This window comes from Theobroma cacao, chromosome 9 (genome assembly GCF_053813885.1).
Source record: "Theobroma cacao isolate CCN51 chromosome 9, ASM5381388v1, whole genome shotgun sequence".
Taxonomy (NCBI): domain Eukaryota; kingdom Viridiplantae; phylum Streptophyta; class Magnoliopsida; order Malvales; family Malvaceae; genus Theobroma; species Theobroma cacao.
Window position 1 is genome coordinate 48,668,868 of NC_142647.1, and position 68,246 is coordinate 48,737,113.

Consider the following 68,246-nt stretch of genomic DNA (forward strand, 5'->3'; position numbering starts at 1 on the left):
GTAGACAAATATTTACATCATGACAGATCAGTTTCTGAAAAAGACATAAATCTCCTGTTAATGCATCAAGCCTTGAATTATAGAAGATCTTTTCTTTTCTTAGACAACAATCTTGGAACTTACACAAAGTACAACAGAAGTGTGAATGCCAATGCAGGAAGTTGTTTTTACTACCTTTTTAAACCAACTTCTTGGCCAATACCATGACGAAGCTGACAATAACAGGAAGCCCAATCTGACATTGTCTTTGTGATCATCAAAACGTGTGAGGTCCACTACCCTGTTGCCTTCCTCGCTACTACTTTTCCTATTTAAGTGCATCGTATAGTCCTCAAAAAGACAGCTTATTAGTTAATCAGTATCTAATGACAGGTCCTGAGAAAGAGCTTCAATGAGAAACTCCTTGTTTCTGATTTTCTTTGTTCTAAAAGGCCTATCTCAAGGTATGCTATTAAATTAATGCACTCGGCTCTTCTTTCCTTACCCCGGCCTTTCTGAGTCTGCATTATTGGGTTTGCACTCTCTGTCCTCACTCTTTAAAGAATCTATTTTATGGTTTCCTTTCTCTATATAGTCTGTACACTTTGAACTTTCTAATCTTATAGAGATTCATTTGCACATCTGATTTCATATTGCAAACAGTCTTAATACATAACCATGTGTTGCAAAAAAAAAAAAAAATCATCTGCTAAACATTTCAATTCTGATAGATACTTTGAATGGCTGCAACAGATACATCAGAATGGGTGAGAACAGACTGTGGATCAGGGCCCAGCTACTCTGATGAAAGTGGGTTTTGGCAGGCAGATGAGGATTTTATCAGAACAGGTGAAAACTATGTCGTGTCACTAAACAGCCTTACCTTACTAATACAACAATTTACTACCCTACGCGCCTTCACCGAACAAAACAAGAATTGCTACTCTTTGCCTAACACAACATCCATCTGATATTTCATAAGAGCTACTTTCTTGTATGGTAACTATGATGGACTCTCCAATCCACCAACGTTTGACCTTGAGTTTAATGGGAGCAAGTGGGCTACTGTTGTAACTGACACGTCTACAATTTCCTATTACGAAATGATTTATGTAGCCAAAGGGGATACTACCAGTATATGTTTGGCTCGAACTCATGATAAGCAGTTCCCCTTTATCACCCTCTTGAAATCCTGGCCAGTTCCTGATAAAATCTATGCCCAGATGACAACAGATAGAGCCTGGTTCAATGGCTACAGATACAACTATGGAGCAGCACCCGAGGAATGGATTCTAGAGTAAGATCCCATAATTGCATAACGTGGGAGTGAACAGAGAAGAAAAGAAAATTTTAATCCTTAAAATGACAGCACCAATGTATCTTATCTGTCAGGTACCCTGTTGATACCCACAACCGCGAATGGAAACCAATGACTCCGCCTGGCTCGGTGGCAATAACTGCAACTTTTGCCTCTCTTACTGCAACAACCGCTAATGATTCCCCAGTTTTAGCTATAATCCAAGCAGTTCAAGCTCTAAGTCCATCAGACAGAATCGAATTGCCTTTCACATTTAGCAAAACGAACCACCTTAATCACGTGGAACTGTACTTCACTGAGTCTCTGGATACAACTGTAAATAGATCATTCAATAAACGTGAATAATGAGATTGCATACGCAATCAGCCCTGTGTATCAGAGGTGTGATGGCGTGTGGATAAATGTCACGTCTGTTGGTACTTCGGAATTGAACATTGAGCTAGTTTCAACCAACAATTCCGCACTGCCTCCGGTAATAAGCCCAATCGAAGTATACACAGCTAGCAATCCTCTTGTCGCAGTATATGCATCAAAAGATGACTGTAAGTGGCATTTTCCACTCTTGATCTTCCACTGTCATATATATATATATATACACACACTCGTCGGCTAAGTCGAAAGCTAAGTTTGTTAAACAGTGGATGGACTAGCAGTGTTGATAAACGCCTTCAAGCAGCTAGATGAATGGAGCGGGGAACCATGTCTTCCAAATGACACAGTCTGGCAATGGGTGAACTGAGGTGGAGATAACCCTCCAGTTTTCAGCCAAATGGTTGCCCTGGAAACAACGTTCATTTTGTTCTGCAGATATCTCTCGGGATACGGTCTTGATGGTCCTCTCCCAGATTTTAGCCAAATGGTTGCCCTGGAAACAATGTAAAAGTTTCTTGGCCTTCTTAGAACATATTATATTCTTTACATTATATGCTTAATGCATTGTACTGTTGTGCTTCCTTCTTGCTTCAGAGATCTGCGGAACAACAGCCTAGATGGTCCGATTCCAGATTTTCTGGGAAAGCTGCCCAATCTAAGGCGAGTCAACGTATATGGACAAGTAACATGACTCATTACTCTGTCACCTCGGTTCAATGATATATCTTTCTCTTTCTCAGTGACCTCCGTGATAATCGTTTTACCGGCGATGTTCTGCAAAGTATAACCGGAAATAAACAACTAAAATACATGTAAGCAAGGCCCATAATTTGACACTTGACTCAAATTCAGGCATGAAAAATCGCTGTAATCAAACCTTATTTTTTCACTTTTATTATTTCTTTGCAGGATTGGAAACAAGGGGATGAATCAATCCAGGGGTGAAAGATTGGCCTTGATAGTCGGGTTGGCTGTTGGTTTACCTATATTCCTAGTATTTGTAATTTTCCTTGTTTATTTCTTAGTTCGAAAACAGAAAACACTCACTCAAGGACAAGTGACAGAAGTGGAGGTAGGCGGCGGACAGCCTCAGGAGGGGATGGTTTCCACCACTCTGAGCACAGAAGCATTGTTTAGGCCATCATCACTGGCCATTGAACATACTTCGTCTATGTCAAATGGAGATGGTGTCGCAACCGATCCTGGTTCTTCACACATACATCACCTACCGCTGGAAAATGATGATCCAGGATCAATGTCAACCGTGGAAGAAACATCTATGGATGCTAATGCGGGAAGCGTTTATTATCATACACCCTTCGTGCAAATGATTGATGAGGAAGAGCTTAATGACCTGCTTCGACAGCATCGTCAGAATTAATTTTGCACATGTTTATGCATCACATGTACATATCACTTGATTCCAAGTTTTGAATGCAATCAACTTGTCCGTCTTAGAGAAAACAAAGCAATAAAAGATCATCCTCAAAATTCCTAGCATTTCGCATTTTTCCTATTCATTTCCATTGTTTTAGGATGCAACATAGTTATTGAATTGCACATAAAATTACCTGTCACCGAATATACTTTCATGCTAGAAACATGGAAGTGCTTGAAGAACTGAATACAAATGGCGTAAACCCTGTAATAGTTAAAACCAATAATACTGATGATACTTTAAACAGAAAGGGGTTGAACCATTGAAGGCACTGGGATAGGAGGACTCTAAAACAAGTCCTTGAATCCTAGGGGCTTGAATGACTGGCTAGAGTAGCATAGATGGTAATTATGGTACTAACAGTTATCGCGCATTAGATTTTTCATTGCTATGGAGGAGAAAACTGAAAAGCGACCTCATTGATAAAAGATTAATAGATGCTGAAATTGCTAAATCCGAAAAACACTAATGCTGCAAACTGATGTCCTAATGAATGAGTTACATGCTTAAGCTTTACATTTTAAATGACAAAAAAACTTGTTAATGTTGAGGTAAAGCTGGTCTCTTTTCCAACGCCTCGTATTGGATAACAAAATTATCCTGCAGTCAAGATAATACAGTCAGCATTCAGCAACTAGAGTCTCAGCAAGAAGCAACATGAACTTTCAAAAGAAAACAGAAAGTAAGAAGCAACATAAGTAATGCCAAAGGAATAGAGCATGTCCAACCTTACGGATTGTTTCGAATGAGCTTGGATCAAAACAGTGATAAGAAGATCTCTCATACGTGTTTGTCTTGACAAGTGGCTCCAAATTAGGGACTCTTAAGAACCACAATCTGTGCTCCTTGTGGTAAAACCAGCCTCTGTTATAACTGCCCACAAGAAGTGTTAAATGAAGGTTGGAAAAAAGAATGTGCATAAATATCACACAATGCAATTCATTCAGTAGAAAGCATACAGTTCATTTGCAGCATATAATTGAGCTTCGTCTTTTGGCATGCTGCATTAGAAACAGAGAAATACGAATGGCTAAGAATAAGATCTTGGAATATACAATACAAAAGCAACCAACATATAGAAGTACAAACACACCTGTAAAAGATATAGAATAATGTGTCCACTGTGAACTTAGAAAAATAACCTTGCTGCATACACCAAAAAAAAATCAGAACTACAGAAGAAAATTCAGACACTTGCATTAAGCAGGTTCTCAAAGGGCGAAAAGAGGAGAACAGCTCACATGTAAAGCTGGTGGTTGCTTAGCATAATAACATTGTGGCACTGTGAACTCTGGGTCACCCTTAGCTGGTTCATCAGACCATGGAGAACCAAAATTCTTGTGAAGATTTTCCGAGGAATTCAAATTTAACCCAAGTGTTGTCAGATCAATTCCAAGAGCAAGGGAAGTCAAATCAGGATCACTCATCCTAATTACACTTAGCAAACCAAGTAACCCAAAAGGATCTGGATTAGACTGTGCAGCCTGCATTGATTTCACGCCCGGTTCCCTAAATGACTGATTGACAGCTGATATCTGTTGCAGTCGAAACTGGGACTGGTTTGGGTGTTGCTGATACTGTTGGATGATCGGGTCATAACCCATACCAGAAACCGTATTTTGTGAGTTTAGAGGTCTTAGCCCAATCCCAGGTGGTCCGCTTGTCTGAAACAAAAATGAGAGGATTGGTTAGGACCAATTCTATTTATCATCTACAAATAAGATAAAAACATCAATGCACACATGAACAATGTTATCATAAGAAATTCAAATCAATTGCTTCAACTTTCAACGGATCCTTTCTTTCCCATGCTGTACTAAGATTAAACGAAAAGGATGAATTTCACTTTCTTCCAGTCAGACCAACACTGAATCTCCAATCAGTCCACCTACTGAAACACTCTTCACATATGAATTATGATGTTTTAAATCAATTATGAATCTGTGCTCCCATGTACCATTTGAGAAAGATGCAGACCAAAAAAAAAGAGACATTTTTCCCTGTACCCCTAATAACCTCTTAGTTACATTTGCAAGAAACCATTTACAGCACCAGACTACCACACCTGCGAGTGGTAGCTCGAATGTGAAGATGGGAAAATATCTGAGCCATGTAAATGGAGAAGATCTTGGTTGTTTACAGGTGAAAAGGAGACACCACTACTACTGGCTGATGGAGCATGTTGCTGTTGCTGCTGTGGGCGATGAGATGAATAGGATCCACCCAAGTTAAACCCTGCAGATCTCCCCATCTGTGCAAATTACACACAAGTATTAGAGAAAACTCATAATTGATACAGCCCGATAATATTAAATTTTACTCTATTTTTTTAAGAAAATGAAGAAGAAAAGGAAATAAATAACCCATAACATGTACAGCATGGAATCATTCAAAGAAATAAGAATATAAAAATAAACCAGAATTTTTAAAATTTGTAAAAGTAGAAACTCACAGAGAAGTGCTGCGATTGCATCATTGACATGGTATTGTCATGAAGTTGTTCTTTCTGGTGCAAATCCATTGCATAATCAGCATTACCACCTGTACAATGGATAATAATATGGTCAAGAACACAATGGTTAAAAAAACAATAATAGCATCATGCAAATGAAAAGTAAGCTATTAAATGCATTGATAAAACTACTATAAAGATTCAGTAGAGACAGCTAATATGCTAGAACGACTTTAAAACTAAGTACTGATATAACTTGAAGCTAGATTCTAAAGTACACAAAAAGTAATAAATAAATACAGCATTAATTTCTGTGAACCAGTAAGTAAAATACATTAAATCAAAACCAGGTCAAAGAATATCCGTGCACCTTTAAATCCGGGTAAAGCAGGGAAATCTTCATTTTGAATACTGAACTCTTGGTTTTGTTGAACAATGGGACTAAGACCTTGTTTTCGTAATGAACCTGAAATTTATGAACTTAAATTATTAGAACTTCAGCAACAGGAAAAAAGACAAATAAAAAAAGAAAGAAGGCCTCTTTCTTCAATTACCCAATTGACCTTGAGGACCTCCAGCAGAACTAGGACGACTTGTCAACTGGGGGAAATCATTATTTATGTCAAAAGGGGAATTGTCATTTGTGTTCACATCATTCAGCATTCCCATAGAGCTAAGATTGTTCACAGCTTGAACATGGCTTTGGGAAAGTGGACCCCCAGCAGCAGGATAAGAACTGCCCAGCATCGAAATTACCTGAGGAGATCCTGAATCCAGAGAGTGTCATTCATGTTAACTTAGCTAAACCAGTAAATCCACAAGATATAAATTCAATCATATAAACGCAATAATCCAAACAATAAAAAAATGAAACATGTAGTCAGGATCAGCTAACAATAAGAATCACATCAACTTCTAATACTGAGAAGTCAGAAGAGAGCAGCCACGAAGAACAATGCAAGAAAGGAAGCCAGAATACTCCTCAACCTCAACTATAAAGAAATTGAGAGAGACAGAGAGGTGGTAAATTAACCAAAAATATGCACATCATACTGATTTGTGCTAAAAAAATATTACTATAATAAATAAAAATAGAATGCAAGGGCATTTATAGCCAGCAGCAATAGTAACAAAACTTGTTTTGCTCAAGCCAACAACAAAATATAGGGGTAATAGTTCATGGATCATACCTTGTGGAAGCACACCACTCATCAATCGATTCTGTCCCTGCACACTTAAACTTCCAGATCCACTATTGGCACCTAAATTCAAACGAGATGCAAGACCAGGTACAGATAATCCTCCTCCAGAGCTTATGCTCCTCCCAATGTTGCCTCCACCAACCATGTTTCCCATAGAACTTGTTATCCTAGGACCTGCATTTCCCAAAATTGGGGATACTCCCAATCCTGGAACTGCATTCCGGTTACCAATTGCAGCAGAGGTTGGCAGAATCCCAGGTATAGAACCACCAACTCCATTTGTGTTACTACTAAATCCAGGGTTTCCTACAACACTAATACCTCCTCTATTTGTTACTCCTGAATGTCCATGGGAGCTGCCATGAGATAACTGCAAAAGTGGCATCCATAAGAAAATGAAGTACATAGTAAAAGAATGTAAGATTTTTATTTTCTCCTATTATTTTCATTTTTATGTGTGTTTGCCCTATTGCCCATGCATGAGGGGGCAAGGAAACATGCAGCGTAAAAAGGTCCCAATCACAATATGGAAGGAATATTACACGTACCTGAGAAAGAGCAACAGGTAGATTATTTGATGTAAATCGTCCACCAGAAAGGCTCCCAGTAGGCTGTTGAACCCCACCAGACGGAACATTATTTAATGTTGAGTTTCTTGATGTAAGCGTACCAGGCATGTTGGGAACATTAAAGCTGCCATGAATATTATGCAGGCCCTGAATAGTTCCTGCATAAACAAAATGCAATTGCATGAGTTTAGAAGACCATAGATGAGTGGAAATCCAGTCAAATCTACCCACCAGTGTGATGGAAAACAGGGGAGGCTGCACCAGACTGACCAGAGAAAGATGTAGCAAAAGAACGCCCGCTACTGTCTGGAAGATTTGATGCTGATCCGTTGATAGAAGACTGCAGTCAGATGCACATTATAGTTTCCAGTTAAAAAATAGACATGTAATTAAAAATACAAACCAGAATGTTCCAGGAAAAAGAATACAGACAACAGATATGTACCACATTCCGATTTGATTGTAAATATCAATTAAAAGATACAAGACCAAAAATAGAAGAAGATTTCTAAACATTCAACCATCTATGATCTAGAAATGCCACCAATTTACTTTTCAAGGAACACATTCATACTCTAATGTACTAAAAATCAACATGCCATAACATATTAATATCAACAACAAGCACATTCACATATATATAAACATACAGAAGCAACAGAACCCAATATGTTGCATCTAAAAACCACAAAAAAAGGCATATCTAGTTATCTACCGCTCAAAGAATAAAGTGCACCTACAGAAGCAACATACTTCATTAAGATAACGGAAAAATAATTGGTCCAAGAAACTAGATTAATTTTCAAAAAAATTGCAATTCTAAATAAATTGTTCGGTTAAAAGTGACAATACATTAAGTAACCCCGACATTGCACAGGTGTCAATAGGTCATGCAAAAAATCATTCCTTGTTGAGAAGCAGCCCTTGGATGTCTTGAGTATAAATACACTGAATCCTGATTTGAGAAGCCGGTTACAATGAGTATCAGCTTATAGCCTGAAAAGGACAACATGATTGTAAGAAACTAACCCCAAAATGCTATAAAGGAGGGGAGGACTTCACGGCAGTCAATGCTGAACCAAACCCAATGTCAGTAGCAATACACTCCCAAAATACTTAAGATACATATAACAACAATAAACTAAACTTTTTCTTCCTATTTAGGCTATGTAATTGACACTTGAGAAAAAATATCCAGTTAAGATTCTCAAAATCACATTCTTTTTATACCACTCATTTTTTTCTCAAATTAAATGCTAACCAAAGAATAAAAAAATCGAGAGACATATTACAATGTAACATATCTTAAAATTAATGGGCTTTTATCTGCTCCTTCTTTAAAAAATATAGGCAGATAGCATTCCCAATAAATCAAACTCTATAGCACATATTTGAAATCCTTTGGCCTTGAAACCTTTACTCAGTATTGAAATTAAGAAAATTTTTCATGATAAGAAAAGACAGCAATGTTCAAACAAGTATAACAAATAACATCAATAAAACAAAACCATTTGGAGTGACAACAAATGAGAAAACAAACAAGAAAAGAGAGAATAAGTGCAATTCAGTGAAGGTCATCCCAACAAACTAATCATTTGGTTTTTAATAAATGAGAAGAAAATGGACTTTTATTAAATTCCTCATTTCCAATAACTAAATCCTCAAATATTTTGAAAAGTATTGAATAAAAAACCCTTAGACTACCATTCAGGTCAGTTCAGTTGAGCTAATCGAAAGGACGGTATCCACATTTTTCCTACAGTTTCTCAGTAGCCAAACAGCGACTTAAAACACAATCTCCACTATCCGTTATATTCCTTTTAAAAAATATTCAAAGAAAATTTAAAAAATATCAAAATTCACAAAAGAACACAAATCTAAAATCTTCACTGAGAAAATGAACAAAAAAAATAATAGATCGTAAAAAAATTTAAAAAAAAAGAGAGATGAACTCAGTGCGATTGAAGATCGAAATCAGACGAGTTAAGATCGACTCGGAACAGAGAGTGAGGGTTACCTCAAAGGTAGATCAACGAGCGAGAGTGATATTTAATTTTCCTTCTATTTGTCCTGTGAGCTAAGTCAAAGAGCGAGTTCTTGCGTTTTCCTTTGGGTTCAATTTCTCCTTTTTTTTTTTTTTTTTTTGCCCTAAATCGAATGAGCGAAAGGAAGAGAACAAAATAAAGAGTCGAGCAGGGAAAGTAGAAAACATGGTTGCTTGTCGATGATAAGTATACTGGAAGATGGGCAATGTTCGCGTGCGGTGATGTTGCTTTCGTTTACTGTGGTCGTCGACTTATTGACCTTTGGATGTGAGGAGTTTTTATCGATCTTGAAGGGTTTATGTGAGACGTGATTTAGGAGATTTTGACTTGTGGTGAAATTTTTATTGAGAAGGGATAAGTTACAAATATGCTTTATGTTTCCCAAATATTTGAAATTTCTTTTTTCATGGAATAATTTATGAGGAAAATCTTTGTTTGAGACTAAAGGGCAAGTCGAGATTTTTATTTATTATTATTAAAATTAAATCATTATGATATCTGATTATTTTATTGTTAAAACTCATAATGTTACATCAATTTTCTGTATTTGTTATGAAAATTTTGAGTTTATGAATTTAACTTTTAAGATGATGTAAGAGAAAAATTAAGATTTTTTTATTTTATAATATCTTAATATAATATTATTAAAGTTCATAATGATATATTACTTTTATTTTGAAATGTAATTTATATATATTTAAACTTTTTAACAAAAGATTTTACATCGTGAAATGTATAAGATTTATCAAGTCTCAAATTTAATTATTTTAATATTTCTCAAATATATTTCAAATATATTATGTGATTTTAAGAATATATATTTTAAGTTTAATCTCATAATTTATTAAGAAAATTGAGGTGGGCTCAATACAATAATTTAATCCAACCATAGGTTTGAACTTTTATTATTAAAATAATATACTAATCATAATTAAAAACAAAAAACTGAGTCAGAAAACAATGACATGGGCCAGGCTAAGCTAAGCCTAAGATTAAACATCAAAGCCCTAGCCTACCCAGAAGTCAACTGGTTTGTAGCCCCGGCCCAATCTAAGCTCTTCTCCGGCTGATTGCTCCACCTGGATGTTCACTCTAAAATCATTGACAAAACTCTGGGCCATAACGTTATTCGTCTCCTGCCGCTGCTTATCCCCTGCCTGTGGCTTACCATTAGGCATGTTGGCTCTTCTAGCTTGCCCTGAAATTAAACCCCAAAAGAAAAAACAGGGTGACATTGTTTCTTAAACAAAGCTAACATTCATTGTATTTTCAAACTAGGTTTTCTTTTTGTTAATTTCCTTGGAACTGTACTTTCAAGGAATTCCACTGTAGTAAAAAAGTGGCAGTTGCTTATTACTAACCTGCATTTGTGGTAGCAATGGCTGCTGCCGACTTTCTCTTCTGATAATTTCCATAGAAAAACTTGGAGGAGATGATTTCCCGTCATAGTTTCCATAGAAAAAACTCGCCCGGACAAGAACCTTAGAAAATTTGTGAGCTTCAATGGAGTAACAGCTTTTCTTCGTATCAGTGAAAACCCTTAAAGTGGTTATGGGTCGATACAATGGTGTGATAGATTCACCTCTACGGACTCACCATGTTGAATGTAGTTTTCATCCCCGACCCAACGAATGGAATAGCCATGACCGTTAAACATCAGATGCTCCACAGTCGATGCTCACTGAAATTCACCATAGCGAAAATGCTTTAACATTAACTTGTAAAACAATTCAACAAAATTAAACACCATGCAGGCAAACTAAAGAAAATATATGAGGCTTATATATATGCATATAAGCTTACCATCAGCGGTAAGAGTGGAAAATGCAGAAGCTGCTATGAGGATAAGAAATGAGAGATAGGTAGCCATGGCTGTTTGAGGGGAAGGATGGACAGTTGACATGCATAAGACTTGATGCCCTTAATTTAAATAGAAAAGTAGTGAAGTATTCACTATTTAGTCTAGGTCGACTATATATGACGTAGTCATGGGGTTATTATTCCAGCAAAAAGAACCAGAAGGTAATTACTCATGCCTGGTTTTTAGGATTTGGTGGATTATCTTCAATCCTCGATGACAAGTCATCATTGTTGTCCAAAATTGAAATTTGTCACACATATATAGCCAAACTGGTTAATATATATGAATTAATCAAGTTTTTGGTTTAATTGGTCGAGAGTAATAAGATTAGTAGCTAAGGTTATGCATTTGAGTCCATTTGAAATCAATATTTAATTTTCTATTTCAAAATACACATCATCACTCATGATTAAACTATTTATTTTTATTAATTAATTATAAAAATATTATCTTTTTATAAATAAATTGATAAACTTATACATGTTTGACATGAATGCTACCTCCTTTTGTATCATATTACACAGGTTGAGTTTGGAAGACTTTAGTCAATCAATACCTCAATTGTTCATATTTTCCCTAACACCATATTACACGGATTGAGTTTGGAAGACTTTATTCAATCAATGCCTCAATTGTTCAGTTTTCCCTAAAGTGTAGGGTGTTAGATATTTTCTTTCACTAGTAAGAGGTACAACATAGCAAAAGTTGCAATTTGCATTAAGCATGCATGTGGGACGGAACTAATCAACTTCTGTTTGAGGTCAAAGAGGAAGAAGAATAAAAATTAAAAATTTTTAAAATTAATATGTTGAATTTAACCAACAATTAAAATATTTATAATAGATAATAATTTTATATAACATATAAATAAAAAAAAAGACTTATAATAGTCCCTTAATTAGAAAAGTTAAAAAGTTGCGCTCGATGATGTTTGCTACTCTTATTCATAAGTTGAAATATTGAGACTTGCTGGCTCAACTGCAAGAAAATTATTTGAACGATTTGTATATTTTCTTTTAAAAAAATTGTTAATTATTTTCAAGTTACTCATACTTTAATCAAATTTGAAAAAAAATTAATGCAGTCAATATTCAATATTCTTATTTTATTTTTATTTAAACTTAAAATATTAAATATCAAACTATAATGCAACAAATATAAATAATTAAATACGATATATTATTAATAATTTCTTTTTATATAATCAAGATTGTTTAAAGATTAAATACTCAAGATAATTTCCTCTTATATACTCAAGATAATTTCCCTTCAACTAAATATAAAATGTAAAGCACATAAAAAATATACTTAAGATAATTTTCTCTTATATAATCAGGATTAATAAAAATAATCAAGATTAATAAAAAATTTATTGATTAAATTTTAAGCAACAACCAATTGTACAACGTACACTATAACTTATAGTTGAGAATCACATATATAATAAGTTTTTAATTCTTAAACACTAAAATCATGGAAAAAAAATCTAGGTAACAGAAAAAAATATATAGTCAGTAGAATATAGAACTCACATCACAAAAAAGAAAAAAGAAGAACATGGTTGATAGTTTGTAGAAATTTGAAGAAAAAAATCTATAGAAACTTATAACGTATGAACAAATAGAATAAAAATAAAAAAATTAATAATAATAGAAAGAAGAATATAAAAGAAAACCTTACCTTCTCTTAATTTCACACAAAGGTGGTGAGTGATATTCGTCCTTCATTGTCCAAGCTGACAAGTTTATAAATTTCTTTTGAAGAATAAAGTGTGTTTCGGTGGTGAGTTATAGAAAAGTAAAAATAAAAGAAAAAAAAGAAAAAGAAAAAAAAGTGGGGAGAAATTAAGATAAAGTTGAATAAGGATTGTAGAGTCATTTCATTAATTTTTTATTTATATTAATTATTAAATTAAAAAATTATAACTAAATACCTAAATAAGCTCCCAACTATATCAAAAAAGTCAATTTAACTTCTATTCTTTTATTGCCTTCAAATCAGCCCCTTAAATTTTATTTTAAGTTAAATAAACGTCTTAATTTTTATTTTGAGTCAAACAAACCCTTTCACTATTTGTTGACTAACTTTTTTTAGTTAACGGTACAGTCAACAATTCTTTACGTCACGTCCTCTATCATGTGGCATGTTGACTTGTTATTTTGATGACGTCAATGCTACGAAACAGATAACGTAGCATCAAAAACTATTAACTTGAAATTAGGTTTTTTCCTTTCCAAATGTCTAAAAATTATCAATTATGGATTTGAGACAAAAAAGTAAAAAAAATAATTATTTCAAATTGATTATATCATTTTTTAACTGATTACAATTCATCCTTCTTAACAAAAAAACCTTATTTAACTTTTCAGTTTGATTGAAACTATTGTTACTCGACTGAAAGTTAGTGTAAAGAAATCAGAAAATATTTAAAATGATTTTAAGAAGAAAAAGAGTAAAGGTAGGACATACAATGTTTATAATACTAAAATTAACAAATACACACAATGTTGATCTACGATAAAAGAAAGTCAAATACTTATCTTCTCTTCCCTTGAATCTATAAGAGAAATATGATACTCTTCTCTTTCTTAGAATTTGTAAGAGAAATTTGATCGCGTTAAATTTTATTTCCTAACAATAATAAATTCTCTCTCCACATCTTTTACAGATTTTGAAAATTCAAAATTACCTCTAAAACGATTTTTAGAAAAGGAATAGAAATTGTAAACAGAAAACGACATTCTGACTATAAGCTACAATGGATTTAGGGAATGTTAAAGAAGTGAAGGTCTTTTTAGGAAAAATAAAGAAGATGGTAATCACTTAAGAAACGACAAACAATTAGTTTTTTTATTTATTTTTTGTTCAAGTCCCTAATTAATAATTTTTGGACATTTGAATGAATAAAGGAAAAAATCCAATTACTAATCAGTAATTTTTTATGCCACGTTAGTTATCACATGACATTGACGTTATCAACATGGAAGATAACGTGATATCAAAAATTGCTGATTGTATCGTTAACTAACGGAAGTTAGTTAACAGTTAGTGTAAGGAATTTATTTGATTCAAATAAAAGTTTATACATTTATTTGAATGTAATACAAAGATAAGGGCTAATTGATTTTCTTGATATGGTTTAGGAACTTATTTGCATATTTAATTAAAAATTATTTTAAAGATATCATTATAAAATATATATAATATAAAAAATTTTGATGAACATTTAAAAATATATATAATAAATAAAAAATTTTAAAAATTTGGAAGAAACCCTAAATGTATTGCCTCCACCCCTGCTTATTGGGCTACTTCCAGCGTCAGTCAATGAAAGATAAACCAAAGGTGATTTCTAAGGCAATGGAGCATTTTTCTGCCACTCGACGAAAATGCAAAACGCTAGCAGAGTTCACAGCTTCAATGTTGACTAGCAGGAAAATTTAAACTCATTTTTTTCTTCTCTTTTGATAAATCCAATGTTCAATAACACACTCTTTTCATTTATAGAGAATAGTCATTCACGTAATAACAATAACCAAAAAAGAAAGAAAGATGCCACTCTAACAGCTTGAGCTTTTTAAAGATCATGGCGATTCTCACCATCAATACCCGCCTCCCTGTTGATTTTGTTGATCGTTTTGGTCAACTGGTTGATCTTGAGCTGGTTGCTGCTCCTGGATGTTCACCCTAAAATCATTGACTATATTTTGAGCCATATTGTTAGCCGCCATCTGCATTGGCATTTGCATTTTCCCTGCCTGTGGCGTGCCGTTAGGCCTGTTGGCTCCTCCTGCTTGCCCTGAAAATAAACCCCCCCAAAAGTAAAAACAGGGTGACATTGTTTCTTAAACAAAGCTTACGTTTATCGTGCTTAATTCAGAACTTGATTTCTCCCATATAAAGAGGTGTTAGTTACTGTTTCAGAATACGTTTGTTTATTATAACTAACCTGCATTAGCGCCTGTAGTGGCTGCTGATTTTCTCTTATGATGAAGCACGGCAAAAACTCCGCCGATTACCCAGAGAAGTACAAAAATTGGAATTACGGTTCCAAGTATTACTGGTTGGTTGTTCTTCTTTTTCTTGCCGCTGCTTGAGGAGAAAGTTGGGTTATCACCATCTGCACTGGCTGTTTTGCACGACTTGCCAGAGACACACAAATCTGGATTGCCTGTTACACTGAGATTCATAACAATGAAAATGTGAATCATTGGAGAAATCAAACCAGTTTGTAGCATGATTGAATAAAGAAAAAGTAATTTACTTACACTAATTTTAACTTGGTATTCTTTGATATTGAGGAAGGAATTAGTCCACTAAGCTCATTATTAGCCAAGTTCCTGAAGGAGGAAGAACAATTTTAGTTAACTATCAGGAAACTGGAGAAAGAGAATTCTGATAAAAAGAGTGTCAAGAAAACTCACAATTGTTTCAGATTAGGCAAGGTGCCAAGAAATTCAGGAATAGACCCGATTAGGCTGTTATTGTGCAAATCTCTGCAACCAAAAAGATAAGATAATTTTCAAACACCAAATGATTGAGATCAAGCAGATTTAACTGATAAAGTTGGAGCTATAAAACTCACATTATCTCGAGGGCGGTCATGGAGCTAAAGTCAGGAAGAAAACCAGATAGACCAAAGCTACCGAGATACCTGAAAGATTTTTAAAATTCTAAATCATCAGGTTATCATGAAACTTAGAGTGCTTTTGTTAACGATTTAGCAAGAAAATTATAAGGAACTTACAATGCTGTTACTCTGGGCGTGGAAGCAGAGGTGCAATTGATCCAATCCCATGAATATGGTGAAGGAAGGCAAGGGTCACCACCCCAGTCTCCCAGTACATCAAATTCATTCTGCAAAGAGGCCAATCCTTCCACTAGAAAACAGCATAAAGAAATCAATGAACAAAAATCCCAAAATTTCATGTTTGGATATATGAAACATCAAGATAATTAGTTACGCCTTGGATACCTACCATCATCCCTATTGGTTCCATCTGTTAGCTCATCACTGACGGTAAAAACTTCCAGTGCATTGATAAGAGGAGGCAGTGTGGAAACAGAGGTGGCTACCAAAGAGAAGTTAGTGTTGGACGAGGCAGAGAAGTTGGCCAGGTACATTTCTCCTGCTTTTCCATAAGATGGGATAAAGGGGTTTGAGGTAGACTTGCCATCTATGTAAAGCTGAAAGGATCTTCTCTGGGTTGAATCAAGCACTGAAACTTCCGAGAAATACATGTTCATGTAAATAGGAACTTCAGTTGCGGGAAGATTAGTCCCTAATTGTATGGATATGGAAGTGCTGTTAGGGGCAAATGCATTTTTAAACACAGCTCCTGGAGGGTTATCGTCTAAACTAACATCAATGAATGATTCATCACTTGTGAGCACCGTGAAATCGCCTCCATTGATAGCTGGAACCCATATTCTGTCGTAAAGATCATCGCTATACCTAACAAGTACAAAAAAACAGAAATAGATTTATCAGTGCAGGGAGAAAAAAAACCTCAGAAAGGGAATCTGACGCTACGAATCAGATACTTTAGCTAAAGCAAAACATATACCTAATTATTTCTTTGGTGCCATAAGCAACCCTCCTCCTTAACATCAAAGCATAATTCGAATCAATATGGCCGTACATTTTCTCGTCTAAGCTCCGGACTTCGATAGCTGATATAAAGGGGAACATGTTGGGAGATGTCTGAGCTACACATACACTCACGGTGTCCCTCTTTGTGACATAAATAACCTCATGGGAAACAACTTCGTCACCTGAAGTCTCCACCGTGGCCCAATGATTCCCATCGAATAGTAGATCAAAACTTGGGGGAGACGATTTCTTGTCATAATTTCCATAGAAAAAGCTCGCCCGTACAAGAACCTGAGATCCCTTGCCAGCAGCAATGGAGTAACAGTTTTTCTTCCTATCAGTGAATACCCTCAGAGTGGTCATGGCTTGAGACACTGATTTGCTAGATTGCACCACCACTGCCTCGCCATGTTGAATGTAGTTTTCATCTCCAACCCAACCCATGGAATAGTCATCAGCGTAAATATCAGACTCTCCACAGTCAATGCTCACTGAAATTCACCATAGCAAAAATACTTTAACATTGATTAACTTGTAAAATAATTCAACAAAATTAAACACCATACAAGCAAAGCGAAACTTTAGTACAAGAAAATATCAAAGGCTTATAGATATAAGCTTACAATCAGCGTTAAGCGTGGAAAATGCAGAAGCTGCTATGATAAGGAATAAGAGATAGGTAGCCATGGCTGTTTAAGGGGGAGAGGGATTGGACAGTCGACATGCATGAGGCTTAATGCCCTTAATTTAAATAGAAAAGTACTGAACTATGCACTATTGAGTATTGGTTGACTATGACCAAGTCATGAGGTTAACAAAAGAACAAAAAACCAAAAAAAAAATGTCATGACTCATTTCATTATAGTTAGGCTTGTAACCTTAGCTTTGCTTTTGCCCAGCTCATGGTTTCTGGGATTTGGTGGATTTCCCTCAAGCTGGTTAAAACGAATTACTAAGGTTTTTTGGGTTATTGGTTTTTGAGTAGTAGAATCACTAGCTAGATTTATGCATTTGAGCTCGTTCTAAATTATGATTTATTTTTTTTTCAAAAACATAAATATAAACGTTCGAATATAATTTACATCCATTGAGGATGTATTGTATTATTTTATAAAAATAATGATAAAATTCATACGCGTTTAAAGAATGTGATCCATAGAAATCCATATCTTTGACCTGTAGAATAATGATGTGCAATATTATGTCTCTTTAGCTGTTTATCCCAAACACCCATTCACGCCATATTATAAGGATTGACATTGGAAGAGTTTCGTCAGTCAATGCCTTCAATGTTCAGTTTTTCCAAAAGCATAGAGCGTTGATATTCTCTTCCATTATTAGTAGGCATAACATAGCAAAAGTTGCAAGTTGCGCAGTGAACATGCACGTTGCTTCTTGGGCAACTAGCTGTGTTTGTCAACGAAAGGAAAACCAAGGGAGATTTCCTAAGGATATGCAAGCATATTGTCTGCCACTCGATGAAGCTGCAAAATTGCGAGCAGAGTTCACAAGTTGAATGTTGACTAGCAGGAAAATTTGAATCACAGCTTTGGAGTTTTCTTAGAGAAAAACCAAGTAAATTAAACAAGGGAAGACTCAAAGATCAAAATGCAAACAGGATAATTGCCCAGTACCTCTCTACTGGGAGAAGGTCCTGTCAATGGCCATTTCTTCAGCAGTTTGGATCAATTGTGCACTGGGGAGAATCCTAGCATTTAATTTAATGAAACCCTGGCCTTTTAATTATTATGTTATAAAGGTAGAAACAGCACATAGATATTTCTATCAAAAGAATAAAATTTGCAATAAGATACGATAGAGTCAACAACATTGCATATTCTTTTGATGAATATTCTTTTCATATATATTTTTTTTGGTTTAATTTAGCTTCTAATCAATACTAACTCATAGATCAAAATGTGGAAAGCCTTTGTTCATGGGATTTTTCTTTTTGGATATCATTTAATGGCTTAAAAAAATCACTAGTCAAGTTTAACTAACGGTTTAGATTCAAATCTTGAAAATTATAGGATTTTAGTTTTTATTTTCATAATGAACGTGTAAGATTGAGTATTAATTGGTTCAAATCAAAATAACCGATAAAAATTAATTGAATTCAGTTAATTTGGAACAATTTTTTATTTCAAAAGGAATTGATTAGGAGAAGTAGTTATTTAATTATTTCAATAAATTTTTTATATTCAAAATTTACAAGTGAAATGATCAAAAAAATTCATTATTAGTATATGTTTTAAATATAATATTATTGATATTTTTAAAATATACCTAAAAAAAATCTCTCATTCAAACTAAATTAACGGATCGAAATAAATAGATTTCGGTTTTTTATTTTTATTATTATTCGATTAGTTTTGATTATTTTTATTAAAATTTGATTAATTTAATTCTTAAAAATTTATACTGGCTCTATATTCAAAGCCTGAAAATCAATCATAGTATTACCTTTTTCCTTTTAGAAGGTCCACGATGCCCAATCACACAAGGCAAATCTGCCCATGTTCTTTTATTTATTTGGGCCTCTTCCAGTAACAAATGCTTGACATGGGCTTCAGACTTTATCCAATTGACTTTGGGCAACAAATAAAATCTTGAATGATGGGCCAATATTTTCTCTTTACTTTTCCCAAGCCCCAAACATTCGGTCAAATCAAGTGAAAATTGAAATCCTTTTAAGATCTTATATTTAATTTTTAAAAAATAAAATTTCAAAAAAATTATATAATATAAAATCAAACGAGATTTTAAATATACAAAAATATTCAATAACAAATTCGGCAAAAAAAAATGTAGTTATCTTAAGTTCTTCCCTTCTAATATATGAAATTTGAGTAATCAAACCATATATATGTTAGTAAATTAGGCATTTTTATATGTGTCTAAACACACAAATGAATTGATGGCTTGTTGATCAGTTTCCTTGACAATGCCTTAGCTTTAACATCATAATAAGGGAAGAAAAACAAACTGGGCATTAGCTAACATTGGCCTATCTGCCACCTTCCCAACAACTCTATTGATGTGAATGTTTCTTTTGACTTTTTTTTCCTCCTATTTGTCACTCCATGCAATCGGTGGTGAAGGTAAAAGTGGTGACAGTCCTAACTCTTTAATTTTTAATTTTTATTACTACATATATATAATTTAAGATATATAGATTTTTTATTCTGTGTAATTATATTTTAGTCACTTTTCATATAAAATCTTGAATTCATTAGTACATATATTAAACCCTAATTGATCAATTATTTAATTTTTTTCTGATAAATGGTGTGCATGCAGGGTGGTGGAAATTGAACTAAGTTTTGAATTTTGTTAAAAAAAAAAAGTTATGAAAGAAGAAGAAATTGATTTACATTGTCCATTCCAATTGAATTTGCATGCTTTATAATATGAAATAATAGAACAATAATAGCAAGTAGCTAGTTAGTGCTAGACAGTTGCAAAAAAAAAATGTTAGAGAAAAATAAATTGCTAAAAATCAACATAGAATTAATTGATATTGGGAGCCAGGATAGTACCCTAATTTTTCCTGGCAACAGCTAAGATGATATATTGGAATTATTGCTGGCATTCAATAGGTGAAAGTTATATGTATTATCCCAAAAAAAAGTTATATAAATGTGGATGAGTTTAGCCTTCCAAGTTGTTATATATATCATATTAAACTTTAAGTTATTAATTTAATCACTTCGTTTTCTTTCATGTCAAGTTAGGTGTTTTTTATTATACAAATAGATCTTAGTATTAATTTTTTTTAGTATTGTAGTGCGTTCAATGCACGCCTTGTCACGACATTTATCAAAAATCTCAAGAAAATTAACTTGATTTCGTATTTCTTTTAGTATTAATTGAATTAAAAAAATATGGGTTTTAATTCAAATTTTTTTTTTTTTTAGAATTTAAACCTAAAAACCATTGAATTTTATTACTAATAATGCCAGATTCTCTTAGTTTTGTCATTTTTCCAAGTGTTTGATTGATGCTTAAAACGTTAACGCGGCTGCAAACGTTAGCGAGAGGCAAGATCTGTCGTCCCCCAACATCTTGTTTTGTTACTGTTGTGGAATGTAGACTTGCTTGCTTGAAAGTTAGGTCTCCATTTTTCATGGCCTCCCATCTGTCTATAATACAAGACCAGAAACTGGCCTCCACGTACTGCCTTCCCTCGTTTCTTTTCCTTGTCTTTCCCAACAATTTATTATTCATTTCTTTTCTTCTTTCTATCCCTCGTCCTTAGCCGGTTGAAAGCGAAAGCTTGCCTACAAAATTAATTTAGTTCTATTATAAGTAAACAAGGTTAGGGTAATAAATCATAAATTATGAGTTAATTATTGATTAAAAAACAAATTATTATTTTGTATTGTTACGTTTTTTTTAATGAAATATAGTTTATGTCATTAACCTCTATTTTGTATTTGACATAATACTTAAAAACAATCTAAACTCTTTAAAATAATTCAAATAAATCATTATTTTTTATTAAGATCAATTAAGCTCTATGCTTTTATTTTGAGTTACACAAACCTTTATTATTAATGGTTGGTTATTATTATTAATTAAAATATCATTTAATTTTTTATACTACGTGACATAGTGATATGATATAATACATATTAATATAACATAATAACATAAGCACGTAATATTTGCATCGTTTACATCAGTATTATATCAACGTCACGTGACATAAAAAAATAAAAAAAATTAAATTTTAATTAATAGTAATTAGTTAAGTATTAATAAAATATTTATTTAACTAAAAATAAAAATATAAAGATTTGATTAAATACAATAACAGAATAAGAAATTATTTAAAATTTTTAAAATAATTTAAAAAAATTTCAAAACATTATAATCGAAAGTTTAAACATTTTTGTTTTGTAAGTTGTGCACCTTTTACGTGTTCAATTTATATACTCTAATTTATTAATACATTGATGTTTACCTTTCAAAAACAACACTTTAAAAATAAATTTATAATTGACTTTGTTAATTAATCCAAGCAACTAATTAATTACTACTAAATTCTAGATAGAGATAACCCCGCGGAAGGCTAAGCCAGAATCACGGCGAAACAAATTGAAAAGGAAAGTATAATTAATTAATTAATTAATTTAGGGATTTATGAGATGAAGAGGCAAATTCACATGGCTTACACAAATGGAGGAGTCAGTGGAAACAAATAATTATTATACGTGAGAGAAGCTAAAGCATCTAACCCCATTTTATAAACAAATATAAATAAATTGTTCATTAAGGTGGACTGACAGCAAATATTTGTTAGCTTTAATCAATCCCAACATTATGTAAAGTAAAGAAATAATTAATTGAAAACCTCAATAAATAAACAATTTAAGTTATTTTAATAAATCAACATTGAAAATTAATTCATCTGCCTGTGCTTTCACTGTCCATTTCGCTGTCTTCTTTTATAGTCTCAACACTCTTATGTTTTTGTTTTTGTAAATTTTGCTTTTTGATTTTAGAAAATTTAATATCATGCGTAAATTTCATGCACTATAATTATACACATTATAAATTAAATTAATATGAAAGAAATTTTAAAAAAATCAAACGTAACTATATTTTGATAAGTAATTAAGTTAATAGTATCGTGATCGTGATACACGAGTATCCTATTAGCACTATAATTGACTATTGAAATGCATGATTGAGTGAGAAAAAGAATACAAGATTTGCTAATAGAATTCCTTTGCTTAAATTCTCCTTGTTCAGACGGAGCAATGGATGGAAATCCATCCCCGTGACATACGCTTAATTTAAGCATGATTCTTCTTCAATGTCACAGCCATGGAACTCATCCTTTGACCATTAAAGGAATTGGAAAAGAGCAGCCCTGAGATAGTGAGAGATGAGACAGAACAAAAACAATGGGAAATATTATAGCAGCAAATATGGTGACCCTTTTAAATTACACCCAAATTATTGATTTGATTTCCTTTCAGAAAGGACATGGAAAAAGAGAGCTCAATGCTCTCTTATTGCTCCATTACTATTTTAATGTCTCTTATTTCGTTAAATTTTACATGTTATATTTTCAAATTTAAATATGACATTTTCGAGTTAAAATCTTAAATTTTAATTATTTTAATATTTTTTTAAACACCCAAATTAGTGATTAAAACTTTGATCCAACATCAAAGTTGACAGCTTTAAACAACTTTTTTGCAATCATTTGGTGAGACTGAATGAGTGGGATTGACCTCATTCACCACTTGAGCTCAAGTTGACATGTTTGATCACTAACTTAAATCAATAAAGATTGAGAAAAATAGAGTTTTGATTTCATTTTGTGAGAAATAAAATTAAAGTAAAGATAGTTGGGAGTAGTTGCCACTTGCTCTTTGTTTTTATTTAATTTTTTTAATGGTGTCACTGGGGGGTTGTTATCTGATAAGCTCAAGCTTTTTGTTTGTTTGTTGTGTATGAATTTCCATTAGGAAAACAAAAGAAAAGCAAAAAGGCAGCGACTTCAATCCACCCTTCCATCATCCATCACTTCTAGAAAATGTCAACTAGATATAAATTTCACTTTTTAATTTTCTTTTTTCTGATTTTTTATTTTTCCAATTTGAGTATTTGACATCAAGATAGCAAAGAAGAAGGCTTTACCTTCCCCAGTGACCTTTTGGAAACCCCATTACCCCACTAGCAGTAAGGAGAATAAATAACCTTTCTGTTACTACCCACCACCATTAAAAGCCATAACAAAAAACGTCTCGCCTTAAATATGCTACTTTCTTACGAGTTACGACCCAAAATTTACTTTTATCCAACATTGATTTACCAAACCTGAAATTAGACATCTAAAAAGTCGGGTTTTTTTTTTCTTGTCTTGGCTTGTTTCCAGTTCTGTTCCACCACCTTTCGACTCCTTTGTGTTCTGTTTTATTTATTCATTTTGCTTCCCCCATTTATTTAAGTACATAAAAAGTCTTGGAAACTGTCAATATCTGAGGTTGTCACCAGGTTCATACCAGCTTGTGCCTTGTAGGATTTGTGCACCCGATCTGTATTGAAAATCGCAATTGAAACCCTGTCAAATTCCCATAGAGGTGCATAAAAGATTTGATTTTCCACTCAGGGGGCTCCTCTCACACGGGTTTCTCTCTCTTGGAGTTCAAAGGTTCCATCTTTTCACTTCTTTTATTCAGTTCTGTTGATGGGTTTTTCTCATTTTAGCTGCTTTTGTTGACATTCTGTATAAGAACCTATGTTGGAGCTTACATGATTTGTCTAGGTGCCAGTTTTTGTCTTCCTTATTCAGTTCTCTTAATTGATTTTTGATTTCTGCTATGGGTTGCTATTAATCAGTAGTAGTTTCTGTAAGAACCCTGGATTTCAGCTCCTGTTGAGCACAAAAAGATTCAGCCTTTGGTGTTCTGTTACTTTTCTAGGATTTTGAAAAGATGGGTTTTAGAGTACTTGAATTGCTTTTCTGGGTTTCTTCAGTCTTGTTTTTGGCATGCTTTGCTAAAGAATTTACACCGGCAGACAATTACTTTATTGATTGTGGATCACCTACTAATACTACAGTGGGTGATCGAGTTTTCATGGCTGATAACTTGGCCTCAAAATTCCTTTCTACATCAGAAAATGTTCTTGGAAACACTTCAAAAGCTGTCACGTCCTCTGATGATTCACGACTCTATCAAACGGCAAGAGTCTTTACTGGTGTCTCTAAGTACACATTTTCTGTCAGCCAACGAGGAAGACATTGGATTCGCCTTTATTTCTATCCATTTGTTTATGCTAGTTATAATATGAGTTTGGCAAATTTCACTGTATCCACAGAAAACCATGTCCTTCTCAGCAGTTTCGGTGTGCAAGCTCCTCTTGTCAAAGAATTTTCTGTTAATGTAACCTCCAATACCCTTGTCATCACATTAAGTCCTTCGGAGAATTCATTTGCTTTCATAAATGCCCTAGAAGTTGTTTCAGTCCCTGATGAGCTCATTCCAGATGGTGCCAGTTCTGTTAAATCATCAGTGGGATTCCAAGGCCTGATGCGGCAGGCGCTAGAGACAGTTGCTAGGGTGAATATGGGGGGACCTACAGTTTCATTTCAGAACGATACCCTTGGGCGAACATGGGTGCCTGATCAGCGTTTCCTTGTAGAAAAAAATTTCGCCTTAAGTGTATCAAATACTAATGCTGTCAAGTATGTGGATGGTGGGTCAACAGAAGAAATTGCTCCAACTTCTGTCTATGGTACCTGCACCAGGATGAACTCCTTGAATGACCCCAATAGCAACTTCAATGTGACCTGGGATTTCGATGTGGATCCAGGATTTCAGTATCTTGTTAGGTTCCACTTTTGTGATATTGTCAGCACTGCTCTTTACCAGCTGTACTTCAATGTTTATATTGACTCCTCAATGGTTGTTCGGGATCTTGATCTGAGTACTTATTTGTCATCTGTTTTGGCTGGTGCGTACTATATGGATTATGTTACAGAGTCAGCTACTAGCAGTAAGATTCGTATAAGCATTGGCCCATCTAATTTACATGGTACTTACCCGGATGCCATACTAAATGGGCTGGAAATCATGAAACTGAACAATTCTGATGGCAGCCTTTCCGGCTCAGGAACTGTCATTGCTTCTGGTTCAAGTTCAAAGAAGAAAGTTGGTGCTATAGTGGGCATGAGTGTTGGGTTGGCTTTAGGAGTGCTGTTGGCAGGAGTTCTCTTCATGTTTTGTAGAAAAAGAAGACAACTGGCACGCCAGCGCCAATCAAAGACATGGCTTCCATTTTCAATTGATGGAGGAACTTCTCACACCATGGGGAGCAAATACTCCAACGGAACAACTGCTAGTCTCATTTCAAATACAGGCTACCGCATTCCTTTTCTGGCTGTTCAAGAAGCCACAAACAACTTTGATGAAAGTTGGGTTATCGGGATTGGAGGCTTTGGTAAGGTGTACAAGGGAGAACTGAATGATGGTACTAAAGTTGCTGTTAAAAGGGGAAATCCACGATCCCAACAGGGACTTGCTGAGTTCCAGACTGAAATTGAGATGCTATCCCAGTTCCGCCACCGCCATTTGGTTTCTCTTATTGGTTATTGTGATGAAAAGAATGAGATGATCTTGATTTATGAATACATGGAGAATGGGACACTCAAGAGTCATCTTTACGGCTCAGATTGTCCAAGTTTAAGTTGGAAACAAAGGCTTGAAATATGCATTGGAGCAGCTAGAGGACTCCACTACCTTCACACAGGCTATGCAAAAGCAGTTATTCATCGTGATGTGAAGTCGGCAAATATTTTACTTGATGAGAATCTCATGGCCAAAGTTGCTGATTTTGGGCTGTCAAAGACAGGACCTGAAATTGATCAGACCCATGTCAGTACAGCAGTGAAAGGAAGTTTTGGATATCTGGATCCAGAATATTTCAGAAGGCAACAACTGACAGAAAAATCTGATGTATATTCATTTGGAGTGGTTTTGTTTGAAGTTCTTTGTGCAAGACCAGTAATAGATCCAACACTTCCAAGGGAAATGGTAAATCTAGCTGAATGGGCAATGAAATGGCAGAAGAGAGGACAGTTGGAGCAAATAATTGATCCCAACCTCGTAGGAAATATCAGGCCCGATTCTCTAAGGAAGTTCGGGGAAACTGCTGAGAAGTGCTTGGCTGATTTTGGTGTTGACAGGCCCTCCATGGGAGATGTCTTATGGAATCTGGAGTATGCTCTTCAACTTCAGGAGGCAGTTGTTCAAGGTGATCCAGAAGAAAACAGCACAAACATGATTGGCGAGATTTCTCCTCAAATCAACAATTTCAGCCAGCTTGATCCCACTGTTTCTTCAGCACAGTTTGAGATGTCAACTGTGGATGACCTCTCAGGTGTTTCAATGAGTAAAGTGTTCTCACAGCTGGTTAAGTCTGAAGGCAGGTGAGTTGTATGAGATGGAAAATCCTATGGGTAAAGCTTCTCTTTTGACAATGCTTACATGGTTTTCTCTGATTAATCACAGCTTGCCACATCTGAGTAGGTAGGATAGTTTTTCTTTATTTTGTTTAAAAAGGTGGGATGGTTCAAATTGCTTTGTTTTTTCATTGGTAGTATTAGTATGTCAGTTCATCATCCTATACCATGATGTGTTTTGCTTGGTTAGTCATCAGACAAGCCAGAGAGAGGCTGTGCCCATACTGCAGAGGCAACCGTTCAAAACTATTTGTGTTCTAAAATGTAACTGCATAAAGAGTGTTTATGGGCTCTTTCATGTACAGCAGGGGTGGAAGTTTTAAAGTGAGCTTTAGGAAATTGACAGAGATGTTGCAATTTAAAAATTTTCCTGTAGCTTGTTTGTTTTCGACTTGCAATTCCTATAACTTAATTTGCTATAAGGTGCATTTCGACTTTTGCAAGTAATGGGTGTGTGATTATTTTCAAATTGATTCTTTTCTTAACGTTATCCTATTTTCTACAGCTTGGTGTACTTTTATCTCTTTATATTGCTGCATCAACATGAACTGTCGAGATAAAATTGTTCTACCAGGTTGTTGCATAAGTACCCGATGACCTGCTTAGCGGCTAATGCATGATTCTTGCTTAGAGCCTCCTTTGTTCTCTTTAAGATTGGGAAAAACCCATCTGTGAGTTTCTAAAAAAGGACACCTCCTTAAAGATTTCCTGGTTCAACCACCTTTCACCATGGAAAACTGCACACTTCAAGCAATTTACTTTACCTTTATCCACTAATTTTGCAAATTAGTAAGCCTAATATATTTGCACCCAAAAAATAAGCCACAACTTACAGGAGAAAGAAAAGAATTGAGCCAATGGCTTTTGTTTTATTGAAGAACAAAGTTGATACAAATCAATGAGTGAATCATGGAGTCTGTTGCCCTTGAATCACATCTAAATAACTTGATTAATTCCATTTTCCAGTTGTTTATGAGTCTGCATTTAAATTTCATACTGCAAAGCAGTTCTGCCCTTGTATTATGCATTTGCAGTTGTCTGATGTTTCCAGTTTACCTAACATGATTGTGAATGATGAATTCAATGGTTGAAGCATTACCTTGCACCACATCTACTTGGCATATATACAGGTATCCCACTCTCCATACGTTCAAACCAATTATATTTATATCATGCATGATTCACAACTAATTAAATTATGACAAAAAAATTGGAATCTCAAGCATTATTTGATAGGATTAAGAAGCAAGCAATGACAACTCTTTTTGTTGGCTTTCTTGAAAGAAAGTTCTAACTTTGTTCTCTCACATTCATTCTTCCACTAAATAATATCTGAACTCTGTATTACAGCAAATGATAATCACTGAGCTTCCTGGTGTTGGTATAAGGGCCAATGCCAAATAATAGAACACACTATGCTCTTGATTAAGCTAATAATTGAGTTGTAAATTAAATATACTCTTTGTATTGGCTTGCTTTGGGATCTTGCTATTGAATTTCGTACTTGTTTTAGAAGCAACTCAAGTACTCAGACCTACTCGTGCAAATGAGATATCTTATATTGAGAAAATGAAAATTATAAAGTAAATGGGCCAGTTAATATATATCCTACAATCATCCTTGAGAATAATTGATTCCACTAAACAATTTTTAATCCATTACCCATCAAAGAGCAGGCTGCACAGCAACAAATGATGGGGAAGCATGAATGCACATGACATGCACCGAATTTGCCTTAAATCTTTATGGATCCAGCCCAATCTTGCGACTAGAGTAGGCTGCAAAATGGGCAAAAATTCATGATGAAGCCTGCTGGAAACAAAGGGTACATGATTCAGCAAGCAGGTTCCCTAGTTTCACAGTTTCTAAAGGGATCTATATGCACTTATATTGGGTAAGGTTTTGTTTCATTTCTACCCCATTTCCTCTTCCAGAACAGACAAGGTAATCTCCCATGTAGGTACAGATTCCAAAGGAATTAAACAGATATTATCTTTTGAGTTTTTGACTCACCAATTATTTGGTATAAATTGAAAACAAGCATTCAATTTTTTGGACCCTTTTCTCATTAATTTGAGGTGTATATGCCCATAGAAAGTCATGGATTTACATTTGGAAGAAATTATGAGAGTCTCACAGACTCATGTTTATCTGTCTCTCTGCAAATGAGTTGGCATGTGGGTAATATATTGACTATCACCAGACTTCATTTCCCTTTTGTTCAAGATTAAAACGTGGTGTTATTAGTACTAAACAAACCTATTAGTGACATTGCACAGTACTGTCTAATTCTTTTTGTGGATTATGGTTTTCTCCACTTAAATTAGATTTCTTCAGAGATTGTTTATATCTCCTTCCCTCATATGAGTCATATCCCCACCTCCCCTGTTGTCTTTTTCTTCCACTTCCCTCTAAATTAAGTTTACATACCATCCATGCATTGTTGTTTTCAATTCTGATATATATGATCAAGTAGTTTGATGGTATATTCTTATTTCAAAGAGCTTTGACATGTAAAGGTGGGGAAAGAAGATGTGCATGCAGGCTGTCAGGTTTTCCTGTTACAGCCCTAGAAATGCAAAGGAAGAATGCTAACTAAGCCCATAGTTGACTAGCAATCAACCTTATCTTCTTCATCTTTTCTTTCTTTTTCTCAGAAAAAATTATACTCAAAGAATTTACCTACTATCCCACTATCACCATAAGAAATCGCAATTATGCCAATGTCATCATAGCATTTACTATATTTTTTTGTGCTACATGTCCCACAATATTGAGAGAAGAAAAAAAAGTAAGAGGTAAGACATTGGCAATACATGGAGAATTTGTAATAACTAATCTGTTTAATTACAATATTATAAGCACATTGTTTACCTACTACAGTCTCCAGCTCTTCATAGTACATTTCAGTTTGCATAAAACTCAAGCAACTTCAAAGCTTAACAGGAAATCCCAAAAATGGTTAACTTATAACAACCCAAGCCATAATTTAGTATCCTAAGCACTGATTACTTCCAGACATCATGCTCCCAATAAGGTACATTCAAAATACAGACAGATTAAGGAAATATATAAAATTCCAAAGTCGATTACCCAAAGAAAACTTGCTTTGTAAGTTCCAAACTCCTTTCTTGGTCCCTTTTACACTAAAAATACTTTCATGATTGTTTATAGTATGATTGATCCTCAACACTTTTGCTTCCTTTTTTTTTTTTTTTTCTTATGGCTTACTTCTTCTATTCATGAGTCATGATACCCCCCAACTGGTGGTGACCCTTTCTTCCCATCCCTTTCAAGAGAGGAAATAGTCAAAGAAACATAGAAAGTTAGGAACTTAAAAGCTAAAGCCATGTGAGAATTCCCCAAAATCTTTTGGCCCCAACTTCCACCCACCTCCACCATGCCACCATCATGTCTTTCTTTTATTTCACACATTTTTGCTCTACTCTTTAAAAATTAAGATCTTCTATGACCTTTAGACTTTTTGGTGTTTAATTTAATTCCACATCAAAGTTCATGCCCAACAATGCTTGTGTATTCTTGTTTTGTTGTTACACATGAATGAGTTGACCCCATATTTTAATTATTATATTAACCCAAATATATAAAATAGGGGTGCTGGTAGTGATAGGATTAGTTAATTTAGTATGAAACACTTTGATTTTGATCATATCCTTATTTCTGTAGAGAACGTTATGGCGGTCTAAAATCTTGATCTTCAAGTGACTCATCCAAGCAATGGCTGTTGACCCTAGCCATTGTCCAGAATCAGTGATTCTATAATATTTTTCCTGTAACTGTAATTAAGAAACATTCCCTCAAAAACTTGCACTGAAAGTCAGCAGAGGTTAGGATGTTTAAGTGTGACTACGTACAGTTACATGATGAAGATTCATCGAGGCTAGAAGGGGGGAAAAGGATAAACGGTACCATTTTGTTTTTTTTTTTTTCCAATAGTAAGAACCATTGTTTAATCAAAAAATGGCCAAAAAACAGAATCACTTAGCACGAATGGGGCGAGACGAACAAGAATTAACCAGCTGTATTGTTCTTCCTGCTGTGGCAAATGTGATCAGAGACAGACATATACTTGAAACTTTCAATGGTGAAGAGTTTACAAGGTGAAAATGGAGAAATTTTATATATGATATGTGATTTCTTTTCAACCAAACATATTAGCATAAAGCCATTCCTTGATAATATTCTGTCTGTACTACAACCATTAACATATCATCACCGCATAACCATTAACGAAGAAAATAACATAGAGGGAAAGGAAAAGAAGGCATCAAATAAATAAAAACTTAATGCTATTAGAAAGTTATTTAAAAAAAAGGAAAAAAAAAAAGAGAAAAAGGGAAGCCCTGAAGGCTGAAACTGATCAGAAATGTTCAATCTCCGTGATCAGCCACATCAACCTTGGTGGTGCAAGATAACAGCCTGCGAAACATGGCCAACAAAGCAGCACAAGAGACCTCTTTGGCCCTCCTGAGCACCATACACTTCTTCTTCTTGGCGACAGTTTTGGACTTCCTTTTCCTTCTAGGACTCTTCACCTTTTCCTTCTTAGCTCTGCCGAAACATTTTGTTTTTTCAGGCTCGGTTTCATTCCTGTGAAACGTGTAGCTCCTGAGGTACATTTGCCTGCATGAAATGCTATCAACAACCCTGGGATGTGCATGACAGCCGCCTCCCCTGCGCCCTTCAGAGCTCAGTGACCTGACAAACTCAGCATCTGATTCCGGCCACTTGTAGAGGTTCACGTAGGTTGGCCTGACTGGGACCCTAGTGTCATTGATGCAGTTTGAGATACAGGTTGAAGCCATTCTGATTTTGGGGGGTCAGGGTTCAAACTTTCAAGTGATAAATACGGGTAGCTTTGCTCCTAGCTAACCGGCTTTTAGAAAGAGTGAAAGACTGCTTCAAATGAAAGATAAAGAAAGAGAGATTGAGAGTGAGATACAGGGGGGAGATGCTTTCCCTACAGGGGGTTTATACAGTGGTTTTCTCTTTGTGCAAAAATGTAATGATTTGGCATCATTTGGTGAGTGTATGCATGAAGAAAACAAATTGTCATTTTGGGTCCATATATTTATTTGGATTTCTATATGTTCTGCCCCATGGTCCCATGCTCATAAACCAAGTAACTTTCTTCATAGTCTTTGTTAATTAAACCTAGTGTCATTTGATTGTTCTATGTTGTTAAGCAAGGAGCAAACACGGTAGAATCTTACGTATTTGAAGTTTGTTCTCCAATTTTTTGAAATTTTAAGGTCATTGTCGTTTGAGATTTGGGTTCTTTTATAATGATTTTTAATACTAAGGGTGAATAAATACTAGTAAAAAGGAAATAGGAGATGAATATCTTGTGCCAAACGAGTAGGGATAGGCTGTTGCAGAGTCAAAGATACAGATGAATCAATGGTGGATTCCATTTAGATAGTGCAACCGTTAAGGGTTGAAACAATATATACTAATATTATGCCTTGACCCCAGGCAGCTGTAAATTCATTGCAAGAAAGGAAATATGTAGAGAAAGAATTGCATTGAGCGCCGTGCCTTTAGGCCGAAGTTATCCTTCTGATTTCATGCCACCAGGCTAAGATGCTGCTGATGCCGCCAGCCATGAACTAAAAGCGGAGATTCTTGCAATTTATGGGAGCCCTGTAAGCATACAAAACCCTAGGAATGCATGATCAATGTCGAAGTCGACCTAGCTCTAATCAAAATAATATAGTAACAGATTAACAAGGACAAGGGAAAAATAGGAACCAATTGAAGTTTTATGTTCATTTGTCTCCTGTTGCAAGAATTACTATCTTTTGCCCATATTGGAATTGTACTGGGATCTAAAAGTTTTTTTGGTTTGGTCTGACTTCTGCCGACTCACAGAAAGATGGTAGCAGTATTGTTTTGGCCAGGCAGACTAAGATGAGGAGAAAAGGATCAAAGCCGATGTGCATTCAGGGCTTGAATTGGGCATTGGTCCACACTGTTTTGCCCAACGCAAGGTCGAAAGTATCCTGGTTGAGAGAACAATCCGGGGCTAGAAATTAAAGATATGGGCTGGGTTCAAATGGGGAAATGGAAATGTGAATTCAACCGGGCTTTGTGGGGTCATCTGAAAGATTGTCTCGTGAACAAGATCTTTAGAAAATAGAAATAGAAACTAGAGTCCAGGAAATGGGCGGGACCCAAGAGGTAGTTGGCTTGGTCTTGTCTTCGTTATGAACTGATCTCTTTCACCTTGTCCGCTGACAAGTTTCCCACCATCCGAAAAATCAATGACAATTTCCAACCCATACTTGCTTTTCAGTTTTGTCCCATTTTTCCCCAAGGGAAACCGAATTGTCGTTGCACTAGAACATTACAATTTGATGACCTGGTTCTTCCAGGCATGAAAGTGAAATGCAATTTTCCATTCATACCAATTTCATGTCAGCTAAGGAAAATAGATTCATGTAAGTTTCCTGGCAACTAAGTAACATTGGAATGCCACTAGAGTCATGGATTGCTTATTGGACGCAACCGAGTCACCTTGTTCCTGAAGTTTTTCAATAACTTATGGAGATGGGTATTGCAGCTATCCCTTCCAGGCAGGTTCCCGTAGACCATAGTGGAGTTGACTGCTGAGTGCATTGGAGAAAATAAACAGCCCTTGTAGACTTTCAGTCTGCAATTTATTTGTTTCTTCAGAATGACAGAAAGAGACAAGAAGAAGGTAACATTATAGCCGGTTGAAAAGTCTTTGGCAATAGGGTGAGAAAAGAACTTGTTCCTTATCTGAATTTGTTACTTCGGTTTACACCAAGACCCCAGCATTACTGTCACTTGACTTCTGAGTTTGGGTGCAGCTCGACTATGCCATTTCTTAATTCCACCGAATGCAAATTGAGTGAAATCAATGTTTCTAGCATGTTAAATGGACTAATGAAGCAGAAATGTCCCAAGAAACTACTGAAGAAGTTCAAGTGATCATGATTGAGAATACCAGAGGATCTCAAGGATTGCCATTGGATAGTGAAAATAAAACAAGGATTCATTCTTTTCACAGCTTACCCTTGCAAAAAACCATCATACACTGTGGAGGTCAATAATTGTGGAGTAGATGCCCTGCCACATCAATTTAGATTAGAATAATACAGTGCCCCCAAACACCGAAAGGTCAATGTAGATTGTAGGGTGCACCCTCATTTGTCAGTACTAGTCCCACCACCTCCTCTTAACTCCTATATCTATTCTTTTCTTTTCTTTAGGGCCTATCTTTTCTTGCATTGACATAAAATGTGGTTTAGCCATAAAGATATGAGCAGTAAACTTCTCTTTTCCAGATTTCAACACACCATAGCCAATAGTCACAAGGAAGAAGAAGTATGGGATGCAAATTTTTGAGTCTTGTGGGCCAATATTTATTTATGCCTTATCTGTAAGATATGCATTAGTTACTACTGACGCATAAAAAAAGGCAGCACACTATTAACTACAGAGAAGCATCAAGTTACGTGTCGCTACATTTAGCAACTTTCTACCTAATCATTGAATTTTCCAACTGACTAGATAGCAGATACCAACACTATAATCGGTGTGGCTGAGAGTTTACAAGATTTATCAGCTAGAAACATCATCAACTTTAAGCCTGTTTATCTGATCTGCAAGAACTTGAATTGGCTCACAACCTTATTAAGACATCAAACTTGAAAATTATGGACTTGGGCATTGATTTTTATAGCCATACTCATCCTCAAAACTCATTGAAAGCAAACTAGACTTGCCTACGTAATCAAGTTTGATGCCCAAGGTGAGACTCCACCCAGTTTCATTCCTGAAATTAATGATAGTTTCCAAGCATTGGGAAAAGTTAGCATGCAAACAAAGAAAACCATTGATTTTTAGCAAATATTTAGTTGCAAGAAGTAAACTTACTCCATGATGCCGTATTCCCACAAGCAAGCACCAAAAAGAATTAACTTAAAATGGTCACAAAATAAACAGAAGCATGAACCCGGAATAACAGAATATGCCCCAAAATGTTCACTAGTTTTCTAATGGCAAGGAAAGGAGCAGGAAATTTCTTAAGCATTAATTAAATTAAATTCCTCAGAAAACAAATAAAGAAGAGAAAAGAGAAGTGGAGATGCAGTGCGAGAGGCCACAACCATTGAAGCGAACAGGGCACCTCTAATGGCATGCCACATTGGAAAAGCCCTCGCAAAAGCAATGACTTTAGTGGGCCCCACTTTTGTCTATTTGTGCACGTGGAGAGACCCTGTTGGTTAAGGCAATGTGGAATCTAGGTTCTTCTAAAAGACAAAAGACACACGAGAAAACAAATGCTTGTGGACTGTGGAGAGAGCGAGGTTCTTTAGCCATTGAATCGCTCTTTATAAATCAGATCTCTCTCTCTCTCTCTTTCTCTGTCTCTCTCTCTGTATTTATTAGACTCTTAAAGCTGTAATTTTTGTTTTTACAAATTAAAAGAATAAGGGAGAGAGAGAGAGAGAGAATGAATTGGTAGCTGAGTGGGAAGATAGAAACTCCAAAATTCTGGTAAGCACAGACCCTAATTCTTCGTTGCCTTTGATAAATTTATTTTGCTCTGTTTGGTTGCTGAGAAGATTTAGTGAAGGGAATTTTCTTTGTGGGGTGGGGAGGTGGGGAATTGTTTTTTGATTCATAGATTTATCAGGTTGTTGATTTTTAATGTGTAAAAACTGAAAGGTTTAGCTGAAACTAAGAACTGTTGGTAATTGAAGAAAAAGGGTATCTTTTGTTTTGCTTTTTCATTGTTTTTCTTCTTTTCTAAGTGCCCAAACGGATTGGTAGAGTTTAATAGTTAGAGGGGTGGGGGCGTTTGTTAATCTGCTTTGTAGATCATGATGTTTCTTTAAATTTCGTTGCTTTCAGGTCCAGTACTGAAGAAAGGAAACAAAGTTTCAACTTTGATCTTCAGCTATTTTGATATTTCTTTATTTACTTGAAGAATTGTTTGCTTTGACATTGAATTTCAATGGGTAGAGGAGGGGAGGACTTTGGGAAGAGAGAAAATGCCAGTGCTGCCTCTTCCAAGCAAGAGTCTTTTCCTGCTTGGGCTAGAGATGTGAAACAATGTGAAGAGAAGTACCAAGTGAATCGAGAATTGGGATTATCAAGTGCTGAAGTTGAAAAAAGGCAGCAGAAATACGGATGGAACGAGTTAGAAAAACATGAGGGCACGCCAATATATAAACTGATTTTGGAGCAATTCAATGACACATTAGTTAGGATATTGTTGGTTGCTGCAATTGTATCATTTGTTTTGGCTTGGTATGATGGTGAAGAAGGAGGGGAGATGGAGATAACAGCTTTTGTGGAGCCGCTTGTGATTTTCTTGATCTTGATAGTGAATGCCATTGTTGGAATATGGCAAGAAAGCAATGCGGAAAAAGCATTGGAGGCTTTAAAAGAAATTCAATCGGAGCATGCAAATGTGACTCGAGATGGCAAGAAGGTCTCAAATTTGCCTGCAAAGGAACTTGTCCCAGGTGATATTGTAGAGTTGAGAGTTGGTGATAAGGTACCTGCAGATATGCGGGTTTTGAGTTTAATAAGCTCAACTGTAAGAGTTGAACAGGGGTCATTGACTGGAGAGAGTGAAGCTGTGAGCAAGACTGTGAAGGTTGTTCCTGAGAATTCAGATATTCAAGGGAAGAAATGTATGCTTTTTGCTGGAACAACTGTGGTCAATGGAAACTGTATTTGCTTGGTCACCCAGATAGGCATGAATACAGAGATTGGGAAGGTGCACTCCCAGATTCATGAAGCATCACAGAATGAGGAAGATACCCCGTTGAAGAAGAAGTTGAATGAGTTCGGAGAGGTTCTAACAATGATAATTGGAGTGATTTGTGCATTGGTTTGGCTGATTAATGTGAAATACTTTCTTACTTGGGAATATGTTGATGGTTGGCCAAGAAACTTTAAGTTCTCATTTGAGAAGTGCACATATTACTTTGAAATTGCTGTGGCACTGGCTGTTGCTGCAATTCCAGAAGGTTTACCTGCAGTTATTACAACATGTTTGGCACTGGGAACCCGAAAGATGGCTCAAAATAATGCACTTGTTCGGAAGCTGCCTAGTGTTGAGACTCTTGGTTGCACAACTGTAATATGTTCTGATAAGACAGGAACTTTGACTACCAATCAGATGGCTGCCTCAAAGCTTGTTGCTATTGGTTCAAGGCCTGGCACTTTGCGATCTTTTGATGTGGAAGGAACTACTTATGATCCTTTTGATGGGAAAATACTAAGTTGGCCTGTTGGTCGAATGGATGTCAATCTTCAAATGATTGCTAAAATTTCTGCTGTTTGCAACGATGCTAGTGTTGAGCAGGCTGGGAATCATTATGTTGCCAATGGAATCCCTACAGAGGCAGCACTAAAGGTGAAAATACCCCTTTTCTGAAATTGAATCCTTTTAGTCTGTGTATATTGCATCTGTTTGAATGAACTCAAGCTAACATGGAGCATGAGAAAATGTAAAAACTTAACTTTGAACCTCTTTTTAAGTAGCTTTTTTTGAACTTCAATTCATTTTTTTAAATAATAGAACAGGAGCGCATAAATCTCAGCATCAACAATTCCATTATTTCCTTTTACTGCATCAGATGCATGCTGCTGTATACAAATAAGCATGGCTTGTTTGCCCATGAAATCTGTGATGTGTTTTCTAAATGTGCATAGTGTGAACATTCAGTTTTTTATTTGAAAGGTTCATGTTGCATATTTCCCTCACTGAGACATATTCCTATTTGGTTTTTTCTCGTTCCAGGTTCTGGTTGAGAAAATGGGATTTCCTGAAGAGTATGGTCCCTCTTCAGGTCATGGGGATCCTCAGCGTATGTTAGCTGGTTTCTTTCCTATAATTGTTATCATTCTTAGGTGATGATTTCTAGATCTTACTGAGCTTTCTCATTTGCTTTGTTTTGCTGCACAAAGGTTGTTGTCAACTATGGAGCACAATGGAGCAAAGGATTGCAACACTAGAGTTTGACCGTGACCGGAAGTCCATGGGAGTTATTGTGAATTCCAGCTCAGGACGAAAGTCATTGCTAGTAAAGGTTGATTCATCTCTTTTTTCTTCATAACATCAACTGTCCACTTGTAAAATTAAAGATTTGACTTTTGAGTGTTTAGCTGCTCATTTGTACTCGTCCGATATCCTTTTGCTTTTGGGTGCCAGTAAACACCCTAAGTCAAATCTTAAGATGATGCTTGCTTGCTGGTATAAAGTTCATGTGCACATCCTTGACATATATCACTCTAATTTTACATGGTTAATGTTGCAGGGTGCTGTAGAGAATTTATTGGAGAGGAGCTCTTTTATCCAGCTTCTTGATGGCTCTATTGTAGAACTAGATCTATATTCAAGGGATCTTATTTTACAGAGTCTTCATGAAATGTCAACAGATGCATTGCGTTGTCTTGGTTTTGCATATAAGGAGGAGCTTTTTGAGTTTGCAACATATAATGGTGATGAAGATCATCCTGCTCATCAGCTTTTGCTTGATCCATCCAATTATTCTTCGATTGAGAGCAAACTTATTTTTGTTGGCTTAGTTGGGCTAAGGGTGAGTTGCTTCTGGTTGTATTTGTATTTTTGTTTTCTTACTTCTGTCCAACCTTTATGTTAATCACTTGATCAAACTATCAAGGATCCTCCTCGGAAAGAGGTTCGTCAAGCGCTTGAGGACTGCAAAGCAGCTGGGATTCGTGTTATGGTCATTACAGGAGACAACAAGAACACAGCAGAAGCAATTTGTCGTGAAATCGGTGTATTTGGATCTCATGAAGATATCAGTTCAAGAAGCTTAACAGGAAACGATTTTATGGATCATCCTGATCAGAAAAATCATCTGAGACAGAGTGGAGGTCTCTTATTTTCTCGGGCTGAACCAAGGCACAAGCAAGAAATAGTTAGGTTGCTGAAGGAGGATGGTGAAGTGGTTGCAATGACTGGGGATGGAGTTAATGATGCTCCTGCCTTGAAGTTGGCTGATATTGGAGTAGCAATGGGCATTGCTGGCACAGAGGTATACACCATTATTTTCTCTATATATATTTTATTTTAATTTGGTGGATTCCATCCATAGTGTCCATCTGGTTACTTGCATCTTTTCATATGTTATTTCGTTTGGTGCTTGTGTGCCCTGTTTCACTACTCCATATGTCGGCTTTCCTTATGAAGTAGCATTTTGCCTATTATCAGGCTATTATAGTAGTATTCTACATCCTGAAATTTAGTATACTAGTCTTAAGATATTCATGATGCATTAGTTTCTTATTCCATCCTCTCTCTCACACACACGTTCGTTGCTTTATTCATTCCAGGTTGCAAAGGAAGCCTCTGACATGGTTTTAGCAGATGATAACTTCAGCACTATAGTTGCTGCAGTAGCTGAGGGCAGATCCATTTACAACAATATGAAGGCTTTTATAAGGTTGTTATTTTTTTTTTTTTGTATTGTTGCATATCTTCTTGGTTTTGTGCTACTGTTTTACTGAAATAACAAATTGCATTGAGTCTGCTTTATTAAAGACAAAGCTACATTCATTCGAAGCTAGATTCTAACTCAATGAAGCATATGCAGTCAGTGTTATCTTCATACCTGTTTCTTTTTCTTCCAAAAATTTTGGTCAATTTGGATTATTGTTAATTTGCTACGTAGAGTGACTTACTTCTCATAATTTCAGGTACATGATCTCCTCCAATATTGGTGAGGTTGCTTCTATATTTTTGACAGCTGCATTGGGTATTCCAGAAGGCATGATCCCTGTTCAGCTTCTTTGGGTTAATCTTGTTACGGATGGACCTCCAGCAACTGCTTTAGGGTTCAATCCCCCAGACAAAGACATAATGAAGAAGCCTCCAAGAAGAAGCGATGACTCGTTAATCACTGCTTGGATCTTATTCCGATACCTGGTAATTGATCTATACTTGTTCTTTGTTCCTCTTACTTGTTCTTGACAACTTAATGTGGAATTACCGAAGATGTGAGCTGAATTGATTCCTACATTGGTGCAGGTGATTGGATTATACGTCGGGATAGCAACAGTTGGGGTATTCATCATATGGTACACACACCACAGCTTCTTGGGCATTGATCTGAGTGGAGATGGCCATAGTCTCGTTACCTACAACCAGCTTGCCAACTGGGGTCAGTGCTCTTCTTGGGAAGGTTTCTCAGTGTCACCATTCACAGCAGGTTCCAAAGTGTTCACATTCGACACAAACCCGTGCGATTACTTCCAGGCAGGGAAAATCAAAGCCTCAACTCTTTCCCTCTCCGTCTTGGTAGCCATTGAAATGTTCAATTCCCTTAACGCCCTCTCCGAAGATGGAAGCTTATTCACAATGCCACCTTGGGTCAACCCATGGCTTCTTTTAGCCATGTCGGTATCGTTCGGCCTACACTTTCTGATTCTCTACGTGCCATTCCTTGCTCAAGTGTTTGGGATTGTTCCCCTCAGCCTCAACGAATGGCTCCTGGTAATAGCTGTTGCTTTTCCAGTCATTCTGATTGATGAGGTTCTCAAATTCATTGGAAGACGTACAAGCGGGTTGCGGTATTCTGGGGCAAGAAAATCATCAAAGCATAAAGCTGAGTAATTGTTAAACAGTAATTGCAACAACACTAGAAGATCAAGATAGAACTTGCATGGACGTTTCAATTGCTTTTGTCTCCACTAAATTTTCCATAAATTCTGATTTCTTTCTACTGTTTCTGCTTCATGTTTCATCCCATTCAATTCTGTTTGCATTTCATTCATTAACAAAGCCATGGCAACGTTAACTCAATCGAATTGAATTTGAATAAAATCCCATTAAAGTTTAGATAAATAATTTAAATTTAAATTCAAAACCAAAGAACAAAAGGAATGCATTTGGCTTTATACCCAACACCAGTTAACAGACCGGAGAAAGTACATTAACAAAACCAACTTCAAATTTCACTAAAATTGGAAATTAAGAGCAGGAATTACAAATCACCAAAGAAAAAAAACCACTAACCAATCTATAATTTCTAGTAATTCAATAAACCCACCTTAATTACAAACACTAACCCAAACCCTAAGCTCAAACATTCTTGACAGCAAGACTTCAAATCCCCAATTCTTCCCCTACCCATATGATAATTCATTTAACCGCCGAATCCGTACAAAGTCCTACCCTGCCTCTTCAGTGCATAGACCACATCCATAGCAGTCACAGTCTTCCTCCTCGCGTGCTCAGTGTAGGTGACGGCATCACGAATCACGTTCTCCAAGAAGATCTTCAGAACTCCACGAGTTTCCTCGTAGATTAAACCGCTGATTCGCTTGACTCCTCCCCTACGAGCCAAACGCCGGATTGCCGGCTTAGTGATCCCTTGGATGTTATCACGGAGGACCTTACGGTGTCGCTTTGCTCCTCCCTTGCCCAGTCCCTTACCCCCCTTTCCTCTTCCCGACATCTTTGTTTTTACCTGAGATTTGGTGATTTGGCGGTTAAATTGGAAACCCTGGGTGCTCAGGATTTGGTTGGGGTTATTTATAGGCCAGGTGGGGAGTGTTGGGGCTGACAGAGTAATCCGCGCGGTGTTTTTAACGATGAATTATAGCCGTAGATAAGTTTAATGGAGGGTTGAGATGAGGATGAGGTATCGACACGGATACGTGACATGGATAGATTTGGTGGCTATTTTGTGGCGCCTATTTTTTTTGGTTTGTGTGTTTCTTTTGTGAGTTGAAAACTCGAAAACGTTTTCGGAGCGGAAACTAACGCGCCTTGCTTCTACGAATTGACTCAGGCCCAGAATTGAGGCCAACTAACAACTTTCGACCCGTATGTTTGTGGGACAACTTTTGGACTAGTTTGTCTAGAGTCCATGGCCCATTATTCACTAATGAATGTTTATTTGGCATACCATTTTAATTTCATTGTAACATTTTATTTATATTGAAATCTTCATTGGTAAAAGGGATAGACAAATTATAAATATGATATTTGACCCTTGGGTATTTCTAAAATTTTAAAGAGATCTTGCAAAATTTCAAGTGGATTTTACTTTTAAATTTTTTTAATTTTGTATCTAGTTAATTTAGTTACGTTAGAATAAACAGTTAATTTAATTTTTTTATTGTATCATCATAAAAAATTGAATTAATCAATAATTTTTGAAAAACTAACAAAATTATGGGAGGCAATCAAAAAGAATTGAACCTTGAGGTAGTTCGGCCATTGCAATCATACATTGAATAATCAAAATTTTGTCAACTTTATTCTTTTATAAATTACAAAATCAACATACAAATAAGAGAAAAGGAGATGTCGAAGGGGGCTTAGGGTTTAAGCCCCTTCAAGGTTTAAGACTGAAGAAGACGAAAGAGGGGCGTTAGGAAATGCCATGGGAGAGGTTGATTGGTGACAAGGCAACAATGCCGATAGGAGCTTAAGGGTCATTGCATAATGGGTTAGGATATTAAGGTTGAAAGTGAGAAAAAAATTATATGTTTATATATATATATATAATTGATTATTTGATGGGTTGTTGAAAATTTTTTTTAGCAATAACAAATTAAATAAATTAAAAAAATCAAATCTTTAAATCAAATACCAAAATACTCAATTAGCTCGCCTTACGGAACTTAAATTGAATTCAAATCAAATCAATATTGTTCATCCTTAAATTTGGTATTTAAATTTTCATCTTCTAACTTAAAGTTTTTCAAGAATAGGTGTAATATAATGTAATTATTCATGAACATTTTCGTGATTGATATAATATTTTATTGGAACTTGATTCCATATCCAAGCAACCCAATTTAAATTACTATGTTAATCTTGTTTTTTAAACAAAGTAAGTACAAACCACATATGTAATTAGATTGAGAAATTTTATTTTTATGCTACTAAATTTTAATTGGATTTGATATGAATAGAGTTATTTTTACAAGTTTAACAATGATTCATCACATGTTTAAACTCGTTAATAACTCAAAACTCATATGAATCAAAGCTCAAACCGGTTTTATATGTTGTTTCCTCAATTTTAAATTTTATGATTAGTATTTAATTAAGTCGAGTTAGATTATTAAATTTTATATTTTTTTTATTTATAATATGATCAATATAACAAGACATTGGAATAGCGTAGTCGGGCATAATACAAAATGTATTTTTTGTAAAGTTTTTTAATTTTAGATTTTATAAATCGAAAATGATTATTATAAATTTAAATTTATATACCAATGAAAATCTTATATAATGGTGATAAAAATGTTCAAAAACAGGATGTACTACTACTAGAGGAGCATAGGGGAAAAATAAAAAATGTACTGATAATTATGCAGTCGAAAATGGTTTTTAAGTTTTAATGTTAAATTAATAAGGTCGTACGTCGTCGTTTGGATTTTCTTCGGAAATTAAACCCAAAGCCGCAGAGCTGCCACCATCCTCATGACCCTTAAACCCTACACCCTTTCACCTTTTCTCTGTCTGAGAAACTATGGGGTTTTTCGACCTTAACATTCCGTACGCCGATTCCACGCCGCCCAACAATGCGACGTCCGCTGCCGCCAAATCCACGCGCATTAAAATCGTGATTAAAGCGATGGAGCTGGGTTACACGGGGATCGCATACGACCGTACGATAAAGGGCGTCATGTCTGATCGCGACCGTTGCTCAATCCCTCTCCTCACCCTCTCCTCTCTGCTCAAAATCGCCCCCTTTCTCTCCTCTTCAGTCAACCTCCACCGCGACCTCCTTGGCGTCCCTCGCTCCTCGCCTTTCCGCCAGTACACGCGCCTCACCGTTTGCGTCGACACCGCGTCGCAGTCACAGGCGTTAAATTCGGGAAATCCGATATTGAAGACGTACGACATCGTTGCGGTTAGGCCGTTGAATCAAAATGCTTTTGATAACGCATGCGAAAAAGCCGAGGTCCTTAATTGAATCGAATTTTAATCTAGTAATGAAATTAAAAAAAAGGAATTTTTTAATCTTTTTTTTGTTGGTTGTGTAATAGGTGGATATAATTTCAATTGATTTCTCAGACAAGGTGCCATTTCGATTGAAACTGCCTATGGTTAAAGCTGCTATTAAGGTTTGTTATTGACTTGGATTTCTGTATTCCTTCAATATTGATTTCTTTTCGGTGGATAATTTCCATTGTTCTGTTTTCTCGTCATGCAGCGTGGGGTTTACTTTGAAATTACGTACTCTGGTCTTATTGTTGATGTTCAACTAAGGAGGCAAATGATATCGAATGCTAAGGTGAGGAATTGGGTGCTTGTTGCATCGTTTTCAAATGGTTGGGTTTTATGCTATTTCTAATAGTGCACGAGTTTTGGCCCCTTATCGTTCTTAGAAATAATGCTTGTTATAAAACCAGCTGGGATATAGTCTCTGAATTTAACTAAGATGATGATTTTTTGATTGGTGAATGGTATGATTAAGGTCATTTGAGTTCATTCATAAGTGTATAATAGTGGATGTTGTTGATGTGAACTAATTATCTGAAGCATACTGTTTCAGTTGCTGGTGGATTGGACTCGAGGAAAGAATCTCATATTTTCTAGTGCTGCACCTTCTGTATGTGAAGTCAGAGGGCCAAATGATGTCGCAAACTTAGCATCTTTGCTTGGTCTCTCTATAGAACGAGCTAAATCAGCTATTTCCAAAAATTGTAGGTATGCTTACTTGTGAAAACTTTGTAGTTTTATGGGGACAGTAGTTAATGTTTCATATCGTGTGGAAATCCTTTTGTTTCTTCTTGCAGGAGTCTTCTGATTAATGCTTTGAGGAGAAAGAACTTCTTCAAGGAGGTCATTAGAGTTGAAGCGGTGTCATCTAGTGGGCCATTTGACTCTGAGAAACCTGGGTCTGTGGACTGGCTTAACTGGGATCCAATCTCTAGTGGTGAAGGTGATTTATTGCTGGATGACATGGCAAAGTCCTTCTCTGCCTCCGGTAATGTATCTAAAGCTGTGAAAGCCATTGATTTTGATTCTGTTATTGACAACATGCCATCAGATGGCTTCCAAGTTAAGGATTTGATATCTGGAACTAAGACTGCCTCCCAGTCACTGGCAAAATTTAAGAACATTTTGTCTACTACTGTGCCAGTTGAGTTATCCATTACAACTGATCGGTTGTCTGAAAAGCCCAGCAAGCTCGATCTTCTTCGTGAAACAAATAAGGCTTCACTAGATGATACACCTTCAGAACATTTAACCTCTTTATATAGGGATTCTCAAAAGTTACACCTGGCAAAAGATGCTACAAAAACTTCAACTGATTCTGAGGAAGTGGTAACTAATACAACCACAATTGAGGAAGAACCAGAGACTCATAATGGCTCAGATGTAGTATTTGCCTCAGTCGAAACTGAAAGTCTGGGTCTGCAGTCAGACAACTGTATTCCTGGTTATGAACAAAATGCTGCGTTAGTAAATGAGAATTTGAGAATTGAGGCATCAGGCGATGCACTAAATGCTGTAATGCTAAATGAGAATGTGACATCTCAGACATCAGCCATGGATATTGAATCAGATGCTGCTTGTAATGCTGCTACTTTGGAGATTTCTCCTCCATCTGAGGATAATAATTTACCTTCTATTCAGAAGAAAGATTCTAAGAGTTTAAAAGGTTCTGATGTTAATTTTGGTGCAGAGACTATTAAGGTGGATGATGTTGTAGTCCATATGGATGTAGATATGGAACACCAGGAAAATGCATCTTTGGTTGATAATATTTCGGAAAGCATATCATCGAGGGGTCCTGAAGATGATGGAGTTATTGCTGATCAAATTTCGTTTCAGTGGTCTAATGATGAGATGGGAGTTAAGGATGACTCCGTGGTGAAAAACCATGAAAACCAAGTGGAGTTGGTAATGGAAGAGCAAAAGCTTGCAGAAGATGGTGACAGAATGAATGATCCTTCCTCCGTCATAAGTGACGAGTCTTTCCCCAAAGAAGTCCTTGGGAGAGAACTAACCACAGTACCTGAAGATGATGGAGGTCTTGCAGATTTGAATCCATTTCCAGAGTCCAATGAGGAGATGAAAGCTAAGGACATCACTTCAACTACAACTAATGAGATCCAAGAGGTGGCATTGGAAGGGCGAAAGCATGGAGAACATGATAGCAAAAGTAATGAGCTTATTTTAGGCCAGCGTAGATTAGGTACCGAACATATTATTGTCTGGGACTTTCTATATCAAGGTTTTAAGTCAGCTGCTTTTACATTTCTGCTTTTTTGGATCATGATTTTCCCCGTCAACATGCTTGCTTTCTCTTATCTGACTGCAAATTGTCTATCAAATGCAGGGAAACTGAGCGCTAGCCGGAGGACTCCTCATCGAGTTCATTTATTTCCCTTACGGCGTAACTTGTATCCTGTATCTTTCAAGAGGAAAGCTATAAAATCTAAGCGCAGGGTGAAGATGGAATAACCATATTGTGTTTGTCTACCGGGATATGTACAGTAGCTGAGCAAATGTTTTTATTTTATTCCTTTTATTTTTCTTAATTTCATTATTGATTATCGGAAAAACTGTTCTGCGCTTTGCTACTCTGCCTATTAGAACTATCTATTCTAGGCCCAGAAAGAGGCTAATAGAGAAACTACTGCAAGCCCAAATGAGGCCCATTTAAGGTTGTGCTGCGTCTAAACCCGTAACCAGAATCCAGAAGGGTCTAGCATATCCATGTTTCAGAAACCGTTAGGGTTATTCGGGAAGTTACTAGATTATTCCCTTCATCGGTATAACTATCCGGCTTATCCTTTGCCATTATCGTCGCAAGTTGGATAACACCAGCAATTTCTCAAGCAAATCGATACACTCTCTCGTTCGCAGAAAATGGCAATGATTCCGAATTTCTTTGGCAATCGCCGCAACAGCATCTTCGACCCGTTTCCTCTGGACGTATGGGATCCTTTCAAAGACTTCGATTTCCCGTCACTCTCTTCATTCCCTCAACTTTCCCGAGAAAATTCTGCTTTCGTCAACACGCGTGTGGACTGGAAGGAGACACCCGAGGCGCACGTGTTCAAGGCGGATCTTCCAGGGCTGAGAAAGGAGGAAGTGAAGGTGGAGATTGAAGACGACAGGGTGCTTCAGATCAGCGGGGAGAGGAACGTAGAGAAGGAAGACAAGAACGACACTTGGCATCGCGTGGAGCGGAGCAGTGGGAAGTTTTCGAGGAGGTTTAGGCTGCCGGAGGATGTGAAGATGGATCATGTCAAGGCTTCCATGGAAAATGGGGTTCTTACTGTTACTGTGCCTAAGGTTGAGATGAAAAAACCTGAGATTAAATCTGTTGTAATTTCTGGTTAAGGTTAAAAGCTGAAACACCTCTCATGTGATGGGTGTCTTTGTTCTGTTTGAATGTTGAGTGTGCTGTAAGGTTGACTAATGTAAAATCTTCAACTTTAATGTGATTTCAATGGTTTGTCTCTTTGTGAGAATTGTTCATGTAAGATTGCCTACAAATAATTGAATCTTCAATGCCTTTTCCCTGGTAATCATGACGTCAATCCAGGCCTATACTCGAGTATGCTTCGAATGTGGCCTGACTAGAAAGACCTTGTGAACACAAGGCAAGAGTTGCCCAATTATTCTTCCTTATAGTATCCTCCTAAGTTAGAAGATTTATGCATCAGAAACTGGTATGTTGTGAGATCATTGAGCCTACTGTAAGAGAATTGAGTTGGCTGTCTGCAATCATCAATGTGGAAGGTTGTATTACGGCATAGCAAACCTGCTATGGTAGCTTTCTGGTGATTGTTTGCTGCAGGATCTCCATTTCTTCTCCATATTTGTAATTGTGAGGATGGGCATCAATCCTGTCATGTTGCAACTTGTTTTTCATTTTAAGCCGTTAAAACAAATTATTGTAAGCAAATGATTTGATATTGTTTTCCTTCAATGTCTCTGTTCTTTCTTCCTTGTTTTCTCACAGGGTAACTAACTATTCAAGAATTCAGGCTCAGCCCCCTGATAACTATTTGATTAATGGAGTTTCAAAATTTGCATTGAACAACTGACTTTCCAACTTTCAACAAAAAAATGGAAAAGAAAAGAGAGAATGACACCCCCCAACTTACTGCTTCTCATGTGCCACTATGATTTTTTGACTTTCTTGCCAATGTGAACACTTACATCAGTTTGTGAAATGTAAGCAGATGAATTTGTGTGCCAAAAAGCGGATAATGATCATGGCTTAAGCCTCTTTGTTTAATCAATTCCTACCATTATCATCCACATGGCTAGAGTATCATCTTCCAAATGGCAGGCATCGCATTGGATTTGACTCATTTTCTTGGCATTATGCAACTTAATCATGTCCTCATTAGACCCAGATTTTAATAAACATTAAAAGCAGTCATAAAATCAACACTCCGCATTACCTTTTCCCCCATCCCCAATCCCCAAACAAACACTTGATGTTGCCTTTTTGAGTATTCTTAACAAAGATTACTGTCCATTTGCAAGTTTCAAACACTACGAAGAAGAAAACTTTGACGGTAACAATGAATCAAAAGCAAAAAGACAGATAAATTAAGAGAGGCCTAACAGTTTCTGGTACTCAGTTTAATAATTATACTTGAATAATGGGAACTTTGGATTCTTAAAAACTATATCATAGTTTAATGTCTTTTAATAATACAAAGGTCATCCATAAACTTAGTGGACAACCCACAGCCGCTACCGGGCCGACAAAAGATTACATCGCCGCCCCTTCCCAACTCCCAGCTCTAGGGGTTGCCTTGAAAGAGTAATAGCCTTTAACTAAAGAGAAAGTAATGTTCAGATTCTCTGATATAGCATATAGTAGGAATAAATAATGAAACATCAAGCTCATCATTAAGTAACGTGAGATTGCTTATTTATAATACTTGATATATGTTGGTAAAACCCTTTAGAAAAAGCCTGGAAAGGCAGTGAAAATTGGTCAAGAGAGCTGAAAAATCAAGGCTAAAACTCAACTTCCCATATAGTTATGTCTTTACCAATTGAATTGCCATGGTGGGTAGTCAATGGCCCTTTCCGACAGTACCACAAGGATTGCAAGAAGGGTTAACTAATGAGTTATAGGAATGAAGTGAATGTTTCTTCTGTGTTTTCGTTTTCAAATTGGTTTTCTCCTCAAAATTTATGCAGTTATTATGATTAGAGGATCATGTCAAGTAAGAAAAATCTTGTGAAGAGATCCTTTTCTTAACAATTCTTCCAAGGGTTGTCACGCCCGTGGTCTAGCAACTCAGTCAAAAGGAAATAGTTATTTCCCATTGGGAAAGGTAGCTGCATTTCTTTTGAGTTGTTCTTACTTCAGACGGCAAGATGTTTCATCCACCTGAAATTGTCTCTTCCCTATTCAGTGTATTTTGTGATCATGCAGGGTGAAAATGGCAATTCATCACCTGTTATTATTGTGTCCCTTTGTGTTAGTGTATCTGCCTTTTGGATTATCACAGCAGCCCAACGTCAACATTGAAGATGTGGTGACTTGACTTGCTGTTTTCCCCTTGTTTAATTTACGATTTCATGTATCAATTTTTACCAATATGTCAAGTTTGCACGACAAAAACTCCTCCCCCTTTTAACCATAGTGGGACCCCAACAATTTCCCTGAGTTCCAAGGAAACTTTGACAAAGCAGTCCACTTACTTTGGCTTGTTGCTTGAGAGTAATTAAGTGCAATGTAGGAGCTTCATGACTAGTCATCGAGGGGAAAAAGTGAGCTACCCGGAAGTCTCTGCTCAAGTCTTTTCATGCCCATAATGGATGATCAATAGTTGAGCTTTTGCAACTACTCCTTAACCATTTTACCTCTTTTCATTATTATCCTTTTGTTGATGGTTTAAAACTTCTCACATCAAGCATCAGATTGAGTTCAGAAATTTCGAAATCAGATCAATCAGATATAGGGTAAGGCTTGCAATTCCATAATTCTCATATGAATAGTTGTGATCAATCATATTTACAACTGTTTGAAGCTGAAAAGGGACTTAAACATTGCATCAAAATATTAAGAAAACAAGCAATTCTAACACACTAAGACACATAATAAAGTCTTTTAACATCAAGGATTAATCAGATTTGTTGAGAGTGAATCTAGGAAATTGATCCAACTCTCCTCGTCTTCTTCCTCTTCCTCTCCACCCATGTGGCTCCATTCACCTTGAGGATTCTTTTCAGCTTCTTCATTTCTCGCGAATCGCCCTCGGATTCGTGGCCTGCTGTCGGCCAATGTTTTCCTACATACATACTGTTGTATAAATCGAGTTAAAATTGAGATTGTTCATGATAAAACTATGTATGTACGTGTAGAAACATACATGATAATAGTTTTTTCCGACAATTTCGAAAAGAATGACAATATTGAGATTACAACTTAAATGTAATGTCAATCATTTTAACTACAATAAGAAATATTCCTTAGCCGTTATGTTGATGGATTCCAATGCGTGACTTACTTCTCGTGCTTCGCTTATCTTTTCACTCAAAGGGATTCTTGACTCCTTTGTGTGCATGCACTCACAAGTTCAAAGAACTATTTCAATGTCTGTCTAATTGACTCATGGATTGATACCAAAAAGTGGGCATTTATGCATAAATTGAACCCGACGGACACCCAAAAGCATCACACGAGCGGGAAAGAACCGTCGCAATCATGCTTTTTAGAAAAAAGAAATGAAAAGAAAAGCACATTAATACTCACTAGGTTTTTGGCTTTATAGGGAGAAAAACAGAGTATGTTATATTCAAAATTAATTTCCATAAATAATTACTTATTATTTGCTTATTAATCGTATAAGTCAAAATAAAATAATTGAATTAAAACTGAACCTCAAACTTTATTTATCAAGTACTTTTTATAAATATATATATATATATATGACAATAATAAAAAGAAAAAGTAAAGAGAATCAAGCAGCTGATAATTAAGACCTTAATCTTCTTGTTGAAGTTCCTTAGGTTTCTTTTGCTTCGATATCTTTCGATCCTCTCTTTCTTCTCCTCTGGACTGTAGCGACAGGCTCTGCTCATTCCTTCGATGATTGCATTGCTCTCACTTGACAATGGACTCTCTGACCTCCGACTGTGCTGCCCCATGCTTATTCCCTGCCCACCCCACAAACACACCAAGCAAAAGTAAGAGGAAAAATGCTTAAACACAAGAGTCAACATAGCAAGTTAGCACTAATTATATATGTCTGGAAAGGCTTCTCATATACAAAATTTAAGTGGGAATTAAAGCCCAAAAAAAAAAAAAAAAGGAGAAAGCAATCCCCCACCCCCAAAAAAAAAAAAAAAAATCGAAAAATAGGTGGGAATAAGAATCTTTGACTAAATTCGCCGGTGGAAAAATAAAATTCTTTTTCGTATGATTAACTTAAAAGATATGCCTAATTAAATATGACATATATATTCTTTGAAAAATATATATTACAAGTATAATGGATATTATCCGATGTTATTATTATTAAAATATTCGTTGAAATTTACTCGTATTTAATAAAATAAATGAAAAAATCGATTAAAATTAACGTGAATATATTTCGAGTAATTAAAATTTAAATGCAGGGAGCAAGAGTATACTAATTTATAACCTTAAACTCAAAATTAATTAAGAAATTAAAGGTAAAAATAATTACTCATGGCAAACGTAACAGTTTTAACGGTTTAAGCCAGTTCGGTGGCCTAACCTGGTCCAGATCACCGGTACTGAAAACTCTCCTCACCGGACCAGAAGCAGAGTCAATAAACTCGTTAAGGGTCGAGGCGAAATGACAATGGAGTCCGTTCTTCTGAAGAGAATGGCTACTGACGCTCCTCTGCATGGAGCTCGGTTTCTGAGTAGTGCAGCAACAACTGGCCAGCGAGCTCGGCGAGCTGTAGCTCCCGCTGCTGCTGCCGCTGTGAAGAGCCTCGGTCACGGAGTCGAACGACTCGGCCACGGTGAGTTGAGTTAACGGACATGAGGGGAAGTTGAACTGCGACATGACGTCGGGAGGAGACGTCTGGGAGTCGCTGAGAAACTCCGGGGAGGCGCGTGGAAATGTGGGGTGTCCGAACATGGCGCGTGCACGCGGGAGGGAATTTAAATGGCTGAACTTAGAGTTTTCTTTTCTTTTCTTTTTCTTTTTTTTTTAGTGAAGCCTAAAGAAACGAAGAAAGGAGAGGGAAAGTTGGAGAGAGCGGAGGCTTGCAGGGCTGCTACTTATACGAGGAGCCGAGAGAGAACTCGATGCTGACATGGAGGATGACGTCAGCTTAACAACTGGGCGTTGACTTTCTCTAAAGACCAAAGGGTATTAAATTTTCAATGGTTTATCAAACACACTTCTAATAACTCGAAAAATAAGTTAGAATTTTATACTCTTATATATATATATATATATATATCTGTATTCGAATTTATATCACAAATTCGTTATAAATAATTTATAGTTTTGAGTTGTCTGGTTAGAAATATTTTGAGTACTTGTTAAGATGATACTTATGAAAAAAAAATTATAATTAATATATTATCTGTTTTTGAATTTGATGAAAATGTTGTATTAAATAAAAAATTTACCTAAAATGGAAATCTAACTAATCTTAATAAGTACATATGCACACTAATTAACTGAACCCTAAATGTAGTAAGTAAATTTCAATCAATCTTATTGAGAGAGATCAGAAAATGGATCAGAATAAAAAAAGTGATCTTGGTAACAGGTATGCATTGGTCACAAAATACGACTCTCCTGGCCTTCTAGGGTGGCATAGGCCTTTTAGTCATAAGGATAGAACTTTAATATTCTGAGCAATTCATCTTCCTTGCTCAACCTTATCAATATTGATACTTAGACGTCTTTGAGATCAAATCTTTTTTTAATGCACAAGGTCCATCAAAGATGATAAATACAGAGCATACTCAAGGATTTGAACTCACGAGAGATATATACTTACATTTTCCTTGATAATTACTAGGAAGGAAGAGTGAGGTTTAAAAAGTTATGTTGGAAGAAACATTCGATTTTTATTACTCTAAGGTGTTATGCCCTTCATTACAAGAGGTCCTCTCTTTTTATAGGCTAAGGAGTAAAAAACAACAAACCTTCTATAGTGAAAAGATAAAGCTACATGTTTTACACAATGAACTGACCATAATGATAAACTAACACTCTTATCTGGCATACTTAAAGTAAAAGATAAAATAAAAGACATTTAGTACAAGCTTTTTAATAAAGGAAAATTAATGGCCTTCTTTAGTCATAGTCTATGTTAGGGTTTGAAGTAAGGTTGAATTCCACAATCTTCTGCTCTTTCCTTTCCATGCATATGTACATGTGCAAAGAGAGTGCTTTGGGGTCTGTATCACAGTGTCCTTTGCATGTTTCTCATAGTGGCTTTGTAAAAAGTTGTGCAAGCTTATATTTATTTATCTTTCCATATTCTCAAGGGTCTTGGGACCACTCATGAGGATTGGGAATTCCTTCATTGTATTCTTTTAATATTGCTTTTATTTGATCATATTATGGTTCAGGTGTCTTGGGAAAGTAATTCCAGGACATTTCTGTTTTCAATGAAAGCAGATATGATCTGAAATGGTCTTATTATGTTGACAAATATGTCTTTGAAATGTTCTGTGTTTTTAATCAAGTTCTTTGATATTGCAATGGAATGATTTGTATGCCCATGTAGAGGGGAATGCGTCAAGCTGTGTGGCTTTTCCATGTGTTACAAAATACTGAGGCTTATAGAGGATAAATATGACAACTTGATGTGACAAATTCCTTCCAGTGTGGGAATGGATAAAACCACATGAGGAAATCTACAAAGTTCTTTCTTCATGTTTTTATTTCTCCCTTAATTTTCTTCTTTTCATGAATTCTAGGAAATCTATAATGTGGAGTTGGATACCAATGTGATGCTTATGGGTCAAGTACCAAAATATCCATTTTAATTCCTCAAGAAACTCTATGAATTCATAGTAAAAAGGATGGATGAAGGGATATTTTGGGTGACGACCATAAGGTTTGAGGATAAGACGACCATGCTTTCTAAAGACTTCAATTTGGTATTCAAAAATTAGTTGTTCAATTTTTTAGTGGAATGTTTTTTCTTGTTCTAGTTTGAGTACTTCAGGAAGGTAATCAAGATGGAGGTTTGGTGCCATTGGGGTAAAGGATGAGGAAGATGAAGATGACTTGGTGATATAGGTGCTTGGTTTAGGTATAAACTTGTAAGGTTTTGGTCTAAACATTAGGATTTTAGGGTTTTAAGATGGTCTGGATAAGAAATTCGCAAGTTTATTTTTTGTCTGCTTTGATATGTTTGGTATCAAAAGAGTAATTTGAGAACCATTTTGCACATCTTAATAATTGAGGATGTGGAATTACCTTTTGTTTGAACTTGAGCATCTATGGGAATGAAGACATATCCATTTCAACAAAAAAAATGGTGTCCAATTAAATGAAACTCGAATTTAGAGTTTGTCTTTTTGGCTGCCAAGATTTCTTTGAAGGTGGACTGATAGTACATTTTAGAATTTGAAAATTTTTCACTTTTGTATGCACATATCTATCGTTTTCCTTTCTTTTCTTCAAAAAGTAGTATTCTCCAATATTTATCACTAGCATCAGTTTGGATGATTCTTTTAGCATTAAAAGGAATTTGGAAAAGTTCCAAATTCTGTAACTTACTTTTGAGTTATTGGATGGCCTTGGTTTGGGAGATTTCCCATTCTGGAGAGTTTTTCTTTAGCATTTTCCTCAGAAGGTTAGTGTATTTCGAGATATTTGGAACAAAATCTCTGAGATAGTTAACAACTCCAAGGAACTGTTGAACTTGCTTCTTTATGAGGGTTTGCTTTGAAAATTTGATCAGTTCTTCAGCAATGTAAGGGTTTGGTTGGTATTTTCCTTAGTTAATATGCATTCCAAGGAAGGCAATCTCTGACTTGAATACTTGCATCTTCTTTTCTAAGAGCATGATTCCATATTTTAAGATCAATTTTGTGAAGTGATGAAGTAGTTGAATGTAGGCTTTTTCACTTGAGTTGAATAAGAGGATATCATCTATATAAATGAGGGCCCAATCCATTATGGGATGAAAATTTTTTACCATTTTCTTTTGGAACAGTGATGGAGTCGTTTTGAATCCAAATGGTAATACAGTCCATTGGTAGTGATGGTTGGGTATGCATAATCCTATTTTTGGCCTATCTTCAAGACAAATACCCAATTGCCAAAATCTAGCCTTGAGATCAAATTTTGAGAATACTCTTGCATTAGCAAGGCTTGAGAAAATGGAGTTTCTGTTGGATAATGAAAATTTGTCATCAAGGAGGAAGTGATTAAGATGCTAATAATTGATGACTACTTTCTATTTGCGTCTAACTTGTTCAGCTTTCTTGTCAACATAGAAAGCTTAGCATGCCTATTGAGAATTAGATAGCTGAATTAACCTTTGTTGCTGTTATTCTTTACATTCTTTTTCAGCTAGCTTTGGGTGATTTGGGTTCATTCCCGAATGACTGGTCTTGGTAGGATTAATATCTTCATTAAGCTTGAATGATAGTTTAATAAAAAATTTTGAGTTCTTCCATAAAGGATAATTGCATTTGAGAAGGGACTTTGAGTGAGAATTAGCGCATGTTTTTTCTTTAAGCATATCAACTATCATTTGGCCTTGATTTGATGGCTGCTAGAAAGAATATAATATAAGGATTTGCACAAATGGTTTGAAAAAATATTTGTAACTTATCCCTTTGGGAAGAATCCACAAATGCTGGCATTGGTAATAAATGTCAAAACCTATGCTGATATCTTGGCCAAGTAGTTTTGACCCGAAAACCTAAGTGGTGATGGTACACTGTGGAAAAAACAAGCTTACTGATCAGATGTGTAGTGAATGTTTCATCTGAAGCAGTTTTGAAGTGCCTTTCATTAGGTATCCAAAATTTTGGGGGAAGTATCCGATTTCATTACTGTTTTTGTTTCTCCGGTGTCGAAAAAAGCTATTGTTGGAATAGGCTGGTTGTATTTCGAAGGGTAAATTGAAACATGTACGAGGGTACTGGTGGTTTAGGAATTTTTTGGATTTTTAGCTAGGGAAGGCAATTGTCTTGAGGTTGAATCATGTAGAATTCTTCTAGTTCGTTTCATCATCTGAATGTAAGACCAAGGTTTGAATAGCAAACAGGGTCTTGTCTGTGGGTTCTTCTTCGAGCGAGAAAATCGACTTGAGGTCATCATTCTCTAGATCAACTCCTGTTTTTTGCTGGATTTCTTGGAACATCTTTACTCTTTTCTTTTTGTTGGTAAGACATTGTTTGGTAAAGTGTCCTTGCTGATTGTAGATAATGCACTTGGTTGTTTTGGCTCTACAGCCTGGCCTTTGTTTCTTGAGGTATCTCCACACAAAATGAAATAGATTTTACCCTATATATATATATATATATATATATATTTATTTATTTATTTATTTACTGAATTAGTGGCCAAGTCTCCCTCTGTGATACATGTAAAAAGCATATATTCTACCCTTTTCCACCCATCTTTGGACTTGATAAAATTCCAAGTATTTGTTCTCTTAATGTAAAGAATCAATTGATCTTTGCACCTGAGTATTAAATTTATTAGTTGGTGCATGATATCCCTTATTTGCTTGAGTCTATAAGAAAATGTTTGCATAAATTTTTTATAGAATCTTGTACATTCATCGAGAGGATAACCAAGCTGCAGATTACTTGTCGAACCAAGGTTATTCATATCAGAATCTTCAAGTGCTTTCTCAAGCTTAAGGTGAATTACGTGAAATTTTACATTTGGATAAACTCAATTTACCTTATGTGAAATTTAAATAAATGTAAAGGAGTAGTACTCTTAATTTATGTTTCATTTTTCTTTAATTTATGTAAAAAGGGGATATTGCTTAGCCTGCGCATTTATAAAAAATATGTAAAGGAAGTAATACCTTTATTAGGTTTTCTTTTCTCGATATTTCATATAATTTTGAAGGTACGGTTTATGTCTCCCTCCTTTATGTACATAATTTTTATTTTCTTAATAAAACTTTAACAGGATAGTTGAGTATTGCAAGAATTTCTAGCATTAAAAAAAAATTCCAACATTTGGACTGCTATTTCATGGTTTTTAAATTCTTATTTATCACATTCGAGCATTTGATTTATTAATCGGTACATGATCTTCTCATTTAAAAAATAGGATTTGAATTTCTCTTTCTCCAATTTAAAAAAAAAAATTCTTAAACTACATAAACAAGAATTATTGCCAGTAAAAAGAATAAAAAAATTGCAAGTATCAAAACAGCTATAAAGTTTAAACTAATTAATCACTCGTAAAAGTGATCAATAGTTTAAGACAAACCACCACCCAAAATCATAAAATATATATATACCTCTTTTCTCATATTAATTAATTTCTTTTTTATTCCCTATATAATTGAATTAATTTAATGAATTTGGGTCGTCCCAATAAGTTACTTTCTCATGCAATAGGGACATAAAAGTTAAAACAATTATAAGATTAATAAGAAACTCTTAGAAGCAAAATGATTACGGTACACACTAAGAGAAAACGTTTAGCAAACACTTTAATTAGGACATTGTTTTCAAATTTTATATTGACAAAAAAAAAATTTACATTTTTGGGGTCAAACCTAATTAATGTAACATTTCGCTTTCTCTCTCTTTCCCAACGATGTCAAGATAGCCTCTTCGAAGGATATGAAAGAAATTGAGATCATGCCCAACTTGCATTTGACAAAGAGGAAAAACAGAGAATGCCCCACACCCACTTTACTCAGTTCAAGAGGGAAATGGGACTTTAAAAAAGCATTTTAGGCAATGCAAAGCCCATGTGAGGAGCATATAGTTAGAATTATTTGTTTATTTTTGTAATATAGGGTAGGATTGATTATTTATTAGTTAGGGTTTTGTTTTGATCAACGAACATAATTATCATCATAATCATCATTAGAATGACATATAGCATGCACCCTTATAATTTTTGGAAAGATTGGACTTAGGTTTCTTTGTGACCCAAGGTATTTTCATCTTAATTATTAGAATGACTTAATACCCCACTTGTTTCTTGATTTGGATTTTTAAAAGAAAATTACACAAGGAGGAACATGATCTCTTCTCGTATACTCATGAAACCTGCTTGAGTTGTTTTATACATTACTAGTAGCAATTTGAGTAAGATTTTCGTCAAATGAATATGCATACAATATTGATAAAATAACACTTACATATAACCACTATCAAAGATACAAAAAAAATTAATTACTTCAACTTAAATCGAACATATTTTTTATAACTTAAACATTTTGTTTAATAATAAATATATATCTTTCATTAATTAATAGAAAAAGAATACGTGCTACATCATAGTTTGATTATAATTTTTTGGTCAATTAATTAAGCGTGATTAAATGTGAAACTTGTTAATGTCAAAGTGAATTCAAAACTAAAGATGTGACCTTGAAGCACATGGTAGAAACAAAAAGGGTCCCCTGAAGCAGCAACTTGATGTCCTCCAAGAAAAAAAAAATCCGTTGGCATTTCTATGTTTAATGTAGCCATGGACCATCCGTATCATTGCTCAATAAGAGCCACATACAACCCTACACCAATTGCAAAGAGAAAATCACCTATGCTTGACCTTCTGACAATACTGTTGAGCTTGAAAATTTTCTGACTCAAAATCAAATTGAAATCATTGTTATTCAAATTTGGAATAAGTGTCAGACAGGGGTATGCGTCCCAATTTAAGTATATTCAATATTTTTAACCTTTTTTTATTATTTAGAAAGTTAGATCTTTATATTTATATTTGTCTCATTAAATACGAGTATTTATTAAAAATATAAAATGTTAAAGCTATATAATTGAATATCAATAAAAGTGTTAGTGAATATCATATCCACGAGCTTGCAAATTTTTTGACTTTGAATCAAATTGAAAATCAATGTTTCACGAACTTAAAATAAGTGTTAATTTGATACTTTTACATGTCTCAACAAAAATTCGTCTAATTTTTTAAAAGTTTTTTCTTATATTTAAAAAGTTATTTTCTAAATTTATGTTTAACTTGTATGAATTATATACGGGACTTTTAAAAACATGAAGCTGAAGAATCAAAATAGCATAATTGAAAATCGATAAAAGTGTGAAGGAATATATATATATAAGCATTGACTCATATCATTGACGATGATGAACACATTGAAAATAAATTCTGAAACTTGAGAACTCGTAAGAATCCCCATGAAAGAAGGGACCCCAATGGTAGATTAGCATCTTCTCATAGTAGTAGGTCCACGGGAATCATCTATATCACTTCAAAATGGAGTATCTCCTCTCTTTCTCTCTCTCTCTCTCTCTCTATTCTTGAGGAAAACTCATGTCACTGAAATTGATAGCATTCAAGACTACTTTACAGAACGCACTGCTGCATCCCATCCGACGTAACTAAGGTTGCTCGACGTTTCGGCCCTTGGTTGGTCAATAACTAGGGTCGAAAGACACTGAGGAACCCACTTTTCTTTGAGAAACAACGATTTCCGTCCACTTTAGTCACTCCATCACTGCACTTTCGTTCCATAATGTTTCATATCAAGATAGACGTACTCTTTATCAGTGCTAACCTATCAAACCCCCCCCAAAAGAGAACAAAACAGTGCTAAGCTACCAACTTGATGTACCATGCCCCTAAGGCCCTTCCTTTTTTTCTTGTTACTATTACTTTGTATTATTGTAATTATTACTCGCATATAGTTTGTACATCCAATTACTTAATTTATATTCGCACAACACTTTCAAATTTAACTTTGATCATTCAATTTATATATATTTAACGAATCTAAAATTTAATATCAAGTCAAATAGAATTAACTCGGTGAATAACCTTATTGAATATTTCTTTACTTTCTCTTCTTCCCTTCCGTCTTGACTCATTGACTTTTTCAATTTACCTTCAACAAACTCGAGGCTTATTAGATCTAAAATTATACAATATAAAGAACTTTTTCCAATTTTACTAGTCTTATCATTATTTTTTGCAATTCAATATAAAGCTTTCATTTCTAATTGTTACAAATTGATGGAAATAATTTCAAGTTTAAGCCTGATGAAAGTAGGAGTTTTCATGAATTTGAATAAACTTTTAGCTAGGGCTATGGAAAATAATGAATGCCTAGCTCCATATATTTATATAACCGACTATGCAATGATGTGCTTTATTATTGTGTGGAACATGGAGCACCAAAAGAAGAAGAAAAAAAATTGAAGGTGAGGGTTTTTTTTTTCTCTAAATGAAAAAGGTGAGAATAAAGATACTGAAATATGGCTGGGACGCAACACTTGGTAGAGGCTCTTTGTGGGATTGTCAAATGGGGTCAACAGGCTAAACAGTTTTCGCCACTACAATGAGTGATTCTGCCACCCCATGTGGTTAACGTGTTATACTACTGTCTATCAGCTTCGACACCATATGGATGTGAAAATAATGGCAGAAAAATAAGAAAAAGAAGGGAAAAGGAGAAAAGGAGCAAGTTTCTGGAAGTGGCTTTTCTATATGGGGGAAAATGGGTAGATTTCAAAAGCATTGGACATTCCCCTTAATTTGGACAGTCAACCTCCCAGAGGGGGATTATTGTTGCAAATAAATCTGTTTCAAAGTAGGAAGATGTCATTTTTGTTGCATTTGTTTGTCAAAACTCCATGAAGGGTATCGTTGCAAGCATTTTGCTCATTTTTCAGTAATGATAGAGCTGATCAAAGTAAATGGTGGGTTGAGAAGTGTCTTATTCATATAGAAAGAAAACTTTGTGTTTTCTTGAAAGAAAACCCTTCTTCAAAAGAAAATTTGCAAGGAATTGACCTCATTTCTGTAGAGATTAGAAAATCTTTGGCACTTTGATTGCTCCTATCTAGTTACCTCAAGCATCTGGTTTTTGATACAAATGAAAGTAATTACAAGAAAGGGTGACCACTGAACCAAAGGGTTCTTGTGTTTTTTGATTGAAAAGAAAGGAAAAAAAGAGAAAGAAATCCCAATGATTGACAGCGACCTAACCATTATGGTAAAACTTTGATAAAAAGCAATAGTAGGACAAAAGTGAATGCCAAACTATTGTAATTAGGAGCTTCTACTTTGTCCTACTGATGTGAAGTTGCTTGACATAGATTTTTGACTTGAAAGAACACTTTGGTCTTAATTACGCCTTGACAATGAGCAAGAATTTTAGAAATGTAATAGGCTAGGCGGCCCTCCCCTAGGCTAAGAATATAAGTGTTCTGTTATTTCATCCTCAAAAACAATCAAATTGTGCCTACGTATCCGGAAAAAAGATGACGAAACTTAATATTCGCACCTCCCCACATCAGAAAGGGTCGAATTCTACCCCCTGTGGAGAGTTCTCCTCACATCAAGGGTCATTTCGCAATAACATCAACCATCAAAGTAATTTGTCAAGTTCATTCTATCTTCAAAAGAAAATTGTTGGTGGGAGTTTGACAGATAGTGATGGAGAAAGAAGTGGCAAAATGCCCTTTGAGATAAGGCGGTGAAAGCATTATAGTCCTTGTCACAAGGGTATTTTCATACTCAGTAGGAAAAGAATGGAACTACTTCATTGTCCCTAGCTAGGCAGTCCGTTCTTGGTTGAGAAATAAGATCGAGGACTCTGCTTGCCTTAGGGAGTGTGCCGCTGAGTCAACTTGAGTTCACTCTTTGTTTTAGTTGGTTAGGTTTCTAATCATTGAGCATCATGGCCAAAATGAAAAAAATTTTATCCTAAAGCAGGCTGGCTGGTCATGCCTTGGGCCACAAAGATGACTTGCGGCTATGCTTCGCAGCAATTCTAAATTCTTGTTCTGCTGCTTGTTCGCCATGGAAACTCGTGCATTGGCTTAAAGTTTTGACAACCAAAATTGGAGTAGGTCATTAGCATAACTTTTCCTAATAAGAACAACAAACCAAGCACAAGCTAAGATATTTTGCTCTCCTGTGCCTATCCATTTTGTACTTTTAGTCACAATCAAGATCTCTCTTTAGTCCACATTCCTTTTTGCCTTCTAATTCAGCATGCTTTCTTATCTTTATGCATTAGTGAAAAGAATAGTTAACTCGCTGGAAAAGTTCAGACAGTTTAGACAATTTCTTTCTGCACAAAAATCTATTCATAAAATTAAGTTATTTCATCAATAACATCTAAAGGGGAGGTGCTGTGTCTTTGCATCTCCTTTGATTGTGTTTCTCAAATGAAATTAGGGACAATAAAATCAATCATGGGATCCACATTATAGGGAAAATTTGCTCCCATTCCTTCTTTCCCTCATCCCATCGATCAAAAGTGAAGTTTGTAACTCTTATGAAGCACTTCTCCTTGCATTTCTCATAATCCTTGTGGGAATCATACAGATAGTAGGGTCGTTCATGATAACGACCATGTGATATGTTGTTGTATGTTCCTTCACAGAACACCGGTGGCCAACTGGTAACACTGATGTTCTCATCAGGCAGAAAAATTGAAGTCTCATTTCCAGGGGCTACACAGATGGAAAATCGTGTCGAATTCACATGACATGTGATGTAAGCGACCTTGCCTGGTCTGGCCTGATTGCTTACGACCAGAGTGGTGGCAGTGCTGTATTCGCATGATGCAAACAGTGATAGAATTAGTATGCAAATGGTTGGCCTTGGAATCCTCATGGCTTGGAATTTGATCTGCAATCCCTCTCCCTATGGCACCTTACTTTTGCTCTTCTGCTACAATTAGAATTTGATGTAACTTTTTATAGTTGGAGTTTTATTGCTCCCTTAATTGCAGTCATGAACGTTTCTGAACTATAAAGACAGCCGTTGCACATTTATAAAGACATTTGATCTATTGATATAAAGAAAATCCCTTTGCACATTTCTGTTTTTCCTCCATGATTTTGGCGAGAATCAGCCAAAATTGTAATAGGCATATCCCACCCTCCAATAGGAAAGAAGAATTCTTTTCATTTTATGAAACCTTTTCAGTTTTACTGAGAAAAAACCCAAATACATGTATTGATGATTGGGCCTGCTTTTCAAAAAAAATTTATGAATGGGTCTAAAGCCTCATATGTGATAAAGATAAAGCAAACGACCTGATATTCATTTAAGTCCACAACAGGATCCAATGAGGCAAATGCTAACAAATTCTGAGATTTCTTCTCGTGTCTAAAACCCAGGCTTTTTTGAGTCATCAGCACTCCATACAAAGATAACCCCAAGCTTTACTTCCTTCTTTACCTCATTGCAAGCTTAAAAAAACCCATCATCTGGGCCCAGCCTTTGCCCACCATCACTAATGAAGCCAGCCAAAATTTGCCCCCCTCCCTAGTTAGATTAGATGATTGCTCATGGAAATAGTTCACAAACTTTTAGACAGGGGGAGTTCCATGATACAGATATGCTTCAATGGTTAAATTTATTGAACAAAAGGATAAATGTCAAGATATTATTTAGACCTCTTTGTATTGACATTTTGAAATGTTGATGTTACAAAACAAATTCCTCATTACTTCTCTCTTAACTCCAATGTCAAAAGTCAAAAAGGGGGTCAATAAATCAAAAATGTTGAAATACACAAAAAAGCCACAAAAAAAAAGAGAGGGAAAAATAGAATCAGGGCAGGTTTTTGGGCAGAGACTGTTGGGAAATTATGAAATTGTCTCTAAAAAATTACCCAAGATCTAACCCAATCAATAGAATAAAGAAAGAAAAAAATCAAGCACACCCACAAGATCACAAGAATTTATGTGGTTCGGTCTTTTGATGACCTACATCCACAGGCACAGTAACAGATAAAAATTTACTAAGAGAAAAATCAGGAGGTTACAAGAATAGTCTCAAACTCACAACCCTTATTCCACGTACACCTAAATCACTCTCTCTAAATTTAGGTGATGATTATTCTTTAACCCCATAAGGTCCTTTTATAGTACCAAATACAATAACCTTATCCTAATATAATTAAGAATTGTTATACTAGTCTAACTAGATTTAAAGACTAATTTAATAAGGTATACTAATTTAATTAGAATTAAACAATTCTAATTAAATCACAATTCAAGACTATCTTAACAAATCTCCACCTTAAGCTTGCATTCACCAAGCTCCACCTTACGAACCAATCTCTGTCGACACCGCCACTGCCCCAAAGGGCCTCAAGCACTACGAACACCGATCAAGTCCAAGCAATGCTTTAACTTTATCCCAGAAACTGACTTAGTTAGCATATTTGCCGGATTTTCATATGTAGTTATTTTATTTACTACAATCTCACATCTAGATTCTTGTCCAAAACAAAGATCACTAACCAAGTCTCGAAGCCATAAGGCCTCCTTCACTGCCTCGGTCACAGCCATATATTTAACTTCAGTTGTAAACAAAGCAACTACTACTTTCCAACTGATTGCAGATCTTGAGAAAGTGAACATATACCCCATTCGAGATCTTTTACTATCTAGATCACTAGCAAAATCTGATTTGGAGAAACCAACCACATTACGACTAATGTTTGCACCTCCTTCACACACTAAGCCAACTTCAATAGTACCTTTGAGTGTTTTCACAAGCTCCCATGTTTGATCCCAGTGTATAAACTCAATCTTCTTAGAAGACTCGACATATGTAATTTCCTCATGATAAAAGTAAGGCTCATCAATCTCTACTTCCATAGATAAAACATAAGAATCAGAATCACTATCAATACAAGTAATGCTTCTTTGAGATACCAATTATTGTAACTCTTGCAATTCATTCTGGATTTCACTATCATCCCGCACTGTCACAAGAGCATTGATTTCAAGCTCCATTTGCTTGCCAACTTCTTGGTCTGTGTTTGCAATTCTAGACTTTATCCCACAAAGTAATGCAAACTTGTTAAAGGTAACATCCCGACTTACCATAAACTTAGGGAACTTACAATCAGTACACCACAACCGATAATCCTTCACCTTATATGCATAGCCTAGAAATATGCACTCCGTCGCCCTCAACTCAAGTTTACCATCACTTACACGAGCATGAACAAGACAACCAAATACTCTCAATATAGAGTAATCAGCGGGCTTACCAGACCAAACTTTCTTGGGAGTCTTAAATTCAATTGCAGTTGATGAAAACCGATTTACCAAGTAGCAAGCCTTGTTGATAGCTTTTGTCCAGAATACTTTGGTTAGGCCAACATTAGAGAACATGTATTTTGCTCTCTCCAGAAGTGTTTTCTTCATCCATTCTACAATACCGTTTTGGTGTGGTGTTTTGACGACAGTGCAATATCTAACAATTTTTTCATTCTTGTAGAATAGACCAAACTCACCTTTGCAAAATTCCAAACCTTTGTTTATTTGAAAGCTCTCGATCCTTTTCTTAGTCTGCTTCTCGGTTAATACCTTTCAATGCAAAAAGGTGGTTAACACTTCACTCATAGCCTTCAAAAGATACGTCCACACCTTTCTTGAAAAATAATCAATAAAGGTCCACATGTATAATGATCCACCTTTTGATGCCATTGAAGAAGGACCCCATAAATCTGAATGGATGTAGTTTACTGCACTCTTAGTTCAATGAGTTGTAGTGTTAAATTTCACTATATGTTGCTCACAGAAATCTAGCTTTTCAATCTTTTGACCACACAACAAACTACGCTTACTCAGTTTTTTAATCCATCTCTCACTCATATGACCCAATCTCATATGCCATAAATGTGTTACATCATCTTCAGGATCATTAGATGAGACCACAGAAACAGTTTCAATGACCGTGTTTCCCACTAGACAATAAAGGTCATTGGATAACTTGCCCTTTATGATAGTTAAGGCTTATTTAGATACATTCAAGACACCATCTTGGCCACTATATTTGTAGCTCTTCTTATTTAACAAACTCAATGATATCAAATTCTTTTTCATGTCAAGGACATGTTTTACCTCAAGTGATCTTACCATACCATCGAACATCTTGATTCGAATTGTGCCAATCCCAACAACTGAGAGAGAGAAATCATCTTCTAATTGTACAGTGCCCATATCAACAGATTGATAAGTTGAAAACCAATCACGCCTAAGACATATATGAAAACAACAAGCTAAATCCAAGATCCATGTATCCATCAGGTTATCGTTGGTAATTGTAAGAACATTATCTGTTTCTTCAAAAGTATCAAAGTCATCTCCAACCACATTTACAGTATTCACAAATTTGTTGATCTTTTCATCATCTTTGAATTTGGTACAGTCTTGACGAAAGTGCCATTTCTAACCACAATTTCAGCAAGTTTTCCCTTTTACTTTAAATTTACCTTTTCTGTCTATACCCATCTCTCTATCTTTTCCTCTATTCACAACCAAACCTTCTACTTGATTTTCATTCTAGATACTACCAACTTTCTTCTTCAATTCCTTCGAATTTAAAGATGCTCTTACATCATCGAAAGTGAAAGTGTCTCGGTCATATAACATAGTATCCATGAAGTTTTCATACGATGAAGCCAAAGAACATAAAAGAATTAGGGCTAGGTCTTCATCCTCAATTTTAACATTGATATTCTTTAAATCAAGAATAACTCTATTAAATTCATCAATATGAGTATTAACGGACGTACCTTCACTCATCTTAAGAGTATACAATCGTTGCTTAATATAAAGCCGATTCATCAGGGATTTGGTCATATAAATACTTTTGAGTTTAAGCCACACTGCAACAGCAGATTCTTCATCCGTGACTTCTCTTATCACCTCATCAGACAAAGCTAAGAGAATAGCACTATGTGCTTTTTCCATAAGGTTATCTTTCTCACCATTAGATAAATTCGAAGGAAGATGCTTTTTTTCCTTCAGTGCCTTCAACAGTCTTTGTTGCACTAGCAATGCGCACATCTTAACACACCACAGGCTGAAATCGTTTCTTCCATTAAACTTTTCAATCTCATACTTTGTCGACGAAGTTACCATAGCAAGATTCAGATTGACCTAGGACCTTGAAGCTCTGATACCAGTTTGTTGGGAAATTACGAAATTGTCTCTAAAGAATTGCCCAAGATCTAACCCAATCAATAGAATAAAGAAAGAAAGAAATCAAGCACACCCACAAGATCACAAGAATTTATGTGGTTCGGTCTTTTGATGACCTACGTCCATGGGCACAGCAACAGAGCAAAATTCACTAAGAGAAAAATCAAGAAATTACAAGAACAGTCTCAAACTCACAACCCTTATCCCATGTACACCTAAATCACTCTTTCTAAATCTAGGTGATGATTATTCTTTAACCCCATTGGGTCTTTTTATAGTACCAAATATAATAACCTTATTCTAATATAATTAAGAATTGTTATTCTAGTTTAATTAGATTTAAAGACTAATTTAATAAGGTATACTAATTTAATTAAAATTAAACAATCTTAATTAAATCACAATTCAAGACTATCTTCATAGAGACCAAGGAGATAATGATATTGTCAACATTTAGGAAGATCTGCTGGTGGAGGCAGCAGCTTCTGATTGGGAAGTTTTCCATCTAAGACGATCCAAGCCATCTTCAAACCCCAGCTGGTGTGCACTTCGAGGTGGCAATGCATGAGCCATACCCCTGCAAGCATGCACTTCATGTTGTCATGATCATCAACTCAAATCAAGTAAGCAAAATACAGGATCATACAAGTCATTTTTGTTTTCTGTAATGCATCTTAGTGATTTTCTCCATTTTACTTACCTGGATTGTCTGCAAGAAAACGAATTGCCACCCAACCTCCTGATGGCACACCAACAGTGTTCCTTTCAATAGGGTCAACAAGGTTGAAGTTTGCAAGGTCCTTCTTCGGATCAAAGTTGCCAAAACCTTGGCCGACAACGAAGAAGTTGAAGCCATGCAGGTGAAGAGGGTGGCTTTCAGCTCCGAGAATGCTTGTGTCCTGCATTACCAGCTCCACGCTAGTGTTAAAAGGAAGCACTACCACCTTCGTTCCATTGCTTACCATAGTGTTGTTAGGTGTGGTGCCTGTATAGTTAAACGGAATAATTGGATTGCTAGGAAAATCAGGGGTGTAAACTCCATTTGATTGGCCAAGGAAATGAGCTTGGAGTAGTGCTGTAGTTGGCATTGCAAACGATACATTATTGACTGAAGCTGCCATCTTGGTTCCATTAGGACCTTGGCAGGTTCGGTTCTGCTGGCATGGACTTGTTCCAAGACCTACTGCGAAGAAAAAATGCTTATCAACCTTTTGGGGCACGTTGGCAGGATATTGTGCACTGGCCAGGCTACGCAGTTTATTCGCGAAATTTGTAGCAAATGAAGTGTCATTTAAAGCCGGTAGAATCGGTTTAAACAGAGGGAGCATTTTAATGCTTGAATGA

General features: G+C 35.7%; 11 protein-coding genes, 3 long non-coding RNA genes and 1 other non-coding gene across 21 annotated transcripts in view; 6 read left to right on the forward strand and 9 right to left on the reverse strand.

The window, feature by feature from the left end:
- Positions 1–2,031: 2,031 nt before the first annotated feature.
- On the forward strand, positions 2,032–2,914 carry LOC148761054 (uncharacterized). The gene is made up of 3 exons (XR_016028640.1): positions 2,032–2,173; positions 2,264–2,481; positions 2,579–2,914. It is a non-coding gene; the product is annotated as an uncharacterized LOC148761054 (long non-coding RNA).
- A 591-nt stretch (positions 2,915–3,505) lies between these two features.
- On the reverse strand, positions 3,506–9,528 carry LOC18590778 (NOT2 / NOT3 / NOT5 family). Of its 4 annotated transcripts, none has more exons than XM_007016501.3 (14): positions 9,348–9,528; positions 8,183–8,326; positions 7,601–7,670; positions 7,310–7,488; positions 6,750–7,131; positions 6,114–6,326; positions 5,930–6,025; positions 5,560–5,648; positions 5,173–5,358; positions 4,349–4,771; positions 4,201–4,253; positions 4,067–4,108; positions 3,836–3,980; positions 3,506–3,707 (listed from the first exon to the last, which is right to left on the reverse strand). In XM_007016501.3, the coding sequence occupies exons 2-14, from the start codon at positions 8,198–8,200 to the stop codon at positions 3,648–3,650; spliced, it is 1,956 nt and encodes a 651-aa protein (XP_007016563.1). In that variant the 5' UTR covers positions 8,201–8,326; positions 9,348–9,528; the 3' UTR covers positions 3,506–3,647. The 4 variants fall into 4 exon arrangements, with proteins under 4 accessions (XP_007016563.1, XP_017983589.1, XP_007016564.1 ...); XM_018128100.2 differs by having other exon boundaries at positions 6,123–6,326; positions 7,562–7,670; XM_007016502.3 differs by having other exon boundaries at positions 5,248–5,358; positions 7,562–7,670.
- On the forward strand, positions 7,562–7,642 carry LOC148761055 (small nucleolar RNA snoR35). The gene has a single exon (XR_016028707.1). It is a non-coding gene; the product is annotated as a small nucleolar RNA snoR35 (small nucleolar RNA).
- Positions 9,529–10,291: 763 nt separating the features above from the next.
- Positions 10,292–11,339, reverse strand: LOC18590779 (uncharacterized). Its single transcript, XR_001929303.2, has 3 exons — positions 11,179–11,339; positions 10,737–11,056; positions 10,292–10,573 (listed from the first exon to the last, which is right to left on the reverse strand). It is a non-coding gene; the product is annotated as an uncharacterized LOC18590779 (long non-coding RNA).
- A 3,325-nt stretch (positions 11,340–14,664) lies between these two features.
- On the reverse strand, positions 14,665–17,714 carry LOC18590780 (kinase-like protein). The gene is made up of 9 exons (XM_018126944.2): positions 17,453–17,714; positions 16,804–17,320; positions 16,216–16,691; positions 15,984–16,116; positions 15,822–15,890; positions 15,661–15,732; positions 15,505–15,576; positions 15,186–15,415; positions 14,665–15,035 (listed from the first exon to the last, which is right to left on the reverse strand). Exons 1-9 carry the CDS (start codon positions 17,514–17,516, stop codon positions 14,839–14,841), a joined length of 1,830 nt encoding a protein of 609 aa, XP_017982433.2. The 5' UTR covers positions 17,517–17,714; the 3' UTR covers positions 14,665–14,838.
- Positions 17,715–23,501: 5,787 nt separating this feature from the next.
- Positions 23,502–27,251, forward strand: HERK1 (hercules receptor kinase 1). Of its 3 annotated transcripts, none has more exons than XM_088810343.1 (2): positions 23,503–23,997; positions 24,408–27,251. In XM_088810343.1, exon 2 carries the CDS (start codon positions 24,425–24,427, stop codon positions 26,777–26,779), a length of 2,355 nt encoding a protein of 784 aa, XP_088666469.1. In that variant the 5' UTR covers positions 23,503–23,997; positions 24,408–24,424; the 3' UTR covers positions 26,780–27,251. The 3 variants fall into 3 exon arrangements, with proteins under 3 accessions (XP_017982637.2, XP_088666469.1, XP_088666470.1); XM_088810344.1 differs by having other exon boundaries at positions 23,505–23,997; positions 24,465–27,251; XM_018127148.2 differs by having other exon boundaries at positions 23,502–27,251.
- A 3,732-nt stretch (positions 27,252–30,983) lies between these two features.
- Positions 30,984–31,862, reverse strand: LOC18590782 (uncharacterized). Its single transcript, XM_018127151.2, has one exon. It carries the CDS (start codon positions 31,632–31,634, stop codon positions 31,200–31,202), a length of 435 nt encoding a protein of 144 aa, XP_017982640.2. The 5' UTR covers positions 31,635–31,862; the 3' UTR covers positions 30,984–31,199.
- Positions 31,863–34,306: 2,444 nt separating this feature from the next.
- LOC148761056 (uncharacterized) lies at positions 34,307–34,874 on the reverse strand. The gene is made up of 2 exons (XR_016028639.1): positions 34,732–34,874; positions 34,307–34,630 (listed from the first exon to the last, which is right to left on the reverse strand). It is a non-coding gene; the product is annotated as an uncharacterized LOC148761056 (long non-coding RNA).
- A 291-nt stretch (positions 34,875–35,165) lies between these two features.
- Positions 35,166–40,576, forward strand: LOC18590783 (calcium-transporting ATPase 4, endoplasmic reticulum-type-like). Its single transcript, XM_007016512.3, has 9 exons — positions 35,166–35,355; positions 35,713–37,228; positions 37,616–37,682; positions 37,783–37,904; positions 38,133–38,414; positions 38,499–38,876; positions 39,175–39,284; positions 39,538–39,766; positions 39,869–40,576. The coding sequence occupies exons 2-9, from the start codon at positions 35,816–35,818 to the stop codon at positions 40,451–40,453; spliced, it is 3,186 nt and encodes a 1,061-aa protein (XP_007016574.3). The 5' UTR covers positions 35,166–35,355; positions 35,713–35,815; the 3' UTR covers positions 40,454–40,576.
- A 196-nt stretch (positions 40,577–40,772) lies between these two features.
- Positions 40,773–41,366, reverse strand: LOC18590784 (histone H4). The gene has a single exon (XM_007016515.3). The coding sequence runs from the start codon at positions 41,295–41,297 to the stop codon at positions 40,986–40,988; it is 312 nt and encodes a 103-aa protein (XP_007016577.1). The 5' UTR covers positions 41,298–41,366; the 3' UTR covers positions 40,773–40,985.
- Positions 41,367–43,294: 1,928 nt separating this feature from the next.
- GAF1 (Polymerase/histidinol phosphatase-like protein) lies at positions 43,295–46,451 on the forward strand. Of its 2 annotated transcripts, none has more exons than XM_007016516.3 (6): positions 43,295–43,766; positions 43,852–43,929; positions 44,019–44,099; positions 44,361–44,515; positions 44,605–46,010; positions 46,155–46,451. In XM_007016516.3, the coding sequence occupies exons 1-6, from the start codon at positions 43,332–43,334 to the stop codon at positions 46,277–46,279; spliced, it is 2,280 nt and encodes a 759-aa protein (XP_007016578.3). In that variant the 5' UTR covers positions 43,295–43,331; the 3' UTR covers positions 46,280–46,451. The 2 variants fall into 2 exon arrangements, with proteins under 2 accessions (XP_007016578.3, XP_017982639.2); XM_018127150.2 differs by having other exon boundaries at positions 44,605–45,977.
- A 92-nt stretch (positions 46,452–46,543) lies between these two features.
- Positions 46,544–47,295, forward strand: LOC18590786 (18.5 kDa class I heat shock protein-like). Its single transcript, XM_007016518.3, has one exon. The coding sequence runs from the start codon at positions 46,688–46,690 to the stop codon at positions 47,162–47,164; it is 477 nt and encodes a 158-aa protein (XP_007016580.3). The 5' UTR covers positions 46,544–46,687; the 3' UTR covers positions 47,165–47,295.
- A 2,423-nt stretch (positions 47,296–49,718) lies between these two features.
- On the reverse strand, positions 49,719–52,022 carry LOC18590787 (CCT motif family protein). Its single transcript, XM_007016519.3, has 3 exons — positions 51,541–52,022; positions 50,783–50,956; positions 49,719–50,099 (listed from the first exon to the last, which is right to left on the reverse strand). The coding sequence occupies exons 1-3, from the start codon at positions 51,910–51,912 to the stop codon at positions 49,914–49,916; spliced, it is 732 nt and encodes a 243-aa protein (XP_007016581.1). The 5' UTR covers positions 51,913–52,022; the 3' UTR covers positions 49,719–49,913.
- A 10,117-nt stretch (positions 52,023–62,139) lies between these two features.
- LOC18590788 (uncharacterized) lies at positions 62,140–62,565 on the reverse strand. Its single transcript, XM_007016520.2, has one exon. The coding sequence runs from the start codon at positions 62,563–62,565 to the stop codon at positions 62,140–62,142; it is 426 nt and encodes a 141-aa protein (XP_007016582.1).
- A 4,397-nt stretch (positions 62,566–66,962) lies between these two features.
- The window catches only part of LAC17 (laccase 17), a 2,822-nt gene continuing 1,538 nt past the window's right edge, over positions 66,963–68,246 (reverse strand). Inside the window, exons 5-6 of the mRNA XM_018128416.2 lie at positions 67,603–68,246; positions 66,963–67,479 (exon numbers count right to left, since the gene is read on the reverse strand). The exon at positions 67,603–68,246 is cut by the window's right edge and continues 322 nt beyond it. Of these exons, the coding sequence (XP_017983905.1) occupies positions 67,349–67,479; positions 67,603–68,246 (775 nt within the window). The 3' untranslated portion in view covers positions 66,963–67,348. The remainder of the gene's footprint in view (positions 67,480–67,602) is intronic.

Coding starts and splice junctions, on each gene's coding strand:
- LOC18590786 (XM_007016518.3), top strand. CDS start 46,688: ATGGCAATGATTCCGAATTTCTTTGGCAATCGCCGCAACAGCATCTTC.
- HERK1 (XM_018127148.2), top strand. CDS start 24,281: ATGGGTTTTAGAGTACTTGAATTGCTTTTCTGGGTTTCTTCAGTCTTG.
- GAF1 (XM_007016516.3), top strand. CDS start 43,332: ATGGGGTTTTTCGACCTTAACATTCCGTACGCCGATTCCACGCCGCCC. Junction 43,930..44,018: donor TGGTTAAAGCTGCTATTAAG/GTTTGTTATTGA, acceptor CTCGTCATGCAG/CGTGGGGTTTACTTTGAAAT. Junction 46,011..46,154: donor TTTAGGCCAGCGTAGATTAG/GTACCGAACATA, acceptor TATCAAATGCAG/GGAAACTGAGCGCTAGCCGG.
- LOC18590787 (XM_007016519.3), bottom strand. CDS start 51,912: ATGTTCGGACACCCCACATTTCCACGCGCCTCCCCGGAGTTTCTCAGC. Junction 50,957..51,540: donor GTACCGGTGATCTGGACCAG/GTTAGGCCACCG, acceptor TGGGGTGGGCAG/GGAATAAGCATGGGGCAGCA. Junction 50,100..50,782: donor ACTTCAACAAGAAGATTAAG/GTCTTAATTATC, acceptor TTTATACAACAG/TATGTATGTAGGAAAACATT.
- LOC18590784 (XM_007016515.3), bottom strand. CDS start 41,297: ATGTCGGGAAGAGGAAAGGGGGGTAAGGGACTGGGCAAGGGAGGAGCA.
- LOC18590783 (XM_007016512.3), top strand. CDS start 35,816: ATGGGTAGAGGAGGGGAGGACTTTGGGAAGAGAGAAAATGCCAGTGCT. Junction 37,229..37,615: donor CTACAGAGGCAGCACTAAAG/GTGAAAATACCC, acceptor TTCTCGTTCCAG/GTTCTGGTTGAGAAAATGGG. Junction 37,683..37,782: donor AGGTCATGGGGATCCTCAGC/GTATGTTAGCTG, acceptor TGCTGCACAAAG/GTTGTTGTCAACTATGGAGC.
- LOC18590778 (XM_007016500.3), bottom strand. Junction 7,132..7,309: donor TACCTGTTGCTCTTTCTCAG/GTACGTGTAATA, acceptor CCACTTTTGCAG/TTATCTCATGGCAGCTCCCA. Junction 3,708..3,835: donor CATTCGAAACAATCCGTAAG/GTTGGACATGCT, acceptor TCTTGACTGCAG/GATAATTTTGTTATCCAATA.
- LOC18590780 (XM_018126944.2), bottom strand. CDS start 17,516: ATGGCTACCTATCTCTTATTCCTTATCATAGCAGCTTCTGCATTTTCC. Junction 16,692..16,803: donor GGCACCAAAGAAATAATTAG/GTATATGTTTTG, acceptor TGTACTTGTTAG/GTATAGCGATGATCTTTACG. Junction 15,891..15,983: donor ACGCCCAGAGTAACAGCATT/GTAAGTTCCTTA, acceptor AAAATCTTTCAG/GTATCTCGGTAGCTTTGGTC.
- LOC18590788 (XM_007016520.2), bottom strand. CDS start 62,565: ATGAGGATTCCAAGGCCAACCATTTGCATACTAATTCTATCACTGTTT.
- LOC18590782 (XM_018127151.2), bottom strand. CDS start 31,634: ATGGCTTCAACCTGTATCTCAAACTGCATCAATGACACTAGGGTCCCA.